Source organism: Cyprinodon tularosa, unplaced genomic scaffold (assembly GCF_016077235.1).
Source record: "Cyprinodon tularosa strain WSP-4 unplaced genomic scaffold, ASM1607723v1 ctg1150, whole genome shotgun sequence".
NCBI lineage: Eukaryota > Metazoa > Chordata > Actinopteri > Cyprinodontiformes > Cyprinodontidae > Cyprinodon > Cyprinodon tularosa.
The window spans coordinates 2,142-74,230 of record NW_024037949.1 but is presented as its reverse complement, the minus strand read 5'-3'; the positions used below and the strand labels follow the sequence as shown (position 1 = coordinate 74,230).

At 38.8% G+C, this 72,089-nt stretch overlaps 2 protein-coding genes across 3 annotated transcripts; both read right to left on the bottom strand.

Annotated features, from left to right (window-relative positions):
- Positions 1-36,067: 36,067 nt before the first annotated feature.
- On the bottom strand, positions 36,068-51,236 carry elmod1 (ELMO/CED-12 domain containing 1). Of its 2 annotated transcripts, XM_038306190.1 has the most exons (12): positions 51,116-51,236; positions 50,661-50,732; positions 47,146-47,291; positions 45,660-45,688; positions 45,319-45,416; positions 45,039-45,168; positions 44,370-44,503; positions 44,157-44,225; positions 43,442-43,462; positions 43,007-43,057; positions 42,191-42,324; positions 36,068-36,309 (listed from the first exon to the last, which is right to left on the bottom strand). In XM_038306190.1, the coding sequence occupies exons 2-12, from the start codon at positions 50,675-50,677 to the stop codon at positions 36,134-36,136; spliced, it is 1,005 nt and encodes a 334-aa protein (XP_038162118.1). In that variant the 5' UTR covers positions 50,678-50,732; positions 51,116-51,236; the 3' UTR covers positions 36,068-36,133. The 2 variants fall into 2 exon arrangements, with proteins under 2 accessions (XP_038162118.1, XP_038162129.1); XM_038306201.1 differs by lacking the exon at positions 43,442-43,462.
- Positions 51,237-52,451: 1,215 nt separating this feature from the next.
- LOC119797208 (solute carrier family 35 member F2-like) lies at positions 52,452-65,284 on the bottom strand (the record flags this gene model as incomplete). The annotated part of the gene is made up of 7 exons (XM_038306178.1): positions 52,452-54,162; positions 55,660-55,814; positions 55,899-55,951; positions 56,059-56,215; positions 62,209-62,374; positions 62,582-62,709; positions 65,030-65,284. Coding segments are annotated over 7 exons (1,112 nt in total), but the record flags the coding sequence as incomplete, so codon positions are not given.
- Between the last annotated feature and the right edge of the window lie 6,805 nt (positions 65,285-72,089).

Here is a 72,089-nt window from a genome sequence, read left to right as displayed (position 1 = left end):
TTACTGTATATTCCTTGTGAGGAACTGAGCTGGTCAAGCATGAGGACAAAGTGGTGATTACCAAGAAAACCTGGTATTGTCATGATGGGTCTCAGAGTTAAGCCCAAAATGCAGAACACACACGGAAAACTGGGTAAAAGTTCAGAGTTTATTGTGGTACACAAGCACACGATAAGAATAAGTTCTGGAACAGATTCAGGGCTGGTTCACTAAAATCTTGGCTGGGACTGGAGACTGTTGGTTAGCAGAGTTCATGGGAAGCTAAGCGTCTAGCTTCAGGCTTAGCATGGCAGACCTTGATCTGAGCTTCCAGCTCACTGCAGAGAACAGGGAATATCCACATAGGATTCTTCAGGGTGAGCTTCTAGCTCATTGCAGAGAACAGGGAATATCCACATAGGATTCTACAGGGTGATTCCACATAGGAACCTTCAGGTTGGCTCACCAGGGCAGATTAGCAGGTTAGCTCTCCTAGAGCTTCAGGCTTGAGACAGGTTTCCTGTGATGCAGCTCTCCCAGAGCTTCAGACCAGAGACAGGGTTCCAGTGAGGCAGCTCTTCCTGAGCTTCAGACCAGAGACAGGTTTCCTGTGAGGCACAGACAAAGGAGAGATTAGAATCAGATCTCACACTAGAGACAACCAAGATTCAATCTGTAACAGAGGCTCAGGAAGCTAACCAACTAAGATCAATACTGCAGCGTGGAAGCAAGGTCTGGCAGGAGCTTATAAAGGGGAGGTCTCCTGATGAGTAGATGGAAATCAGGTGTGCTGGAAGGTTCCAGCTCCAGAAGACCCACGACGCACTCTGCTGGAGACAGAGGGTAATCTCCAGATCCCAACAGTAACTCCAGCCATAAGGAGAGAATACAAAGAGCAGAAGAGGATCCTCGGCGCCCTCTGGTGGGCAAGCCTGAGGATCCCAACAGGTATTATTTCTCCAAAGTAACAAAAACCCTAACAATGACAGAGCCTTGAAAAGAGGTCAACTGAAGAGACTAACTCAAAGCAAAAAATATCAAGGTAAACCATAAAAAAAAAAACACTGACCTGACATGCACCAAACAAAGTGGACTTAAATACTGGCTGATTAGACCACACTGACACACTGAGGAAGAGGTCAGGAGAACAAATACACACATTTAACAAAAAGATCTAAACCATTAGCTTCAGGATTACACTTGAATTACTAATAACTAAAAAAAACTAAACAAAATGATCAAATCAAAAAAGCAAAATAGGGATTATGCAGCATATTAACACTGGAACTCCATGGTCTTCCCCTATAGTAGAACTCCAGATGGTATCACCCAATCAGTCAATCTAGGATAGAGTGTGCCAGCCAGTCCTTTAGCTATGTAGTTGAAGGTACTCTTCACCACACCGGAAAAGCAAACACAAACATTTTAGGTATTTGACAAAATGAAATATATAATATATAACCAAATATGCATTGGAACTAATGTCTTTCAATATTGTCAAAATAAAAATAAACAAAGCAATATATTTATCCTGCTGTGTGTGAAAACTAAAAGTGAAAAAGTGATTGTTTGTCACATCCCTTTACAGTTATAAAGATCACAGAGACTTCTGTCTGTGAATCTTTTGTCTGTCCTTACCTGATTTTAAAGTTCTGGTAAATAGAAATCAGTTTGTGCACTCAGCAGCATGAATCACCCTTTAGGGAAAGGAAACTGTAATCCCTCTGTCTGTGTGTAGAGGGAGCCTTGGCAACCACATAAAAGTACAATTAAAATGTGACAAACATGACCGTTCAGACTGCTGAGGCTCTGAAAACGTTTCCAATTTAGCACCACAGATAGAAGTAGCTCAAATCTGATTTTGGTAGAGGGTGAAACATTGGAGTATTAAAAAAAAAGTTAGATATGAGTCACATATGGGCAAAGAGATCAGGTTAAGGTTAGGGGCAGAGACTATTTCTATCAGGGGAAAAGCAGCTGAATGCATCAAATCATTGACTGCAGGAATCCCTCATACCGAGAAAACATGCAGCAACACAGTGAGCCTTCTGCCCAAGCTGCTGTCGCTTATTCCTGATTTTTTTATTTAATATTCAAATTTCCAAACATATTAGAAACTCCTGTAAGGTTTCAAATGATTCCCAGCTGTAACTTAATGCAATAATTTCTCATTTCTATTTGTTGGATGTTGAGATCCAGGTGACTAAATGAGGAATACCAACCCTGACCATCTGGATATTATCTTTAACTTGTATTTTCCCAAACATTTTGAAGCTCATCCATTACACCATTACCTGGACCCTTTGTGATCCTTTGTATGATTGTAAAGGGATAACCGAGGCAACCTTTATGCATCTCGTAAACCTGAACCTCCCAGACATGAAGTGAGCTGACTCAGCCGTGGCTTCCCTCCCTCTATGATGATGACTTGGTGGATGGTGGATTACTGTATTTCCTGTCTCAGCACTAAAGCTCTCTGTATCTGCTTGTTGCCCTACTCATAACAGCCGTCTTTTAAAGCCTTTGGGTAAAGACTGCTGCTGTTTGTACATCTGTTCAATGCATCAGTGTTAATATTTAGAAAGTTAAAAGTCCTCTTTTGCAGGAAAACTTGAAATAGATGTGGGCAGTAAGTAGTTTGTTTCAAAGTGATTTATCCAGTTTCTATTCAGTAGGTACAACATATGAAGGGATTTTTCTGGTACACTGGTTAAATCCTGTTTTCCCGATGATCCCTAGTGTTCTGCAGGATACTTCAGAGCTTCAGTGGAATTGTTACCAACAGAAAGCATGTTATAGGCAGCAATGTTAAAGGAAAAGTCTGGTCACATTCAGAATTCATACTTCTGAAAGTACTTTAAAGTATCAAAGTGTTTTTAATTAAGAGTAATTTTCATTTGAATGTCCTTTACTGGAGACATCCATGTTTGTCAAAGAACACTACTGCCACCTAACGGTTTGTGTCGTCAGGATGCGGTTTCGGCTGTTGAGTAAGTCCCAATGCTGTATCTGGTGTTTGTCACAATGCACTATTACCCATAATGGCAACGACCAGTGCGCTGTGCAAAGAAGCGAGTAACGGATTATTGGTGTGTTTTTTCCTCTAGCCAGATGTTTGAAGGCAAATCCTCCCACTTCAAGTTGGCAATTCAACATCGAACCCGTCCGTGGAGGATCAGGAATCAGAAAAGTGAAATAACTCATATTTTTTTCACTTTTACCTGATGTATTGAAAACAACTTCCAACTGCCATGCACATGGGCATTGACAGTTAAACTATAGCTCTCGTGAATTTCAATAGTGAAGTCCTCTGGAAATCTAAAATAATTGTTTTTGATATCAGATGTGTCTAGTAGTTCCCATTGATTTTGCTTGTAAAGCGGGGAGAATGGCGCTTGGCTTACCGCACCGGGACGTCACTGCCGGAAGATGTCAGGAGTGAGGTCTTAATATATTTGGACAAAAATGGCCTTTACTGGTTGACGCTAAATTAATTAAGTCTACAATACCTTAAACATAGTTTTAGGTATAAATAATGAGTCATTGGTTATTTCATGCACACCAGACTTTTCATTTAAGAACCTCAGTTTGAAAAAAAATTGTTTGTATCACCAAATGGAGACAAGATCAACAAATAATAAAAAAGGAAATCTGGTTTCTGCAGTCCTCAGATCCAGTAAATAATTTGTATGATGTTTGCTAGACCTTTAAATGACCCCAAACTTTACATTGGATATGATACATATCTCTACAGTATAGTCAAACATCTGTGTAGGTCATTGGAGGTCAGTACATTTACTGTCAATTAGAGAACCCAGTCTGAGATTATCTTAACTTTGTTAAATGGAGGATTTCCTGCTGCAACCAGCATCAGGGTATGGGTCATTGAAGAGTTGGAGATCATCGGCAAAAATGCTCTGCTACTGTAGGCTGTGGGGTTGGAATGATGCTCAGTTGGTCCACATGTGTGCAAAGAAGATATTCCCCAAAATACAATACCCCCACCACCTTCCTGAATCATTGATCCAAAACCTGTACTCTAGCTGGGTGTCAGACTCCAGTCTTTGAGGGCGGCTACCCTGCAACTGTTAAATGAGAATCTGGTCCAAGAAACCTGAATCCAATGTTTGAATTTCATCCTCCACGTGCAGCCAAGTTCTTTGAGTCCTGCTAATATCCCCACTGTTTAATGCAGGTTTGTCAAAGCAGAGACTGATTTAAAAGTTTCAGAACACCTGTATGAGTTTAACATCTGGGCAAAGCAGGAGGGATCTAATGTTCGTCTAATCTAAACCAACCATCAGAATGCTCTAACTTAAATGAAGACATTTTTTCAAATCTTTCTTGGTCGAGTTCTGCCATGTCTGAGTGAATTATGTTGTCAGATTGTTGTGCTGGTTCTAAGTACTGTATGTTCATATAGTATATTTCAGAGATTTTTGGGGATTCACATCTTCAAGTGAACCTTGACCCTTCAAAACCCTTTCTATTTCTTCTTTGAGCCCTTGGGATTTCTTCATCTTCTCATCTTTCTTTCTCCTAATTTCTCTGTCGATTGGAGCGGCTACATCTGTAACTACCACACCTTTCTTCTTCTCTGTCCACCCCCACAGTTATTTTTGGATTCTTGCACCTGTTAAGCTCTAATGTTCTCCATTATCACTCTCAGTGAGTTCCTCCCCTTTTACAGTGGGACCTCCAGCCCATACTTTGCAGAGAGAGGCTTGTCATGCATGTTCTACCTGAGACACTATCTGTCATCTGCCATCCTCCTGATGTCCTCTGGGGTCTGCTGCTGTTTTGCCCTTTTTACTCTCATTTTGAACAGTGTCATGGTGCTGGACTTTGTCTCAGACCATGTCAGTGCTTTCTGTCTCCTCCTTTGACCAGACCAATCTATCAGCAGTGTATCTGATCGCTGGCCGGTTCTATGTCTAGATTACTTGCACTTTCTGCCTGACATTTAGCCTCCTTTTAGGACCTGTCAGATTCACTGTCGGCTCCTGCTTATTGCTGACATCTTACAACCTCCACGTAGATGGCAAGGTTGCAGTAAAAATATACAGTTATTATGAGAATTTTGCTTTCTGATGTGGCAGCTTTTCCTTTCAGTTCTGTTTATTAACATAATTGATTATTGTTTTCTTGGTCCACTTACCTTTGCCTCTACTCTGTCACTTTAGATGTCATGGTCTGGGTAGCGAGGTGTCTAAACCAGATATTGCCACAGTTATAGAGCAGATCAATGTCTAAAACTGCAATCAGATCCACCTGTTTGTCCATGACGGGAAATTTAGGGACACTTCTTTACAGCAGGACAAAAATATGAAGCACCCCATTTAGGCTTACGAATTATGCAGGTGTAGTTGTCTCCAAATTCCTGCTTTTTAACTGCAGGTTGCCCTCTTATAGATTAACAGCAAAGCGGGAGTTTTTGAAGATGTTTTGGTATTTCTAATTACCTCATTTCTCATCTCTCTCTTCTCACACAGAGGATGGTTATTGAAGTGTTTACAGCAGCTCTGCTTTCACACATTAGTTATGCTGTGTTGACTGATAGTACACCTCATCACAGGCAGTGAAATAACCAACACAGCACCGCCCAGGCAGATAATACAACACAAATACAATCAGCAACACCCAATGAGCAAAAAAGTTCATTTGCACATGTTAATTACTAACAATAGGAACATCAAAATTAACCAGGAAAGATAAGGAAGTGGGTCGCACTCACAGTGACATACAGTAATATGGCGATAATGTCAGCGATCCCCAGTTGTACCAGCAATGAAGAAAGAGAAGCTACCATAGTGGAAGAGACTGAATTATTATAATGCTGATATGCAGCTCTACCAAGCATATTAGCTCATCCTCCACTCTGATGGGCATGTAGGGGTGCAGTGGTGGGATTATGCAAATAGCAAATTGAAGAAGAAGCTGCCGGTTTCCCTGGCAGTCGACTTCAAAGCGGGAAGGGCTGGAGATGGAATTTGTGCTCAGCCTAATCCCACTGGAGGAGGGCGGAAGAGGCAGCTGCTTTTTATTAATGCACCAGCAACGTTAATCAGAGAGGCTGGTAATGAAACATGATGGAGGGATGAAAACAGAGAGAAGGTGAGAACAACAGATTCAGCCAAGAATACAAAGCATCCTGATGATGATGATGTATCTGTGAGAAGCACAACAAGGAGATGATCAGATGAGATGTTTGTTGCAGCGGCTCCAGCAAATGCTTTCTTCCGGTCCTGCCTCCACATCATGCTCTCTGTAACAGAAAGGGCTCGATCTCAGCTGGATGTAAACACAACCTTCAGGGTAGATCGATACACACTCTTCAAATGTTGGTACGTTTATGTTGTGAATCAACCAGGAAACCTGCAGACAAAAAAACAAAACAATTCATATAACAGAGAGCATCCAGTGCTGTCCTTGGCTGTTCTTAGGAAACCTTTCAATCCCAGAATGTTCTTGGTCTTCCAACCCAGGGGCGCCGTATGGGTGGGGAGGTAGGAAGATATGTCCCGCTATGTAATTCAAATATAAAAAAGAAAGTCAGCAGTAAAATCAATTATCTTCTCCCTCATTTTCCAGGATTAAACAGCGAAATAATGCATAAATATTAAAATATAAAAAAATTTAAATATGAGTATTAAAATCTGTGTCTATAATAAAAAAGTTTAGTTAGATTTTCATATTAAGGTTAAATCACACCCTGTCATAGTTTTGGTTCTGTTCAAGTTTTATCTTTGAGTTTTAATTGGTCTTATTTCCAGTTTATGTTTTAGTTATTTTTTATTGTATTTGAGTTCTTAGATATTTCTGGTTTGCCATTTTGTGTCAGTCTCCTTTTCCCTAGCTCCCTTCTGGCCTCTGTTCACACCTGCTCCCAATCTGCTAATTAGCCTGGTCATTGTTTCCCACTTCTCCCATTTCTCTCTCATATAGTCTCTGTTCGAAAACCTGGGCTGCATCCTCCAAGGACGCGGTCTACCTAGACTGGATCCTTCGAAGTCCGTGAAAATAAGGAGACCGGAAGTGTTTTGGCTGTAAATACAAACAGGTCTACTCTTCGGCGGGTTTTACCGCCTTATGCTCTGTTGCTTAGCAACTGTGAAAGTTGACACACAAAGCAGGAAAAGAATAAATACCGAAGTTTTCAAAACTGTTTGTTTATTTATTTATTTTTTATTGTAAAGTGAACAAAGACTACACTCACAAGAACCCAGAGTGGAATAAATGTTCAACCACCGGGAGCAGAAACAAATAAAATCAAATGTAATGATAGAAACTTTAGTCAGTTAAATAACCTGCTGCTGTCATTTTGCACATCTCTCATGTTTCTGCTATTATCAAATATCCATTACTGTAAAAATGTCCATAGCTGCATATTGGTTATTTATCCTCCAGTTTTATATTGTTAAAACATTTTACAGAATTGTATTGTTTATATTTTAACTCTTCCCTTTTATGTTATTCTTATACATTTTTCTAAGGTCCTCATTTGTGTGACCATTTTCAATAATCTTTCTGCTGCTGTAAATTTGTGGGACAATAAAGGGATTTTCTATCCTATAAAAGGGGTAGAAATATATAAGTAAATCTAAACAATGTATGTATAAAAAAAAATATCTGCAAACAACAAAAAATACTTAGTTAAGCATATTGTGCAAAACAGCAATAAAAAAATTAAACTCCTATCAGATTTATAGTTTCCACTCTGCAGATATATTAGAAGCTGTCCTTAAACTACAGCCAAACCCATTTACACAGTAACAGATTAAAACCTTTAGATAAATCAAATATTACCGCCACATATCTGACTCAATAATCATTAAAACAACTATTTTCATTAATCTCAGACGGAACTATTCCCAGACTGGAATATATTAAACTGAACTTCCAATTTTCACGACTGTTCGGTGCTGAGTAACATTTCCTCTGATCACGGTTTGCTTGGTCTTGCAATGAATCCTGGGTAAACCAAGGATACTGAGGATTCACTCAGACGCATCCTTCAAATCGGGCAAAAAGAAGGACGCATTTTAAGGTCGAATAACGAGGAGTCTTGGAATCCGACCAGACCTCGACGCCGCGCTATGACGTCATCGTCCTTCGAATTTTGGCCTTCGAAGGACGCGTCCCAGAATTTTGAACAGAGCTATAGTCTCCTCCTGTTCAGTCACTCTTTGCTTGTTTGTTTCATTTCTTTGCCCCCTTGCAAGTTTTCCTGGTCTTAAGTATTTTTTGATTTTGAAGATTTATGGGTTTTTTTTATTTTTCAGGACCATATTTTCACAATCTAATACCTATTTTCTTTTCATCTATACATAAATACAGCTTTAAGTTGTTATTATTTTGAGAAGATGATTTTTGTCCATTTCCTTTTCTGGCATTACAATCATTTTATTTAGTACAAATTTTATAATAATAGTTACATTTAAAATTTAAATAATATTCTTCAGTGAATCTTTTTGGGGGGTGGGGGGAGCCCAACATCAATGTAAAGGGGCCCCAAATTCCTGGCCGCGCCCCTGATCCACCCTAATGTTTATCTAATTTGTATGAGATGTGGTTTTATCATATAAACCCTCCATCTCCTCCATCTTGCTGGGCTTTTTGATTTGCTTTATATTTATTTTATTTATTTGTCTTAAAGTTATCTTGATCTTAAGCTTGATCTGTATTATTATTGCATTCGTAATTTAAGTTACCGTTATATTCATTTTCAGTCTACAAGCGTTGTTTAATTTCTATGCAGGCTTTTCAAATTGAATAGGAATTGTATTTGTAATTTCTTTTTTGTATCATTTGTGATCTGAGATCAAAAAGCTTTTGATTAAAGTTATTCATCAGCAACACATAACTTCCTCTCTCCTTCTATGATGCCTGCTCAGCTCAGCTTCTCATTTATCAGTTTCCTGTTTATGTTAAGTGAAGCATGTTTTTCTTCTGTCAATGTGTATTAGAGTAGTTACCTTAAATAAACTATAAATTAGGTATGATTGATTGATTGATTGATTGATTGATTGATTGATTCTTATCCTTATTCTTATCTTATCAGTGAAGACCCATATTCCTCCTCTTCCTTTTCAGCTTTCCCTTCAGGGGTCACCATGGACAGTCATCTGCCTCAATTTGATCTTGTCTTCTGCATCTTTTTTTGTCAAACAACTACCTTCATGTCCTCTTTACTTCCATCCATAAATCTCCTCCGTGGTTTTACACTTCTCCTGCCTGGTAGTGCCAGCCTTAACACCGTTCTTCCAGTGTACTCACTATCCCTCCTTTGAACATGCCCAAACCATCTCAGTCTGGCCTCTCTGACTTTATTTCTAAAACATCTAACTGAGCTGACTATCTGATGTAGTCATTCCTGATCTGTTCCATCCTCCTCACCTCTAAAGAGACGCTTAACATGTTCATCTCTGCTACCTTCAGCTCCGCCTCCTGTCGCCTCCACAGAGTCTTTGTTTCTAACCCATCCATCATTTCTGGACTCACCACCTTCTTGTACATCTTTTTTTTTAGTTTGGTAATACTTTACTTTCACAATTGACTCACATATTATTATATATAATTATAATTTGTCAATTCCTGACGCAGCCCTCTGCAATCATCCAGGCTCTATTTTTCAATAACGCATTTTTTGCACAAATGCCATTTTGCACTGAACCACTGCAACTTGCACACTGTCTCTTATCCTCTGCACTGTTCACACTTTGACCACTGCTGCACTTTTTGTATTTTTCTATAACTCGTGCCATTGTGAAATATCAATGCAACGTTCATAAGCTGTATGTAACGCAATTTCGTTCTGTATGCACCCTGTGCATACAAAATGACAAATAAAGAAGTCTAAGTCTAAGTCTAAGTCTAAGTCTTGACCGACCTAATAAAGAACATAGGACACTATGTCCCCTTTGGGGCTGAATTAGCACCATTAGAACTAGACTGGTTTTCCATTTTTGTATTTCTTTAGCATAATCACTGTGAACTGAGACTGCAGGAATTAAATTATTTTTCATCATAGTCCAGCAGACTGATCAGTTCTGGTGTTTTAAACAACATATTCTTTTTGAGCATTTTTATTATTCTCTTTAATTTTTAATTTTTTTTGTTTTTTTATTAAAGTGCTTTGTCTCAGGATCTCCAGAAGCTGGTTATCTAAATTTTTAAACAAACAATTACTCTACTTAACACTATTATTATTTTGTGATTGACTTAATTAAATCAAGAGTTGAATCAATATCAAAGCATCACATAAATTTATTGGTAAATTGAGTTTTTATGAACATTTGGACTATTACATGCAGCTTTACAAACAGCAGACTCTGTTATTTTGTATCCAAGGTCGTGCAGTTTGCAGAGCTCCAGGAAAAGAACAAGATCATGCTCTGTCTTTAGTGTTTTGTATCTCTATGACATCTCAAGAGTTACAGCTGTGGAATTCCTTCGTCGTTCAGTATAGGCCCGTAATGAAAACAGTGTAACACTTTTAGAGCTTAGTTTTTGGAGTTCAGGCCTTGTTACCTGAGCCCAATTTAGGCAGAGAAAGTTGCTGATCTAAGATCATTGCTGATTTATTTTCACAATATAATCCAAAGAAGCAAAGTTCCAAAAATGCACTTTTATTCATCATGCTTCGGTAGATAGTGGTTAGAGCACACAACCCATGTTAGGAGGCCTTAGTCCTCGACGGGGACGACCCGGTTTTGAATCAGACCTGTGGTCCTTTGCTGCATGTCTCTCCCCCTCTTATACCCACTTTCCTGTCAGCCTACTGTCCAAAAAACGAGCCCCTGGTGCCGTAAAAACTATATACACAGAGCATATACAAAACAAAATCTCGTTTTGTACACCTTTCAGACAGTAAGTAACATCTTAGCAGTGAAATGAACATTTTCATTCAAAACACATTGATATGGAAGTTCAGAGTATTTCAAGACAAGTATATATGCTGCAAAAATGCATTATATTGGTTTTGGTGTGTTAAGCAGAGTCTGTGACTTGATTTTTTCCAGAGTTTTTTTTTTTCAACATTCAGCTGCCTGATGACAGTGGGGAAGAAGCTGTTGCAGAATCTGCTGGCCCTGCATCAGATGCTGCGAAGCCCTTTCCCAGAGGCAGCAGGGAGAACAGTCCATATTGGGGATGTGAGGGGTCATTGATGATTTTATAGGCTTGGGACATGCAGCGCTGGGATGAAATGTCTTTAATGGAGGGAAGAGGAGCTCCAATGATCATCTCTGCTGTTCCTTGCTGTTCTGACCAATCTTCTCCAGTCTCTCCCACGATGATGATCAGTTAATCAAGTGATTTGGGGGTTTGTGTTGTCCACATTTTTGTTAAAGGTTCTCTTTTTAAACCAGAGTCCAGTCAATAAGAGGGAAAGGGGCTCCCAGCTTTTCCTCTCCCTTCCCATCCCTTCCTATAACATCTCTAAAACCTGGACATGTCTGATTTGCACTCATCCAAACTCCCCTGCCTCTTGTATCTCCTTTAAATAGATTTAGCACTAAATGCCTACATCATGTTCTTACTGTGCAGAAGCTTAAACAGTGTTCCTCATTTTTAAGTCAGATTGGATAAAAGTGTTCAGTGGATAATATAAATGTAAATGCATCTGGGCCGTCAGTGGAATATATGCTATCATGCTTTACATCAGCTTCTGTGAGTTAAACCGTTGTTCCTCCTTTCCTCATTCCGTAACTCTTTGTTCAGTTGGTGTTTACTCTGTTCTCACAACCTCTGTGAAAGTGGCCTTTAAATTCTGCTTTGCACCACCTCCCTCTGGTCCTCTCACATTTTTTTTGTTTTTCTGTATTTGATTCTGACCCAAAGGAAATACCTCTGAAAGTCTTTTCTTGAGAAAATGCATTTTCTTGACCTTGATTAAGAATATAATGCATATAAAGAGCAGTGCGGAGAAAAAAATCTGCAAAGGTTTTGTAAATGAAAGATTGACTGCAACAAGTAAACTTCTAGTTGTTCTGTGCTGTGATCTCTGGGTTCCATTAATCATTGAACTCAAGAAAACTTATAACAAAACTTGTTTTAAAAGTTGTTATAAATCATTTATTCTTGGTGAGTCTTTAGAACATGCAGCTCACGGTAAAACAAACACAAAATATATACCTAGGTAACTAGGTATACAGTTGTTTGTAGAATGATGTGCAGCAGTCTGCCTGCTCTGTGTATAACTATACCAAAGCTGGCCCAATGGTAGCAACTATTGAGGAGAATGTTAGGAATCTCTGACAATGCTCTGAGCTCCATTTCTGCAGTGGGTCTGACACAGATCCTCCATACATGTGCACCATCATAAATTAGACCTTAATTTGAAGGAAAATTTATTTTGTTTTGCTTTGATACAATTCAAAAAGCACAACTCACATGACCGGTATTCATCTATGGAGGATAACATGCTAAACACACCATGAGCGTGGTAGCATCATGCTGTGGGGATGCTTTTCTGTAGAGAAATCAAGAAAGTAGGTCAGAATTGGTGGGAAGTTGGGTGAAGGGAAATCCAGGATTAAACTGTTAGAAGCAGGAAATGATTCCCAGCAGGACAACCACCCTAAACATGTAGCCAGAGATAAAACAGATTTAGATCAAAGTAGATTCTCTGATTAGAAAGTTCTTGTCAAAGCACAGACCTAAACTGAACATAGAATCTGCGGTAACACATGAAAGCTAATGTCCCCAGATGTGCTCTCCTCAAATTTGACTGAACTAGAATTTTTTTTAAAGGATGAAGAAGCAAAAGAATCTGTCTGTTGATATAAACCCCAAAATAACTGCATCTTGACCTGGAGCTAAAAATGATTCCACAGAGTTCTGACTCAAAGGGACTAATATAAAGACAGTAAATGTGTTCCTCATTTTGAAATATTTTTAATGGGGAAAAAATGTAACTTAAAAAATTTAACAAATGCATAATCTGTTCACCGTGCATGAATCCAAATTAAAAATGAAATGAAATCTCAGGTCCTCTAGATCAAGCCTACTCTGTACACCCAGAACTAGAACTAAACATGAAGAAGACTTTAAATCCTATGCAACACTTTATCTGGAACAAACTTTCAGAAGACTATAAAAGTACCGAATGCCTGAGTTCTTTTAAGTCCAGGTTAAAGGTCTACTATGCAACTGGTGTTGATTTTCCATCGAGACTCCCCCCAGAGGGCAAAAGTAAAAGTGCCCTGTCGTAAATATGCTCAGCTGTTCTCCTGGTTTTTCCGTCAAGCCATGCACGGTTGTTTTGAGCTTAGCAGACAGTTGAACGCAACGAATCGCCATGTCTACTGCGGTAAGTGACTATTTTGTTCCAATTTTCGAGTTTGAAAATTCTCGCTGGTTCCGCCATGATAAATGCACAAATATCGCCACTGCGCTAGCAACGAGCATGTGTAGCAGTTCTCGCCGTAAAGCAAGACCGACTCTCGCGATGCACGAGACTTCTGAGCCTGTGGGTGCAGCCGAGGGCTCCTGCAATTGCAAGTACGGTATTTCCCCTACAGACCACCATGGCGACCGAAGAAAACATTTGTTCGACCTGAAATGACTCATTTAATCATCCAAAACGTTATGGAACACATTAATTAACTGAAAAATGTTGCATAGTATGCCTTTAAATAGAATTTACATAAAAATGTCTTTGACTATCAAAGTAAACTGTTAAGGCAATTATGGTTACTTTTAAGTTTGCAGGACAGTAGCAGCCATTCAAAATGCTCCTTCCCAGTCAAACACCAGCCGAATGGCAGCCTACTCTCCTGCATATCCCAGCAAAATCCCCTCCATGAACCCAACATTTTTATTTTTTTAGACTGACTCCACCCTTTCACTGAATTGCATCGTCTGACCAGGAGATAAAAGCTTCTCTTTAGATCTTAATGTCCACAAATCATGAGAGAAATAATGTTTTAGCACAAAGATTGATGTTTAAAAAGGAATTGTAGGGGACCAGCCGAGGGTCCATCAAGGAAAGTGGGGACATTTTTTGATGGTTCCTACTGTACAACTGTTTTATTTGTCATGTTTTTATCTTTACTTCTTTTTATTTTGCTTTTATTTTTCTTCATACTGAATAATTCATGTAAAGCACTTTGAATTCTCTATACTGAATGGTGCCAGACAAATAAACTTAACTTGCCTGTAACACGACTTTATTGTCAAAACTGCTTGCTACTGTATGCGTGCCTGTTTAAAAATTAAAAATTGAAAATTTTGGTTTTTTTAGAACGACATATTGTTTGAAATGTAGAAACTGTTAAAAATTCAGCTTGACTGAATGATATCTATAGCGTCGGTACATCAGACGGGTCACAGTTTTATCTTTCCACATGCTGTTTGGTTACGTCAGCATGAGGATGTTGTTGTGCTTCGAACTCCGGCAGCTGTCTCAGATTAATCAATAATCCAGCCCTGATGTATTTCACATAATTAGAGCTGCAGATATGAAACAAGCGACAGCGTTTCTCTGCCTCTTGACACAAATGGATTCTCTCTAAAGGAACTAAATTGATTTTTGCTCTGAGAACAAGGCTCTTCTTTGCACCCTGTTGAAACAAGTGAAAAGCAGAAGATTACTGTTTGGACAGTTTGTGTTTGTTTGAGATTAATCAATAGAAAACAAGACAAAGTGTCCAACATTTGGATACATTCCTGCAGTATTTCACTGTGCTGCAGGTAGAGCAGACTGCTGCAGTCAGCTTGGGGTGAAGGAATAGATTTATGTTGCCCATTAGCACCTTCACATGGACATTTGAAGCAAGTGTGGACACAAACCACGGCTACTATTCCTTTAACAATGCTAAGTTTTTAATAAAGCAATTATGTAAACATTTATGGCATTAAAAACCATATATTTCAGTCATGAGTGAGAACCTGGTTCACAGGGGGAAACCTTTAAGGTGCAGAAATGCTTTGTGTCAACAGCTATACTGTGGCAGACAAGCAAATATGAAGAATTATTATAAGCAGATTTCCCTTAAATAAAAAAAAATTATTTGGTTTTATATTGTTGGTCATCAGGAGTTAAAAAGAAAATCTAAAATCTAGATTTGAAGCAGAGAGCTGCTAGTCTGAGAACAGTTCTAATCAGGCCCCTCAGCATAGTGAAGGGCGGACTTTTATCAAATCCTAATTACTTCCTTAACGAGCGATCTCCCCATTTGGTGCTGCAAGGAAAGCAATAACATTGATTAATAATAATGATTGTTTGCTGTTAATGTACAACAGGAGGCTCAATAAGCTTTAATAGCCACCATTTGGGATCCTGATCTAATTTTGATTGGAAATAACCTTGATCAGTTTGTAAATCAGACAATGATACATTTAGTCACTAAAGATAACCCTAATAACTAGTGTGGTGTCTTTGATTTAGCCCTCATGTTTATTACACTAACCCCATATACAGCAGCAATGAGTATTTACAATGAAATATGAAGATGATAAGAAAATATTACTATTGTGTGGTCATGTTGTCATACGACACTGGGGCGACAGTGGTGTTGGATGTAGGAGTTTGCCCTGAAATAGAAGGATTGACGGTTCAAGCCGACTTTCATTGTCGTTGTGTCCTTGGGCAAGACACTTCACCTGCATTGTCTACTGATGGTGGTCAGAGGGCCCGGTGGCGCCAGTGTACGGCAGCCCCGCTTCTGTCAGTGAGCCCCAGGGCAGCTGTGGCTACAATGTAGCTTGCCACCATCAGTGTGTGTGTGTGTGAATGGGTGAATGAATGTAGTGTAAAGCGCTTTGGTCAAGTCTCCTGACTTGAAAAAAGGCGCTATATAAGTACATGCAGTTTACCATTCCTGTTCAGCTCTGGTCCAACCATGGATTCATCAGAGGGAAACAGTTGCTGAGAGCAAAGAGAAGCAGGGGGCTGAAAAGCTGCAAAACCTGAAAAAAAATGGCTGAATGATGTTTGTATTTGCTGAAGAACCTGTTCTTCAAAGACTTTGCAATGTCACCCTAAATGATGACGACTGAGTGCAAATCCTGGATAAAATTGCTGGTACTACTCATTAATTGAAAGAACAACGCATTGGTCATAGAAATAACTTAAATGAAAATGAAAAAATCAGTTATCCATTGCTTTTCAACCAGGATCTTAGCAGAATAATTTTAGAAAATAAACTCATGAAGCATACCTGGACAATGAGGTTCCCCCTAACTTAATATTTACTTTTGCAATCTTTTGGGATAATCACTGCAATCGAACATTTCATGTTGCTGTCAATGAGACATCTGCACCTCTTAGAAGGTATCTTGGTCTACTCCTTATGAGTAAACTGCTCCAGTTGTCTCAGGTTTGAAGGGTGTCTTTTCCAGGTGCCTTTTTTAAACTCCTTCCACATATGCTTAATAGCATTTAGGTCAGGGGTCATAGAACACATCAGAATAGTCATTTTCTTTCTCTTAGGCATTCTTGGGTGTTAGCCTTGTGTTTTGGTTCATTATCCTGCAGCAAGACACGTTTCTGACTCTGGGAAGGACATTTCTCTCTAGAACACCTTGATAGTCTATTTTACCCTGCAGATTTTGAAACCGCCTTTGCCAGATGTAACAAAGTAGCCCCAGAACATTGCAGAGCCTCCTCCATGTTCCACAGTAGGGACAGTATTCTTCTCTTAAAGCTACAGTGTGTAATAATTACAGGCATATAAAGTCAGAAACTTAATATATTATACATAACTATGTTATTTATCATCACCTATGAGCTCAGCCTTTTAACCATAACATTTGCGTTGCCTTAGAATTCGTTATTTATAATTACATAGGAGCGGGTCTCGCAGCCATGGAGGCTGACATCTTTGCGCTATGGCAGCGCAGAGGCAACAAACTAGCGATTGTGAGATCGCCCATTACGCTCGAAAGTAACTACGGCAAGTTGAGAGAGATGAACTGAGACGGTACTGAACAGTAGATGGCAGTATTATGCCTGAGAAGCGTTTAGTCTGCCTGAAACCAAAGAAGAAGAAGAAGCAGGTATACTGCGCCTCAGTAACAAGAAAGGTGAACAAGGCGGCAGGCGTGAGTGACTTTGCAAACTGTTTGGCACTGTGTGGCCAAACATCAGACGAATGGAGGATCATGCCTACTCTGTATCACAACGAAAAGCGGCGGACACCGAACCCCCGTCATCTAAGAAGCGGAAACACGACGAGAATAAACGCAAGCGTGACAAGAAACGGCAAAAAACACGGATCAACATTGGCACGGCATTTACACGATGGAAGTCACTGATGGAGGAAAAAGGTTTTCAAAGTGACGCTCAAGTTGCCAGTTTTCTCTTGGACAGGTAATTAATCCTACACTCACAATTGTCTAATATCACTGCAGTTTTTGGAGTACAGGATGCTCAGACCTGTCTAAAACAATAACATGCTGCGTGATGATGCTGTTACTCTCCAGTATACTTATTCAGCAACGTCCCTGACGTTTCACAGGTAATGATTCAGTAATTTTCTGTAAAATAATTTTCTGGATATATACCTCGGTTACTTCTCTCCGGCTCCTTTGGAGATCTTCAAGCCTTTCCTCCTCTGCTCTCACCCCGCTGGCTCCCCTCTCTCGCCTGGCCCTAGCTGCACGGCCTCCCTGCCTTCGCCCTCGTCCTCTCCCTCTCCCTCGCGTTGTAACCCCCGTGCCACCAAAATGACTTGGACTCTGTAAACGGGGGATATATATTCTTCCAGCGAACACAATCTCGCTGTTAAACTGATGACTACAATTACTTCGTCTGTTTATATCACCATGCAAAGCAGCTCACCAAGACGTCACAACGATGTAGAAAAAATAACGGGTATATTTATTATCTTAAGTCTACATGAAATCTATACCCTACACAGACTAATGAAATACTATCTGTAAAATTATCTATGTAAACAAACCTCATCACTTGAGAGGGTAGGTGATGTGGACGTCGTAGAAGAAATTTTGTCCCGTAACGCTCGCCGTACTGTTGGGGGGGAGAAGCGGTGGGGGGGAGATGTTCATGTTGCTGCGGTCTGTAGTCTGACCGCTAGATGTCGCTGAAAATTACACACTGTAGCTTTAATAAACTTAATTAATAGAGCTGATGTGACTTACCAAAAAGTATGTTTTTTGTCTCCCATCCGTAGGACATTCCCCTAAAAGCTTTGTGGATTCTTAACGGATGCAGTCTGCCTGTTTTATGATTTGTTTTAAACAATGAAGTCCTCCTTGGCCGTCTCCCATTGAGTCAGCTTTGGGTCAAACAACGGCAGATGGTTTGATTTTATACTGATGTTCCTCAAGACTGCACTTTCTATGCATCTCAGCAGAAATCCTCTTGATTTATTTCTTAACTATTCTTGTTTCTTATACTGTCTGTCATTGGATATCTTTGACTGTTTGAAATAAAAGGAGAAACACAGTTTACTTTTTGTACACCACTTCAATCACTGGATTGCAAATGTCCTTTATAGAAGTATTTCAAAATAGTGTACAACATGTCCAAAAATCTTCCAACTTCCAAGATATTTTTAAGTGTGTTTGCATTTTCCCTGGTAAACAACCTCTGTGTGACTAAGATAAGTGAAAGGTTTGTTTCCCCTTTGGCTTTCCCTTTACGATACAAAAGGCACGATGGCAGCAGAGGAGAACAGATTCCAAAGCTTATTCCAATAAAAATATTCTAATTAAAACAGCAACTGAAAGACATAGAAGAAAAGCTGTTAAAATGCTGAAAGGTCTTGAAAATCTAAAAAGCCAATTCAAATGGATTCAGGGAAGATGCAGTTTAAAAAATGTGTCCCTAATGGTAGTCGCTCCTTGGAGACCCCAGGCCAGCTGGTGTCTCCTACCAGATGATGCAGAAATCACTGAAACAACTTTAGCCGGGGGGGAATTTATTGAAAAAACTGTTTATACTCACTCCAAGGGCAGAGTATTAGGCTCTCTCCACCATCCAAACTGGCTTTTCCCCTCAGCTTCTGCTCCTGCTGTTGGCAGCACCGCTCATTTGCTCCTACCCCAGTACTTTAAAGGATAGAGCCACACTCTAATTAACTACAGTCTGCTGCAAATAAGAAAATGCAAATAAAAGCAAATTAAAACCAACTAATGATGCTCCACAATCATTAAAAAGAGTATATTTCCATACTGACAGTAAAGTTAGCTTGACTGATGCTGTGGGATGTACACTTTTGCAGTTTGCAAGAATGTTGCATGTCTGCAAGGCATCAGGGATGGTACCTTTCAGAGTCTTACAGGTGATTGGGTCAGCTGGCAGCATCTTTATAGCAGTAACTTGTAAGTTATTTAGCTGAAGAGAGTGTTGTATCACACAGACAGTGACACTTTCAGGTAAAGTTCGGAATGGTTATTGAAATTCTCCATTTCACCATTCTTGCATTTTAAAGTTTTTAGAAAACTCTCTGAACAAAGTCACCCTAGACTCAACCTGCCTTTGCACCTTTGAGGTTGAAAGAAGGTTTCTTCACTTATCCTTTGCTTTCGACATCAAACGAGAGATATTCAACTGTTTGGAAATATTTTAGGTCTGGAAGAACATGACTGTCAAGATTTGGAAGACTAAGAGGGGGGCCACTTACTGTTCAGCAGTCAGCTGCAGGTTAGCTATCTGAACATATACTACAAGCTTCTTATACTCCCTGCACACTGTATGGAGGGGGGAGTAGCGGTTGAATGTTTAAGGGCACTGCGCTTGGAATCCTGAGGTTCTGAGTTCAAGCCCCACTCCCACAGACTGCCACTCTGGGTCCCTGAGCAAAGACCCTTAACCCCACGCTGCTCCCCAGGTGCCGCACAATGGCAGCCCACTGCTCTCCAAGGGGATGGGTTAAATGCAGAGAGCTAATATTGTTGCTGTGTACTTGTGACTGTGACAAAGTTATTCAGTTTGTGTTCATTTTATACGTTTAGGTTAGGTTAGGTTAGGTTAGGCTACTTCTGGATTATTGATTGAACTTGTGTATTTTGTTTCAAAGTATATTCATGGTATTTGTTTTCCTTTTTTATTCACTATTATTTGTTACAGTATTTCCTGCTAAATTGGCTAGATAATGTCATTGATTACCTTGCTGGGTTCTACCATTTAGAGGGTTTCCTTTGGAGTAATGCTTTGATTGTTTTTCTTTAAAGTAACTTTTTGAGTTACCTTGTATCACTTTTTTTTTTTTTTTTGCAGACTCTTTCGTTGTGTAGATGAGTTTATAAATTAGATTAATAGTTTTATTTGTTTTTCTCTGTTAAGACTTTGTTTATTTTTTTTCTACCAGTTTAATTGCAGCAAGAAGGTTCTGGGTTCGATTCCCAGCCCAGGGTCTTTCTGCACGGAGTTTGCATTTTCTCCCTGAGCATTTGTGGGTTCTCTCCATGTACTCTGGCTTCCTCCCAAGAATACGTTTTTGGTGTTTTAATACTGTCCAGTGGCTTATATAGTCACTCACAACAGATTGTAACGTACATGATGTGACATACTGATTTAGATGATAAGGCAAATGGTCAACAAAAAAATACGGCTACCCGGCTCGCCTCTGTCCCCTGGAATGCAGGTAAACACACCCGTTTAAGCAATCAGCTGTCACCACATGTGTCACCACAGCAACTACGCCCCACGTGATGCATACACATGCACACCTATCATTATGGCTCCTTCACATGTTTCATTATATAACCAACAGAAGGAGGAACTGTGCATTTTTGTTCTAAGATTTTAAAATTAATTGGCTCTGTTATGAAGACGCCATACTGATCTATGCTTTTTAGCATAAAAACATTTGTTAGTTAATGCACTTAAAATGAGTAATACATTCTTTAAATAATTGTATTTACACTTAATTTGATTATCTGCCTATGAAACGACTATGTTTCACCTTAAAATAGATATTTAGATATTATGCTCTTGAATAAGAGACTGTAGATGTTTTTTTTTTCTTATTTTAAATGAAAATTGTCTTATTCCATTGGCAAAGTGTCTCACTTACCTGCTCAATCCAAGAAAAAAAATCAAGAAAAATTTACTTATTTAGATTTAATTATTTTTGCAGTGTGAGCTCTGGTTCTGGTTTAAGCTCCTGCTTTAAGCAAACATAAATCGTTCAGATTGCGGCAGATATCCTCCCAGGAGACACACAAGCATTACCTGTGCTTTTCATGTTTTCAGCTCGTTAACTTCAAGGTGGGACGGATCCCGATTGATCTGGAGTTCAATCCATCATGCGTCCACTCAGCCTCAAAGTCAAGAGACGGGGAATCCATCACAGCCAGAACTCCTTTGGTATTTGAACACTAACTTCTTAAAGTGTTTTTGACAACTTCAGAACTGTGAAGTGTTTCAAATGGCTTCACTCCACACTATTAATGTGTTTTCCTCCCTAAAGTGTGTTGTAAATCCTTCATTTCAGAAAGATTTAGTTTAAACATTTTATAAGAGAGGAGAAAGTTTCTGTAAAAGAAGAAGATAAAATGTGATCGTTATTCACGATCATGCATATGGAGGACACTGCCTCGGAAAAGTCACTTATATATCCAGTGGGAATACAGAGGCAGACATGTGAATTGCTTGTCTCGATGAATAAATATCCAAATTCAATGAGGTTGTGAATCATGTTATAGAGTGCAAAAGGAAGAAATTGTGTTTGCTTCTGAATCATCAGGCTGTCAGTAAAGCTGAATCAGCTCCCTGCTCCACCAGATGTCTTATTGTCAGGACGCTCTCTGAGACATATTTAGAGTTTAAAAGTATCTGAGGACAGATGATGTTCAAATTAGATCTGAACACGAGCACAGAGACAGTTTATGGGCTTCTCTAATCATTTACCTTACACCCAACTCTATTTAGGCAAGACTAGTAGGAGTTGTCATGAATAGTCCCTATTTTAAATTGAACTTTTGATATATTCAACGCAATATGTTGTCTCCTCCTATGGCTGGGCTAAAATCAACTTAAGAGAAACTTAAGTTGATTTTAAACACATTTTTAATTTTGTTTAACCAATGTTCAGATTTATAATATTTAGCAACCAGAGGGCGTTTTCAGGGGAAGATTTAGGAAATTTTGTTCATAGATGCTGGAGATCGGCCTGTTTTCCAGTGTAGTCCTGTTTCTCTGACCGTGACTGAGTGGATGTGCTCTCTTCATCCTCTGACACGGGAGCTGGCTCGGAGCTCATCTGCCTGGCTGTGTGTTTCCTGGACGGGGCCGCCTTTTGCAGCTGCTTTTTGTATCTCTGCTTCTGTCTCCTTGAACCCCAGTGGGCCTCAGCAGATGGCCGCTCACACTGAGCCTGGTTCTGCTGGAGGTTTCTTCCTGTTAAAAGGGAGTTTTTCCTCTCCACTGTCGCTACAAGCATGCTTAGTGTGAGGGATTGTATTTGAGCCAATGAGTCAATGCAATCAACTGGTTTTCCTTAGATAGAAAACTTTGAATCAGTTTGACTGTATGATCTGGTTGAACTGTAAAGTGCCTTGAGATGACATGTGTTGTGAATTTGGCGCTATATAAATAAACTGAATTTAATTGAAATTTGGGGCCGTAGGCCACTGCCTAATTTTGCCCTAATGGTAAATCTGCCCCTGGGCATTGCATTGTCATAAAGTTAAACAGTCTCCTTTGATGTTTTGGGATTTATAGCAGACCAATTGGGTCCAACAGACTGAGAAATATTTGCTATTGTAAAGACAAGATCACATTCACATTCTGGATCCGCAGTGAGTTTGAGGCTTTATATAACAAGGCCTCGTATTGCTTGGAAACATGCAAATTGAAACCGACGAGCGGGGTGCACGTTAAACACAAAAATGTACTTAGAGTCAAGGTAGCAGCTACTAATATTCATACTAATGACGGTTTAGACTCAAGCTAGTGGCTATTTTATAGAGTTAGGCTAAAAGTCTCTCATTAGGTAAAAATATGATGATACATTTAATGTCTCAGGGCGATAAATATTAAAATCCCATTGTTTCACATTATTATTTTGTTATTCTAATTTTCTACAAGATCGATTACCTGGAAATGCGATCAGTTCAAATGTTGTCATTCTTACCTGCATGACACAATACCAGCAGAGTAATTTAAGAATAAAGTACTCATATCTAAACTTCTCACTAATTATTATTGATAGAAAATATGAACACGGCCAGATTCTAGACTGTGGTTGGAATCAATTAGGATTTTTTATTGTCATACCAGTTTAGCATTTGTATGTTGGTGGTTTAAAATTTATACTCAGGTCATAGTTCAATGACGTTAACTTTTCAGAAAAGAAAGAGAAATAGATGAAGCTGAATTATGTGCAGTGTGAGTTCATCAGTCTAACAGCTGCAGGGTAGTTTCCTTTGGATGCTCCTCAGCCGCCTGCCTGAGGGAAAAAAGCTGGAACAGTCTACAGGTGCTGGTCATAAAATTAGAATATCATGAAAAAGTAGATTGATTTCAGTAATTCCATTTAAAAAGTGAAACTTGTATATTATATTCATACATTACATACAAACTCATATATTTCAGATGTTTATTTTGTCTAATTTTGATGATTACAAATGACAACAAATGAAAATCTCAAATTCATCATATCAGAAAATTAGAATATTGTGAAAAGGTTCAAAATTGATGGCCCCTGGTGCCACACTCTAATCAGCTAATTAACTCAAACCACCTGCAAAAGCCTTTAAATGGTCTTTCAGTCTAGTTCTATAGGCTACACAATCATGGGGAAGACTGCTGACTTGACAGTTGTCCAAAAGACGACCATCGACACCTTGCACAAGGAGGGCAAGACACAAAAGGTCATCGCTAAAGAGGCTGGCTGTTCACAGAGCTCAGTGTCCAAGCACATTAATAGAGAGGCGAAGGGAAGGAAAAGATGTGGTCGAAAAAAGTGACAAGCAAGAGAGATAACCGCACCCTGGAGAGGATTGTGAAACAAAACCCATTCAAAAATGTGGGGGAGATTCACAAAGAGTGGACTGCAGCTGGAGTGAGTGCTTCAAGAACCACCACACACAGACGTATGAAAGACATGGGTTTCTGCTGTCGCATTCCTTGTGTCAAGCCACTCTTGAACCACAGACAGCGTCAGAAGCGTCTTGCCTGGGCTAAAGAGAAACAGGACTGGACTGCTGGTGAGTGGTCCAAAGTCATGTTCTCTGATGAAAGTAAATTTTGCATTTCCTTTGGAAATCAAGGTCCCAGAGTCTGGAGGAAAAGAAGAGAGGCACTTCATCCACGTTGCTTGAAGTCCAGTGTAAAGTTTCCACAGTCAGTGATGGTTTGGGGTGCCATGTCATCTGCTGGTGTTGGTCCATTGTGTTTTCTGAGGTCCAGGGTCAACGCAGCCACATACCAGGAAGTTTTAGAGCACTTCATGCTTCCTGCAGCTGACCAACTTTTTGGAGATGCAGATTTCATTTTCCAACAGGACTTGGCACCTGCACACAGTGCCAAAGCTACCAGTACCTGGTTGAAGGACCATGGTATCCCTGTTCTTAATTGGCCAGCAAACTCTCCTGACCTTAACCCCATAGAAAATCTATGGGGTATTGTGAAGAAGAAGATGCAATACACCAGACCCAACAATTCAGAAGAGCTAAAAGCCACTATTAGAGCAACCTGGGCTATCATAACACCTGAGCAGTGCCACAGACTGATCGACTCCATGCCACGCCGCATTGCTGCAGTAATACAGGCCAAAGGAGGCCCAACTAAATACTGAGTGCTGTACATGCTCATACTTTTCATGTTCATACTTTTCAGTTGGCCAACATTTCTATAAATCCTTTGTTTTTATTGGTCTTCAGTAATATTCTAATTTTCTGATATGATGAATTTGAGATTTTCATTTGTTGTCATTTGTAATCATCAAAATTAAACAAAATAAACATCTGAAATATATGAGTTTGTATGTAATGTATGAATATAATATACAAGTTTCACTTTTTAAATGGAATTACTGAAATCAATCTACTTTTTCATGATATTCTAATTTTATGACCAGCACCTGTATGTGCAGAATGCCTGGGGTCCTTCATGATGTGAACTGCCTTCCCCCTGCATCTTGATGTGTAGAGGTCCGAGGGGGAGGTTAGACTGCTCCCTACAGTCTTCTGTGCAACCTTAAGGCTGATTTATACTTCAAAACCAGGTCTTCTGCGTAGACGTCGCAGTGGACAAAAAGACGTCCCCGCCCCCTCCGCATATATTCTGCTGCACTTCTCCCAAATTGTAACTGACCGCAGCCAGTGCTGCAGACAGGAGGCCGACTTGTTTTGTTTTTATGACTGAAATTGCGTAAAACAACTGGTGAAGTTGGACCAGTTAGAAGAGCGGGGTAGGCGAGAACGCTGGTACCCTTTTTCCACCTGGATCCCGCTCTTTTTCGCCATCATGTCCTTCCGTTTTCGGACAAACTCGCCCCCACTCTCTCACCGCCTCGGCCATATCTAGACCCACAGCGTATAGCGCAGACCACGCATCAATACTGGGCATAAATCAAAAATGTCTCTGTCAAGTTCACTATGACACACTGCTGCAGGAGTATACCCAGGCCTTTAACCACCCTCTACAGAGTGATCCTCTCAGCAGCAGAGCAGCTGCTGTGCCACACAGTGATAAAGTTGCAAAGAGCGCTCTGCGCCTTACAGCCTTAGCAGTTGCTCAGGACTGAACTCCTGTGTGTAGCTGCAAACTCCTGAGGAAGTAAAGACTCTTACGGGCTTTCATGGTCAGACAAGGAATGTTGGAACCCCAGATAAGGCCACTGGCTAATTTACACTGAGGTACCTGTAGCTGAAGACTACGTCCACAGCTAGTTCTCTTTGAGGAACAGGGTATGAAGAGGATTCTTGTTAGGGTTGGGAATAGATAAGATTTTCACAATTCCGATTCCTTTATCGATTCTGTGAAACGATTAGATTCCTTATCGATTCTGTAAAACAATGAACTCGGTAAGTGCACGGTGAAATTCGTCTACCTTTGCCTGGGACATTCTATTTCTATAGTATATGATTTATTAGGAACCACATTAAGCACAGCCAGTGATATAAAACTAGCTACTTTACAACCAGAGTTGCCTTCCATGCTGGTCGTAACTTTAGCTTCTGTCTGGAAGCAACAAAACCACAGTATTTGTTAAAATGTATGCCATGTTGTGTGCGCAGGTGTTTCTGCATGTTGGATGTCTTTCCTCCAGCGGATTTAAGTGCCAATTTGCAATGATTGCAAAGCGCCTTGTTGCCATCTTCTTCAAAATTAAGCCAAACTTTCGATCGCTTTATCACTTTTTTCGATGGAAAGCCAATTTTTTTTATGTTTTGCGTTTCTAAACTTACGCTTGGTCACGTAGTACTTGCTTACTGAATGCTTTGTGCACAACTTGCGTAAAAAAATGTGACGTAAGGCTCTGGTGCTACATGGAACCGTTAAGAGAATTGTTAAGCGAGCTGCTAAACATTGCCATGGCATTGGAACACACGGAACCGGTTCTGAACAGGGACCGGTTTTCCTTGTCCCTTCCTAAATTCAGCACCATCCCCTTAAAGGCTAGTTTATACTAAGAAACCAGGTCGTCTGTGTGTGTGTCACATTGAACGCAAATATGCCCCCCGCCCCTTCGGCAGACACTCTGGTGCACCTCCAAAATTGTATGTGACTGCAGAGAGTGCCGACAGGAGGCCTCTGATTGGTCAAATCTACATCCGTTCTACCCTATGCTTATTTCCTGTTTGGTACCCTTACCGGCTTGTTTTGCTTGTATGACCCCCAGTTGGACCAGCTAGAAGAGCGGAACCCTTTTTCCACCTGGATCCTTAATTTTTTTTTTTTTTGCACTCATGTTCCTCCGTTGTCGCACAAACTTGACCCTTGCGTTTTTTGACTTCCTCACCGCCTCTGCTGTATCTAGACCCACAGCTAGTTCGTGATTGTCCCTGTTGCGTTGTGGCGTGGAATAACAGCGCAAACCACGCTTCAATATTGGCCCTTTAGTCTTCTTCCCATTGATGCAGAGGTCATTGCTCTGCACCACTCCAACAGGTGTTCAATCTCCTCTCTGTATTTTGACTTATCATAGGTTTTGTGGCATCCAACTACAGCTGTGTCATCTGCAGACTTTTCTATATGACAGCTGGGGTGTCTTGCTGAGGACACTTATGTCAGTAAAAAGTAGGGGGCTCAGGACGCACCCTGGGATGAGCAATTGTTGAGGGTAAGACGGCGTGCTGGATCCTGATGGTCTAAGGTCTGTATGTCAGGAAGTCCAGGTCCCATTTTCTCAGAGTGGGACTCAGTCCAAGAGAGGAGAGCTTCTGCACCTAGGTCTGTGGGATGATGGTGTTGAAGGCCAAGGAAAAATCCAGGAAGAACAGAAGGATATAGGAGTTTCTGCTCTCCAGGTCATTGAGGGCTGTGTGGAGCACCGCAGAGTTGAAGAGGCAGTGATTCCTCCTGTAGATATACTGATGTTTATTTTAACAGTGATGTCAATGCTTCCCCTTCTTCTGTTTATACCACTATTTTCACTTGACCGTTGCTCTATGCAATCTTCTGCACTAGTCCTAAGGAGCCGCTGTCTACCCAGCGCTGATTACAGGAAGATCTCAGTCAGTATTTAAGCCAGAAGTTCCCTTTTAGAAATATCTATCAGACTGCAGCCTTCGTTAACTAGTGGTTATGTATTTTACCCCTTTGATATTGTCTTATGAATAGAGAGTTCACTGTGCTGAGAACAGCTACTACTGACCACAAACTTAATCTAACTTTGTGAGTTGTGGATATATATCTGTGGATTGCAAAATTGTCTAAATATGAAAAGAAAAACTTAATGTAAACTTTGAGGTCCTTGAATTTATTTTAAAAGGATGCAAATTTTAATCTTTAAGAAATCAGTAAGAAATTACAAGTTTTCATGCTGGATATTTCGGATCGTCAAATTAAAACATCTACTATATTACAGAAAAACACAAGGGTTTAGTTTAAAGATGCAAACAAGTAGTGCTGACGTATGAGTCAAATAGTTTTTTAGCCAAGCAGCTCTTTGCTTCTTCTCAGCATGAAAAGGAAGGGCTAAAATACACAGAAACGTTCTCTTCACACATGTGTTTTACTGTTTGCATCAGTAAGTTGTGGTTTCTGCAGGCTGAACGTTTGAAGAATCGCTGACTTTAACTGAGGATTGCCAAATATTACGAGGACATGTCGAGCTCTGCCCTGCGGTTTTGACTGAGCTCTCGTTACACCAGAGTTTTTCTGCAGCTGATCCGCACTAATCCACAGCTTTGAAGTGATGTACATGAATCTGCTGTTGCGTTATGATTACACTCTGCAGCCTGCACATGCTCTCTGACATTAGGAAACAAACTAAATTCGCTCCTCACACACTTCTGCATGACTTGCTGTCAGAATGTGTCTTTGTGTTGATGCCAGGGCCCGAAAACATGAAATATAAAACAACACGCAGTTGATTGGTGATATACAAAAGTGAAGCATGATGGACAATCTAGGACTGTAAACTTTCCAGGAAGCAATCTATTAAAGACATCCCTGCCATCTATAAAGGGAAATGAAAACAATCCACAGTTTTCTTCTGTAAAAACATTTCTACAATAACAATATGTAGACATTTAGAATTAATTTGTAATCGAAGATTTTGTTCTAATATCTTGCCTGTGAAGGTTCTCAGTAATCCGAGTCATAGTCATTCCAAAAAAAGAACGTTTAAAAATAATCCACTGGATTTTGTTTCCAAGTCTGAAGATGTTTTGCTTCACATCCAGGAAGCTTTTTTAATTCAATATGTCAGGAATAGAGTTGAGTTTGAGGTTCCAATTTACTTGTTTTTAAAACAAAAACAAAGCTTTGTTGGGCTACTGTATAAAACCTAGAACTCAACGCTGTTCCTGACATTTTGAATTAAAAAAGCTTCCTGAATGGGAAGCTAAACGTCTTCAAACTTGGAAACAAAGTCCAGTGGATTTTCTTTAAATGATCTTTTTTTGGAAATCTTATATTTCTAAAACATCTACTATTACCTGTATTTGTCACCTACTCCTTTACAGAACATTAGAGAATAAAATCATCATGTAGACAAAGGAACCATGCAGATACTGACCAGTCAAAGCCCTTTATGCCTGAGACACATTCAGTGAACTGTGCCTATTGAAGCACACACATTCAATCAATAAAATGGAGATTGGTAGGGAACTTGGGGCTGGGTGCCTTGCCTAGTGACACTTTGACACATAACAACAGGAAGTAGCTGAAATCGAATACACTTTTGTTAAATTGTCAATGTTTTTCTTCAAACTTGCAGAAACCCAAAGAAGATAATTAAGGTGTGTTGGACGGTAGCTCTTGAGGACAGGAGTTGTAGTCCCGTGATTTTGGAAAACTAGTCTACTTAACAATGTTATAGATTGAGGTTACTGAAGGACACAGAGAGACCCAAACTGAAAGAACATGCAAACTACACTCAGAAATAACCAAGGCTGGGACTTGAATTTAAGATGCTCTTGCTTCAAGGCAACCGTTCCACCAGCTTCCTCCTTGGTACATTATAGTGCGTGCAGAAACACAGAAAACAAAATAATAACTTTTAAAGTCTACAAAGAAGCTACAGGTGAAGAAGTTTAAATTTTACTGCTAATTATATTCAAGATTTTGCAGACTGCTGTACTTGCACATATTCTGTCCAACAGAAAACATTCAGCTTTGAGTCAAATGACAGATTTAACACAGAGAGTTTTAAAAAAACAACTAATAATTGTGTTTGTTAATGATCAAATTTTAAATATTATTTATAAAATCATGAAACAGTCAGAAACCTGATGATTCTGCAAAGACAAACATTCTATATTAAGAACTATTTCAAGCTTTATTCACTATTGATTTGCTTCCACCTAGTTTTCCACTCATTTAATTTATAATAAATCATTCATTTTATGTGAGTATACTGCCCTCTGCTGGTCACTAACTTTGCCATGTGCGGACCACATGTGCCGGTCCGCACATGGCAAACAGAAAAAGACATCCAGATAAAACATCAAAATAGAGCTGTTGACAAGAGAAGTGAGGATTGTCTGTTTTTTTCCTGGTAGAATATATGATGGCAAGCTCATGATTCTAACTTCAGACCTGGTTTTAGACAAAATGGTACAGAAATCATTCACAAATAAGAATTAAAAAAATGGAAAATTGAAATGTTAAGCATACCTAGGTGATTGGGAAAAAAAATTAAACTCTTTTATACATTTTCAATTAGTTTTTCAGGTAACCGAAAATTTAAGTATAAACAGTATAAAGTATTAGCATATAGATACAGCAGGTAGTTTTACACAAAATAACTTTTAAAACAAAAGCAGAACAAGATATTGAGTTACTAATTTTCTTTTTTCTGCCCAATTAAAATAATTCAGCTAAAGATCAAGTTTGGTTGTCAAAGGTTTGAGCTTGGTTTGTCCTGGTTGCTATAAATACATCCTGGTTCCAGTCCTGCCAAGGTGTCTCCTCTTATCATCCTAATACATATGTAATTTATACCTAGTTTCTTTTTGGCTCCTTTTCCTGTCTGCCTGCTGAGGAACTGTCCATGTGACCCAGAAAATAAGGGGCAACTTGACAGTTTATTATGACAAATTCTTTAAAGTACAAACTGTAAATAAATCATCATCAGCAGCCTTCGTTTTTCAAAATAGATCATTCATTTTTGTGTTACTTCTCAAATTAAAAAACAGATTTTTAATTCACACCCACATAGACAGGAAGACATTATCATATACGGATGATTATTTGGTGCTCTCTTTAAATGTCTGATGACAGGACTGACGATTGATTTAACACTTTTTGTGCAGAAGGTGAATAGACCAGATTATGCCAAACTCAACAGGAATTGTCTCTTCGATTGTTCAGCAGTTGGGTTTCTGAATTTAAGGAAAAGAAAAGTGTTAAACCTGTCAGGATTATTTGTTATTAGGCTGCAGATGCAGAAAGGTACTGTAGGATATTCACAAAAATAGTTTAGTGAATGAAAAAAGAAAAAATTTTAAGGGAAAGAACTAAGAACTAAGAAGGAAAAGGAAAAGTTAGTTAAGTGATGCTTACCTTTTATTAAGATTTTTAAAAGTACAGCACAGACAAATTAAACCCCACAGTTACAATACTTGTACAGTTCTTTACTGAGCATACAGAGCAGTTAGAATAAAAAAGATCCATGCAAGAATTTCTGTAAGTTTAAAGCAGAATACAAAGTAGCTGAAGCCTAAAATCATCTAGATTATTGTGGAAATAAGTCTCTAACACCGCAAATTACTAGATTAGCACTAAACAAAACAGCATTTTATCTTTAGAGAAGTGCAAAGCTAGAGTTGTTTAAGGAAAGAAAACAGCAAGCATGAGGTTGAAACAGTGCGGACAATCAGTGAAGTAGACTGTTAATTAATACTGACTTCAAAGTTCATGTGAAAGAAACCAAAGTATTCAATTAATACAAAGCACAATCAACAGTGCAAGCATGGCAGTAAACCCTGATCATTTACATTTTTTTTTTTTTTTGGGAAAAGAACATTTGTCTGAGGTTTCCACACCATGATAATGACTAAAACGGCAAACAAACACAATTATGCAAAAAAAAAAGTGCACCATTTTAGGATTTTATCACTCGGTGAAAACTAAATGTGCAACCTAGAGTTGAGATAATCAAGTTGCTGCTTTAGATACAATAAAAAATATGTTTTGTAAGTCCAAATCCTTCCAGATTTTTTATTCTACATTTTAAATGGGGAGACTGTCGACCACAATTTGCAGATCTGAAGGTTCACAATAAAAAAAATCCACTTGTTTTTAATAGGCACAGCTAATTAAACTAGTAAAAAAAAAAAACCAAAGCGAGTGGAAACATCTTTGGTTATTTGATTTTAACACCGAATAATGAAAGTATCAGGAATTCGATATTCCATTTAGAATTTCTGAAAGGTTTTTGGAATTTTTAGCATTTAAATAGCTTTATTTTGAGAAACCTTTTTTTTTTTTTTTTTTTTTTATACAGAAGAGTACAGCGAAACATGGATCCCTTTTAGTTAGTTACTGCAGGTAATATACAGACAGCTTATTACTCGAATTAATCATACTGTCAGGGTTCATTTCCTTTGATAAAAACAAAGTCAAAACTGAACCTTTTTAAAGTTTTGTGTGAAATTTTATAACATTTATATCCATAACCCTGTAATTCACTCAATGTAAATTCTGATTTAATAAATAGTAATCAACTTTAATATATTTTCAGTCTTCTTAACATTAGTAAATATATTTTAAAGCTGCACGCCTACTGGTAAACTAGTGAGATCAACAATCAAAGGTTTGTGGATTAATCTTGGAACGACTGGGAGCTGTGCAGCTTATGTGTTGTTTGACGGATCTTCGTTAGCTCTAACCCAGAGAGCAACATAATTAGGCACGCCTGGTGCATTCAAATAAATATGCAGCGAAATGAATGTAAATTATTGCTTTGGCTTATAACAACAGTAAACACAGTGTCACATTCAGGAAATGAAATCGATTTAAACAATCATGGATGTTTGCAGGTGAAAAACATTCATAACAAAACCTTTAATAATCTTGCAAATTAGAAAAATGTGCAAACACAGTTGTTTTTTTTGTGTATCGATGGAGAAAAAAGCGGTTGAGATGCTTAGTACAAGAAAACGAGCCTCAAACTTTCATACTGAAATAATAAAACACCACTTAGCTCTTTTTTTAGTAGATATCAAGCTACAAACTACCTGCTGCTGAGTGTTTTTGGCAAGAATATTCCAGTGTCCAAGTGTGCACAGAACAATCTATGGCAGTTTTATTAATACAGACAAATATCAGATGTGAAGCAGCTTGTTAAATCATTATAACTACTAGTAATCTAAATACTTCATAAATATCTATATTGTCTGAATAAAAAAACTCTAACTGTCAACATGTTCCTAACAGGTGAGCAGTAGGTTAATCATCTTAAAGATGGTTATGGCTGAGAAATTAAATTTGGTTCAATAATAAAATCAGAAATATGTTCTTAGTGGAGGTCAAACGGCTGAGATACAATCATCACCATTCTTTTTTAAAGCAACAACGGAGGGTAAGGATGTGATGCAGCCTCACAAACACTATGGTGGCATTCGCTGCTGGTGGTCCGAAGCTGCAGGTAGGAGGCAGTGTATGAACCGGGTTACATAGATCTAATTTGATCCGTCTGTGGCTGTAAAAACTGGCGTATGAGAAAAATTCACCGACAGGATCAACACGTGGTTTCGATTTAGGGTCATATCTGTATTAACAGACACCTTCATTATGCGCTGGGTTTGCAATCCTCGTCCGCATGAAAACCGGGTTCAGGTAGAGGAATTAAGACTTTGAAAAAGTTTGTAAATACTTGCAAAGGATAAAAGCTCCGTTAACTTATTGTCTTGAGTAAATTCTTGAAAATAAGACAATCACATCTGCTTTTCCAGCTTCTTTATTTTTTTCTTTTGTTGAAATAAATCTGCATTTATTTGATCATAAATTTAAAGTCCTTTAATGTGATTTTACACATTTATTAGATGTCTAAAATTAAAAAGTCATTGGAAGATGTGTTTTAACTAGAGACCAAACCCTTCCCTAGATGAGCACACCCTCTTATTTCATTATATATTTTGATATATTGTGATTATAACAAATTGCAGGGTAATTATTATTAATGAAATTCTATTCAGTTTGAATTTATTTGGAAAAATACTTTTTAAATCGCAAAAAATAAAGCTTGTTTGACCGGACTATTTACTAAATTGGGTTTTTACCCAATGAGCAACACACCTAAATTTTAATGAGAAGATTAAATGCAGATCTAGTTTAGATGCGAGTCAAAGTCAAGTCTACATAGACCCGTTTTAACGCCATGTTTTTCATCTAGGCTCAGACCAAGAGAGACTGCATGGTCAAAAAGTGATCTAAGCTGAGATTAAGAGCAATTATGAGGAATGTAAAAATATCCTAGAGGATAAAATGTTTTTTGTTTTTTTTATCAAACAACTTTATTTGTTTTGACTCAGTTAACTCAGTTAATTTCATCCTTTAAGTTTGGATATCAGAATAAAAATTGCTAAAATGTATAAATTTGAAGAATCCTGCAAGATATTGTGACATATTTTATTAACATGCTAAACTGATGAATGGCTCATTCATTGTAATCATTGTAATCTCAGTTCATTCATCATTTAACCTGCTGTACAGGTTTTGTGCCAATGAGTAAAAAAACCTTATGAAAATCTTCAGACAAAGTTCAGTTTGTTTTTATCGATGTAAACAAATGAATTTTACTCAACAGGACGTGATTTGCCACAAAAACCTCAATCCTACTGTACAGCAGCAGCTTCTCTGTGACCCAGTTCATCTAGAACGCCGACTGAACAACTCTCAGGATGAGAAAGACTTTAATTCCTCGTTGTCTATAAGGCTGCGGCAGCAACAAAAAAAACATGCAGTGACACAGAACACCAGAACTTAGTAAACAGTCGGACTTATTGGTAAGACTGTTGCTTGGTGCTAATGAGGTTTTTGTGCTGAATTTTACAAACACAGGTCACCATCTATGCACCACGAATATGTGGAATAAAAACAAATAAATAAATGTTCACCTATTGACCTGCTAATGTTCAAGTTTTTCTAACCCTAACCCTTAATTAGAAATTGTCTTTTATTGACATATTCTTAACAGGATTGCTCACAGGGGATGTGCATCTGTGATGATTGGCATCGAAGCATCGGTTGGATTTTAAAAAATGTTTTTGTTTTATAATTATAAAATAATCTCTTGTCATTGTTTGCCCCAGAAATGTTCTGTCTGTACGTTAGATGAATCAGGTCTCAGAGCAGCTGTATGACGATGGTTTTTGTGGGAAATTACACATTGTGCAGAAGAACCGATATGTTTTACTTTTAAAGGAATTCTCTTTATTTGCACACAGCGTGCATATCTTGAATACTTAAAAACACCAATGATTAAAATGTGTGCTGAACCATCCATTATTTTGGTAAATTTATCAAATCATTATCTGGATTCTCACTGTTTGGCTCCACAAACAAAAAAAGAGGTTGCACCTTGATTTTATTTCAGCAATTAGACAAAAAAGGGAGAAGCAAGTTTGTGTTAAAAAGGAAGATATCTTGAAGTATTAATTTATGCTCCCTTCATCTGATGTATTTTTAACTAAAGGTCCAGTTTTAAAACCCTTTTAGATGAAACAGCTTGTCTAAATATGCGTCTAAACCTGGACTAAGTGTAGGCTTAATATTAATTCTTGCCTAAATGAGGCCTTCTTTAATGTTTTTTTTAAGGTTGTTTCGGTTTTCGCATTAATATTTTGTTAAAATTGATCTTTTCACAATTTACTGTTTAGGCATTCGTGATTCAGGTCAAATTCTCTTCTCGTTTTTTCGAGTTTATGTGAAAAAAACTGGGGCGGGGGGGGAGGGGTTGTAACATGTTATTCTTAGAATAAATGTCAGTTAATATGGTTAATTGATCATTAATTGCTTCCTTGAACCCAGTAAGCCTCAGCAGATGGCCGCTCACTCTGAGCCTGGTTCTGCTGGAGGTTTTCCTGTTAAAAGGGAGTTTTTCCTCTCCACTGTCGCTGGTGTGAGGGATTGCCTTCGAGTCAATGAGTCGATGCAATCAGCTGGTTTTCCTTAGATTGAAAACTTTGAATCAATTTGACTGTATGATCTGGTGAATCGTAAAGTGCCTTGAGATGACGTGTTGTGAATTGGCGCTATAGAAATAAACTGAATTGAATTGAATTGTTGTTTATGTCAGCACTGACCAAGTGAGATCATATGTTTTTTTTTTTTGTTCCTGCGTGTTTTTCATGTGGCCTGAATCCCCCCTGTCCAGCATGGTGACGGCATGGGGAAGGATCAGGTGCAGGATGGGTTAACTGTGTGTATTGTGAGCTGTTGGCAGTGAAGCAACATGACGTGAGCTAGGACGACTTGTGCTGAGGAGAGGAGGAGGATCTTCTCCTCAGGTATCTCCAGCAGTTCAGAGAAACATCTGCGTGAGTGGGATTTTTATTTTTTTTCACCGGCCTACCGAACACCTGTTGAAGATCTTCTGGGAGGGTTTTGAGTTGGTAGATATTACAGGTTGACCAGGTGGAGGTCAGAGGCGGCGAAGTGGGGGCACAAAGCCATATCCGGGTTCTTCAGCTGCCGCAGGATCCTCCGGTGGAACTTGGTGCGGACCCGGTTGAACTCCATGATGTCGCTGGGATCCTCCTCGATCCAGAAGCGGTGGAATTCCTGCATTAGGTAACCTACAATAGGAAGCGTCAACTATCACTGCTGTTCTCAGTAGATAAACAGATCCACACATAAATGTACATGTGCTAAAACCACATTTGTTGCTCACTGGGTTATACTTTTCCAAAACTGATTCATGTTGTGATTATTTACTAAAATCTCAGTTAAACTTTAACCTTAAGAAAGACAATGAAACTGTTTTTAACTATGAGAAATTTTCTAGACATAATGTAACAAAAATGTGTCAAAAGAGTCATCAGTAAAATGTGTTACGAATTTAACCATAAGCTATTGTCTTAATGTAAATATGAGTTTTCAGGTGCCGACAGAAAGAGAAAGCAGATTGTTGGACCAAGACGTATATAAAAGACGATGTTGCACACAGATTGTCATCTCTCTTCTTTGCATGTCCCAAACTGTTGGGATCTGGGGATGTATCACCTTCCTCCAGCAGAGTGCGCCGTGGGTCTCCTGGGCTGGAGCCCTCCAGCACACCTGAGACGCATCTATTCATCAGGAGACCTTCCCTTCTTAAGCAGCTGCCAGACCTTCCTTCAACGCCCCAGTGTTGACCTTAGTTTGGTTAGCAACCTGAGCCTCTGTTACCTGAAAGAATCTAAGTTGTCTCTAAGTGAGAAAACTGGTTCTAACCTTCCTCTGTCTTTGCTCACAGGAAACCTGTCTCAAGCCTGAAGCTCTGGGTGAGCTTAACCTGCCTTCCAGCCCAGGTGAGCCAAACCTGAAGATTCCTATTTGGATTTCCCCTGCTGCTCTCTGTGAAGAGCTGGAAACTCTGATCAAGGTCTGCCATTCAAAGTCAGAAGCTAGACGCTGCAGCTGCTTGTGTACTCTGCTGAACCAACAGTCACTGGACCCAACGGTTCCCTCTCTCACAAGAGAAGCCTGGACCCCGTCAAGGTAGAATCAGAATTATCTAAAAGGACTCATTAATCATCTGCCTGCCCAGCTAATCAAACAATCATCTCTGCAGACTTCAGTGAACCCAACCCGGACCTGTTCCAGATCCAGTTCATGTTTTTTTGTGTGTCAATATCTTAAATAAACTCTGTTAAACTTTTACCCAGCCTCCGTTGTGTTCTGCATGTGGGTTTGATATAAAACCAATCATGACAGAACACTGCGGCCAAACACAAAGCCCAGCAGATCACCTCCGTAGGAGGCTTGAGGAACAGGACGCTCAGATCCTTGGACATGCGCATACCCTCCGTGAGTTACACACTAAAGTTGAACATCAGAACCAAATGCTACAAACGTATGCCAGCTACATGGGAAATGCTAATGCCACGCCAGCAGTACGTCCTGTTCCGGATCCACTTCCGCCTCTAAGGTCACCGGCAGTGACGTCATTTCCTGAGTTCCGTCCTAGTCCGCCTGAAAGATTTTCAGGTAACCAAAAGGATTGTAAGGGATTTTTGTTTCAATGTCGTTTACTTTTTGAGCACTCTCCCGGCAGGTATCCGAATGATAGAAAAAAAATATCCTTCATTCTCTCTCAACTCACTGGACGAGCTCTTGAATGGGCGGAGGCAAGGTTCTCTTCAGAGTCCAGTTTTTCTTGTACTTTTTCCGAGTTCATATCTGAGTTTTCCCAAGTATTTAACCACGACTCAGATAAAACAATTGATTCCCGAGCCCTGCTAAATTTAATACAGGGAAATTCTACAGTGGCTAGGTTCTCCATTGACTTCCGGGTTAAAGCCGCAGCTTCAGGTTGGAACGAATGCTTATTTTAAGGCTTTAAATGATAACATCAAAGACGAACTAGCCACGATCGACGAACCAGCTAGTTTGGAGGACTTAATCCGTTTAACCATCTGACTGGATAACAGACTCCGAACTAGAAATAACTCTAGACAAAGAAGTCTAAATTTTTCTGTGTCAGCTCCTGCATTTAACAATGCTTCTGTTTTTTCTGGACCCGCAGAACCCAGTTCCAAGCCAAAGTCTAAAAACCAGACTCTTTCTGTGCCTGTCCAAGTCTCTCACTCAGATGGAGCGGAGGTCGAACCCATGCAGATTGGACACACTAGGCTATCCCCTGAGGAAAGACAACGAAGATTTAGGGGCAATCTGTGTCTGTACTGTGGTGAGACTGGCAATTTCATTGCTTCATGTCCGGCTAAGTCAAAAGCCAGGGCCCGTCAGAGGAATTGAGGAGTCTGATGGGCCATCTGAAAACTGAAAATCCTCATCTGATGTTGCCTGCTACTCTTTTTTTCTCCAACCAGAATCTCACCTTGTCGGCTTTCATTGACTCTGGGTGTGAAAGAAATCTCATTGATTTAGATCTGGTCCAGCAATTAAATATTGAGACTGTCCCTTTATCTAAGCCTCTCAGAGTATCTGCTATTGATGGAAAGAAGCTTCATCAAGTCACTCATCAGACACAACCTCTAGAACTTTTAATCTCTGGAAACCATCGTGAAACATTAACGTTTTTTGTTTTTCCTTCTGCATGCTCCCCTCTGGTGCTGGGATTCGAGTGGCTGGAACGTCATAACCCCCATATCAACTGGGCTGAACGCCACATTGAGTCTTGGTCCACTTCCTGTCACGAGTCATGCCTTCGTTCTGCGGCTCCTGCTATTCAGTCCCCTAGAGGTAGGGGGGAGATGGACTCTCCTGACCTTACTTCTGTTCCTTCCGAGTATCATGATCTGGCACCAGTCTTCAGTAAGGTCAGTGCGACGTCTCTTCCACCTCACAGACCATATGAATGCGCCATAGATTTACTACCAGGAGCCCCCCTTCCCAGCAGTAGACTTTACAACATCTCCAAACCTGAACGCGAGACCATGGAAAAATATATCAATGAGTCTCTAGCTGCTGGAATTATTCGTCCATCTTCATCTCCTCTTGGTGCTGGTTTCTTTTTTGTGGGTAAAAAAGATGGTTCCCTACGACCCTGTATAGATTACAGAGGCCTTAACCAGATAACCGTCAAGAATAAGTACCCCCTACCATTATTGGCATCAGCGTTTGAACCTGTGCAACAGTGCAATTTGAGAAACGCATATCACCTCCTTAGAATAAGAGAAGGAGACGAATGGAAGACAGCCTCTAAGACCCCCTTAGGGCAATTTGAGTATTTGGTCATGCCTTTTGGTCTCACAAACGCTCCTGCTTGTTTTCAAGCTCTAGTCAACGCCGTCAGAGATTTTTGGAACGTATTCGTTTTTGTGTACATCGACGATATTTTGATCTACTCCAAGAACCTCTCAGACCACAAGAAACATGTTCGTCTAGTTCTTCAGAGACTTTTGGAAAACAAACTCTTTGTGAAAGCAGAAAAATGTGAATTTCACCAACCATCTGTCACTTTTTTAGGGTTTGTGCTCGAGGTGAAGCCATCCGAAGACAAGATAAAGGCAGTTCTGGACTGGCCGACACCTGAAAACCGCAAACAGCTTCAGAGATTTCTTGGGTTTGCAAACTTTTACAGACGCTTCATAAGAAATTATAGTCAAACAGCTCTACCTCTCACAACTCTGACTTCTGTGAAGAAGACCTTTCAATGGACACCTGAAGCCCAGAACGCTTTTGATAAATTAAAAAACCTGTTTTCCAGAGCACCCATCCTTATCCAGCCAGATCCCTCTAAGCAGTTTATCTTAGAGGTGGACGCATCTGACTCCGGTGTTGGAGCTGTTTTATCTCAGCAATCTGACTCAGACCAAAAGACTCACCCCTGTGCTTTTTTTCACGTAGACTCTCACCAGCGGAGCAAAATTATGATGTTGGAGACCGAGAACTTCTTGCCATTAAACTCGCCCTGGAGGAATGGAGACACTGGCTCGAGGCTGGCCGAGCATCCAGTATTGGTCTGGACAGACCACAAAAACCTGGCTTATCTCCAATCGGCAAAACGATCCAATCCACGTCACTCTAGATGGTCATTATTCTTTTCCCGTTTCAACCTCATTATCTCTTACAGACCTGGTTCCAAGAACGTCAAGCCCGATTCCTTGGTCACATATCGCCGTAGATTTTGTTACAGGTCTCCCGATTTCCAGAGGTATGTCCACCATTTTAACCATCGTCGACCGTTTTTCCAAGGCCTATCATCTCTGCAGACTTCAGTGAACCCAACCTGTTCCAGATCCAGTTCATGTTTTTTTGTGTGTCAATATCTTAAATAAACTCTGTTAAACTTTTACCCAGCCTCCGTTGTGTTCTGCATGTGGGTTTGATATAAAACCAATCATGACACAAACAGCCACATTGCTGGACCTTGTATGTTCTGAAATGCCATGTATAATTAAAGTGAGGTAATCGTTGTTTATGTTGCGTTATGGTTTTCTCCTGTTTATTTAGTTAGGGAGGTAAGTTTTTGTCATTTGGTTTGATTTATTTTCATAAGTAAATGTTGATGCTTGAGACAGTTCCTTTTGTTTGTTGTTTTTGGCCTTGGTTCACTCTGACGTCAGGGGCGGATTTAGGTAATTTGGGGCCCTAGGCAAAGACAGGCATGGGGCCCTCTGAATGGAGAAGACAACACATAAGACAGACCCATTATACAGAAATTTTAATAGAATAGACATATATTATTTGTTCGACGTTTTTCTCTTCTTGTCCCTTTTCTCGTTGTTTTTATCTCTATGTTTTGTACTTAGCTGACTTTTCATGCTGTCTCAAAAGAAATTAAACATTTTTTCAATCACTACTTGCTTAATTGCTCCTTCCTGTGTTTCCAAAAAGGCGACGGCAAAAGTAAATAACCCAGTCCTTCTTTTGACTGTAGACAAGCCATGATCTGCTTATCTGTTCTCCATTTTTCATTTGGATGAAATAATAGCTGCATGAATGACGACAGCAGACATAGAGGAGAGCAGGAGGCGGGGTTACCAATCTACTTGCTCTGGAGAGCAGAGTTCGCTGCTTTTGGATGTTGTCGCCAAAGTCTCAAGTAGCAGAAAAAAGTCGCTAGATTTAGCAATAGCCGCTTTTTTAAAATGTAAGTGCTAGAGGGGTCTGAAATGTCTCTTAATATAGCGACAAAAGCGCTAAGTTGGCACCACCGCTCTTCGCATTGTTTTCAATGGTTTGCTGCTGTCTGTTTGGACCTTTCTGCACATGCGCAGCAAATGGACTTATCCAATGTGGTGGACACTGAAGGGGACTGAGACACATATTACAAGTGTTGTGATGGGATTTTCGGATTTGCTTGGGATTTGCTGAGCATTGGGAGCATTGCGATCAGAGTTTTTGTTATCTCATCACAGAAAAGTACGATCACCCCCTACTGTCCTTATAATAGTATTTGAGGTTGTTCTGTTTTGTAATAACTTATGTAACATTAAAAAAACAACTTTATTTTAAGAATTAAAAGAATCTCTAGTTTTTTTTACACAAGAGCTAAACTTTTTATTGTCGTTCTAATGAATGTTTTCCATTGGAAGCTGGTGAGGGTAATTCATTCATTTACTTTGCATTAAAAATAAACTGCCTAATTAAACACAGATATTTCTGTATTCCTAAAGGTGGTTTCATAGTGGGATCAATTTCCCTCAAAGGCTTTTAAAGTTATATTTTCCTGCTTACTAATTATTTAATGGAAAAAAGACTGCTGCTTGTCTTTCCACCAACTACACTTTAATGTTTAGTATAATAACTTAGTAAGTTAATTTTTTAATTTCCTTCAGCAAAATGTCAAATAAATTATTGGCAGAAAATTTGACTTTTGTATCAATGAAACAAACAACATTTTTTCTATTTCTGCTTGATTCTCACAGGCTAAAATTGAATTATTTTTTCAAGCAACTTTAATTCTTTTTTTTTAAAATAAGTGATTGTTACAATAAAAAAAATAAAAAAATAAAACGGGTCTGACCTTTCAGGAACCGTGTGCTGAATGAGCCGACAGGCTGTACTCACAGAAGGTCTGCTGGAAGTGCTGCAGGTTGGGCATCTCTGGGGCCACGTTGTACAGGTGGGTCTTCAGAGCTCCGCTCACAAGCAGAGAGTAGGCCAGGTCTGTGATGTTGATGCCCACGATGGCAAAAGAATATCTGGAGGGTGTGGAGGGTCTGTTAGGTTGGTTTTACCACAAATTTTTCAATTCAATTCAGTTTATTTATATAGCACTAATTCACAACATATGTTAAGACACTTTACAGAGACAAAGACAGAAACACACATGGTGATTATTGTTTATTATATTTACTGCTGGTCTCAGCTTACAGAAGCTCACAGAAGCATATTTTTTTTTTACCCTGTGTCTCATGTTTTGATTACCAACTTTTTGCAGTCTGAACACAAACAACATGTGTTCAGGCTGGACTTCTGCTGCCCTAGATCAGGGGTCACCAACGCGGTGCCCGTGGGCACCAAGGTGCCCTCAAGGACCACATGGGGGGGCCCTCAGAGTCTTCTAAATAAAGAACAACCCACCAGTGGGATAAGTTTGTAATTTCATTTTATTCTGTTGCTCTTCTTTTCAATCATTTATAGAGATTTCAAAATGACAATGTCTAAATAAACTTAGAAATTAACAGAAACAATAAAAATATGTTGATAATGAACAAAGTTTAGGCTAACGCTAACCGTTGCAGCTCATTTGTCAGTAATAGTCGCCCTTCCTACGTCTCGGTACCCTTGAAGTGGCCCTCAGCCTTAAAAAGGTTGGTGACCCCTGCTCTAGATATTGAGTAAAACATGCTCACATGTAAAAGCTGCTTTTTAATCACTTACCCGATTGCTTTGTCATGATTCTTCTGCTCCCAGTCTGGCTTGTTCAGTTCACTGTGAAGGAAACAAAGGTGAGTCTCGGAACATCAACGTATGACACGACACTGAGAGCGTCCAGCAGACATAGCCAGCGTTTTGCATGTTTAAAATAATCTCATACTGAGTCTTCAGTAAAAACTGTAGCAGGTGATCAAATGGAACTAAAACGGATAAAGTCATAAAAATAATAAATAATCAGAGACAAGGAGCAAATCAGAAAACATCAAAATGTACTGAATACCAATGGAAGTGCTTGTTTTTTTGTTTTCTAATCACAGTAACCCAAAGATTTAAGTTAAACTGCAATAAAACCTTTAAGAGCTTATTTTTCCAAAATGTATCAATGAAAAGTTTATGAATGCAAAAAGAGAGCAAGTGAATGAAAGTGGAGGTTAGTACCTGGGCGTTCTGTGAGTGCTCCTACAGTGCACAGGATGGACAGAAAGTAAGGGAGCGGCAGTGATGACAGTGAAGTGCAAAAGAATACAACAGAAGAATCTTCATTTGAGAAATGAGACAAACTCACTGATATGCAGATGCCAAACAAAGCGAGCAGCAGCAGTCAGAAAATAGTGAGGCAGTGAATGACATGGAGCTGGAAGGGTGAAGCTAATCAGGCAAAGGAATGGAGGAGAGAGGTGGTAGAAGCACAGGAGATACACAAGCTCAGAGTTTTAGAAAGTAAAGAAATACACTTAGAGACCAGGACAACACAGTTAGCTTAGCTGCACTATAAGATGTAATATTAGATGTTAAAGCAAGATGCAAACAATAACTCTTGATCACTTTTTCTGTAAGTGAAATGTTGTTTACTAAATTTACTAAAAATACACCCGTAAATATGGCTGAATTCAAACATTTCTGAAAATGAGAGTTGGTCAAAATTTTGCATCACACGTTAGTGACACTGTGGGTCAAATTAGCAGGACATGGTGCAAAAAACAGCCAAAACAACATTTTAGTTGCCTTATGACAAGTTATTGTGCTTTATAATTGAAGTTTTAGTTGACTGATAAGCTAATTGAAATGCTTGTCTGATCTTACATTTGTAATTCCACCTAAACACATAACAGATTCCCTTCCATTTGCTCAGTTCAACTTTACACCAACATACTTGTGCTTTGGTTGTAGTGAATCCTGGAGCATCTGCAGAGCAGTAGCCTTGTCATGTTCTGCAAAGTACCTGCAGAGAGATCAAATTTAAATTAGCAAATCAAGTATTAAAGCTCTACTGGCCAGCTGAAAAAGTAAAGGATGAGTTTGCAGGTTTTCTGTTTCAAGTGAAAGAGAAATGGGTTCTTTTGACGTTTTCAGGTTCTGAGCTTACAGCAAGTTCTGCAGGCCCAGCAGTCCCATCCCTCGGAAATCAGTCTTAGGATCGTTGCCTTGGAAACCGATTTCACACCACTGTTTGGAGATGCGGGCAGTGAGGGGGGTGTCAGGACGCAGCTCCTTCCATAGCTGCAGCAAACAGACACACACAGAGGACAGCTTATAGCAGGTGACCGCTTTCGGTCTGATTTAACCTCAACTCTCAGAGAACTGCAACGGAAAACTGGTAAATAGGGTTAAAGGTCAGGATTATGGATAAAATCTCTTTAATATAGAACTCCAGAACTCCTCTCCTTCCTTAACCGTATAATGGATAAAACATTGTTGCATAAACTCTTTGAACCTCTGAAAACTAGACTTACTTAGTTGAAACCGACTGATAGAGAGCTATGATTCCCTCTATTTTTTCATTTTGATTTTCTATGATGTCAAACAAGGAAGAAGGATATTTAAGTTGTTGCTCAAACAGAATCTTCAGCCATGTTTCTTCCATGAAATCACTATTTTAGCTTTTTTTGAAATCGTTTATCGGCTCGTTAATCCTAGTGTTTGCATGAACTTTTGAACTTGAAGAACTCAAAGACAACCCCATTCTCTTATAAATCAGGGATTAGTAAAAGACAAAATGGAAATAATTTTGTTAATAATTGACAGGTTACTGAACCTTCATCAGCATGTTTTCATGCTCAGCGTTTTCACAGTCATAAGGTTCCCTGCGAAGCTTCTCCACCTCCACAATCAGACTCCTGTAGCCCACAATCTGCAACAGACTGGCCTGCAGAGAGATGCCCAGCCTGGAGAAACACAGAGAAAGGCAGTGAGAAGGACTTCATCTGCAGTGGCCAAACTGATCGTCCCCTACTAACGTCAGTTTAACACAACATTCAAACTAAAATGATTCGAAGGTTAAAAGGTGACATGAATGCGGCAGTGAGGAGTTCTACTGTGGATTGGTGTCTGGGTTGATCTTCTTTAAGGCCATGATGTCATCGATGGTCTTCTCCACTTTGTCAGGGTGGGCACTAAGGGCCGATTGCAGCAGCTGGGGTGGACAAGGAAAGGAAAAAAGTAAATTTATTCATTTCAGAGATTAGAATCAAAATAAAATAGAAAGGAAAATCTCTTTATTGTCCCCCAATAGGGAAACTGTGGTGTTACAGCAATAAAAGTAAAATTAGTCACACAAATGTGGATTTTAAAAAGTGTATAAAAATAACAGATTAAATGACAGAGTTAGGAAAATAAATAAAATACTGTACTCCCATCTATTAATGAAGACTCATACCTCATACTTGGAGTAACGCATGGACGACTCTGAAAGGAAAATATTGCAAAGTGTTAGAATGATGCAAAAAAAAAAAATAACTTTGACTTTATCTTCCCTTAACCCTAGTAACTGGTTACAGGAGCGGCCATGAAGTGTTTCTGACTATCATCACTGAGGAGGAATTTAGACCCTCTCTACTTCTCTAGTTTTATTTACTGAGACACATTGGAGTGTTTTTGTAGCATACCAACCTGTTAAAAGTGGTGCCAGGGAATTCTTATATGCGCTGTCTGGACTTTGACTAGGTCAATCCCAGTCAGCTAAATGTTTTTGTTAGCTGCTCAAAGGTGGACTTGTTGAAATGTTACCAGATTTTTTTACCAAGTTACTGAGCTTGAGGTAAAACAGTAAAGTAGATCCAGACCTTCATACAACCACCATGACTTACTGCAGCTATTATCTGTTCCTTCCATAAAGTTCCTATTTTGTCTCATACATCCATACAATACTTCCCCAAATTCCATAGGAGAAACAAGAAGTTATCTGTTAAACAGAAGAAGGATGTTTGTGTTCTTTTGTGTCAGTAGTCGTTCTAGTTATTTACCCCTTTCAAAGAGGCCATTGTTGCCCAGTCTTTCTTTCCTGTTTCTGAATCATGACCTCTTAAATCAACTGAGGCAGTATCTACATGTGTCTGTGACTTCCCAGATGAGTCGTGTGGGAGATCTATGAGGATTTCAAGTAGGTCACACAGGGCTCTTTAACCTTAAAATTTTTATATTGCATCCATCCAGTCAAGATTTGAGACCCATTATCCTACTTCATGTTTTCAGACAGGTTCTATTTATGCAGTTCTACATGCCTGAAATTTAACAGGTCAGTGTATGCTTTGAGAAACTGAATTAAACTTTTGAAAATATAAGCAAATTCTTGATTTACTAAAAAATGTTGATCGGAGCATGCTTCTGTAGTGCAGTGGTTAGCACACACAGCCCATGTACAGAGGCACTAGTCCTCATCGTGGCCGATCCGGGTTCAATCCGGCCTGTGGTCCTTTGCTGCATGTCTCTCCCCCTGTCTTACACCCCTTTCCTGTCAGACTACTTTCTAACAATGAGCCGCTGGTGCTGTTTTTCACCAAAGGATCTGGTTGATTAGTAGTATATTTTTTTTTTCTTAACCATTTCAAAACGTGCCAGTTGACCCAGGTCCTCTCCGTCTAATATGAAGATTTGTTCAATGAACTGAATACATTTTTCAGAGCGTCACTGAGACAAATAATCTCATTTTTAACTACAAAAACAGATTATTGTTCTTAAATATTCAAGCTTTTCTCTTAAGCTGCTGGACTAAGCATTCATAATTGACTGTTTGGTTAAACATATATGAAATAGAGATGGTTCCACACATGGCAGAAGCCCTGCACTATAGATGTGTATCTTTGTATGTGTACACTGTCCAGAGTTAAAGTGTCAGGCAGGTTGTGGGTCCGACGCTAGCTTACCTATCTTCAGGGTCCTGCGAGCTCCCGGCTTGTTGTTGTAGCAGATTCGCTGCAGCTCACAGCGGCCTGTGAACTTCCTGGCAACAAACTTTAGGCCCCGCCACAGACATTTACAGTAAAGGAACGCAAAGAACTGGGTGACCACTCTGCAGAGAAGAAAAGAAGAAAAACTGAAAAATAAGAAATAATCATTAATGGTTGTTAAATGCAGTTTTTTATTTTCCTGGAAAAACCTGGAATTTGACTAAACCATATCAGTTTGAAGCTTCCAGGCGTTATTTTTGTAACATTTTTAATAGGAAAAATATAGTTTGAAAAAAATGAATGCACATTTAGATGATTATCAATCTTTTGTTTACCACATAACAGATTTGGGTTCTGTACCTTTATTTTTTAGGATTTCAGTTGCAAACAGAATATATTGTGATGGTTTTATAGCCTGTAGAAATTTTGTTTCTTTGTCTCAACTGGACAAATTTCAAGAAAATTGAGACTAGACCTTTCCAGAAGCATCTATATGCAGAGATGGCAAAAGTACTCACTTTCCGTACTTGAGTAAAAGTACAGATACTTGTGTTAAAAAATACTCTGGTAAAAGTGGAAGTACTGATTAAACTCCTTTACTCAAGTAAAAGTAACAAAGTACAGGCTTGTAAATTTACTTAAAATATAAAAGTAAAAGTAGAAACCACTTTTTTCATGCCGTTGCCTACATTTTAAATGGATTTCAGCCAATAGGACTAGATCTCCGTTGTGTTCATTTTCAATCATCTCGTCGTCCATGCTACTATGCTAACGCCACCGCCACCAAGCTGCAATGATTTGCCGTGAATGAATACCGCCGAATCTGTGGATTCATCTTGTAGTAGTGCGTCAAATGCAACGTAGATTCCCATCCAATTAGATTGAATTTGGTATTGATGACGTGAAAAATAATAACGGTAACTCCATTGAAATGATTCAAAACTAAAGTAACGAGCCAATTTTTTAAAATGTAAGGAGTAGAAAGTACAGATATTTGTGTAAAAATGTAAGGAGTAGAAGTAAAAAATCACCATAAAAATAAGTAGTAAAGTAAAGTAAAAATATCAGAAAAATCTACTTGAGTACAGTAACGAAGTAGTTGTACTTCCCATCCTTGTCTATATGTGTGTCGGCTTTTGAATGGAATATCTAGGAACATAAATAAGGTGCAAGTGACCCTTCTCTGTGTATAAGTAATAGACCAGCCGTAAAAACATAAACTTATTTAACCAATTTTCTTTTTTGTGACAAAAACGTTCTTCCTAATAAAAAAATATAGAAGGTTTTCCTCACAGTTCTGCTATATCAGTTATTAAAATCTTGATTTTTGTGCATGTCACAAATAGGATAAACTGTTATTGATATAAAATCTACTTCATTACCTTTTTGTTCAACTGTGACTCTTCCTAAAAAGTAAATTATAGAGGTGTTGCTCCAGACTCAGTGATCCTGTGAGCTTCCAAAATACTTTAAAAAGTAAAAAAGTAAACCACTGAACTTTGTTTTCCACGTTTGAAGAAGTTTTGCTTCCCATCCAGGAAGCTTTTTCAATTAAAAATGTCTAGAGTAGCGTTGAGTTCCAAGCTTATAGAGTGACACAAACAAAAGCCTTGTTATGGCTTAGAAAACATGCAAATTAAACCGAAAAGACAGGTCCAACCCTTAGTAATGGGGAGTCGTTGAGGTCATTTTGGGCCTGCAATTCCCAAAACTGGCCCATGCCACTGAAAAGGAAGACTTTAGGGTCATTGTTTGGCCTGACAGACCAGGCAAGAAGTTTTGGTCCCCTGCATAGTGATTGGTGTTGAGATGATGTCATTGGGACTTACCCAATGACTTAACACGTTAAGAAAGTATGTGTTAATTATTTTTCTACATTTCCATAAGGTGGTCTGTGCTTATGCCTCTTATCATACCTAATAGGTTCTTAGAGCCAGATAGGAACATCCCAATGCTAAAGGAGCTATAACAGAAAACATACGGACTCCTTTGCCTACACGGTCGGTACTATTTGGACACCACTTATTATGGCAATCGGTGATGAGCCTCCGCTCTAGCAAAAGACTCCTGACCGGTTAGCTGTGATCCTGTTGAGGCTCAATCTGGTTCCTCTGGAGGTTCCTTCCTTCCAATCAAAATTAAATTATTTTCTTTCCCCTATCGCCACATGCTTGATGAGGACAGAATACATGGCTTATGGTTGTATTTTAACTCTTACGTAAGCAGATGATCCGATCTTAATTGAAAAAGGTTATGAGCTTAACTTCTTGACTAGACTTCTTCAACAGCAGTTATGTTATTATTACTTCTGGACATGTGTTCATGAACCAGTCCTCTCCATGATTGTGTAGCCTGACACAGATTGAGACTAGAGCTGAAACAATTAATCGGATTAATCGTGATTAATCGATTATTTAAATAATTGTCAACTAATTTAGTAATTGATTGATCATTAAATGGAGTATAGAGACTCTTAAACATGCTTTTATCTGACAGAGCGACCCACTTAGAGCAGTGATTAAACTAAAATTGTAAATAAAATAAAAAATTAACATTTTGCATTTAAGATAAAAGCTCTTTTTTGTGTGTCTATATGCTATATCCAAAACTCATCAAGTGGAAAAGTTTTACCTGGTTTGATTTTGTAAAAGGGGTTCTTTAAGGAACCTTTGGCTATCTGATTATTAACTAAATTAATTAAAAAATAATTAACAGATTAATCGATTTGCAAACGAATAGTTAGTTGCAGCCCTAATTGGAACAATTTATAGATAAAGGGACACTTTATAGCAATTTGGAGCTACTTAGATAATTAAAATGTGACAGCATGAGCTTCCAACAATAAACGTATCTACAACATTCGTATTTTATGAGACACTAAATTTGAGGTTTTCACTATCTATAATCATCAGAATTAGAAAAAAATATTTAAATATTTAATGTGAAATATTTCACATTACCCTTAATGATTCTATCATAATATATATTTCACTTTCTGAGATGAGGGATGAACATTTTGGAAAAACTTGAAAATTACTGTAATGTAATGAATGAAGTACATTTTATTTCTACTCTCTGTATGGCTGATAATGTGATGTGAAATGCTGATATCACTTCAGACTGCAATAATGAATATAAAAGAAATATACTTTTTAAGTAGGTCATTTTTTCCATCTTTTTTTCAACCTGAATTTTTAAATAAATAACATTTATTTTTGCACCCTAACGCTGGCACGGCTGAATGAGTACAGTCTGTCTGAGCATCAAAGCTCTGGTTTTTACAGCTAAATGAGGAACATGCTGAGCTTTTAATAGAAAAGACTCTGGAGGCCTCTTGGTTAACATGTGCTTCATTATAAAGAGCCTCCCATTCAGCACTCAGTTACACACACCACTAACTGGGAAGATCTTAGATGGGAGAACTGGGAATGCTTTGAGTGAACATTCATTTCCGTCATGTTTTGATGCGTTGCCTCCATCTTGATTCTTACCTGAGGAAATGCTTCATCTTGGCGGCTGTGACCCCTCAGCTGTCTCCTGTGTTGGTTCGTTTCAGTGATGACCTGAGTACAGAGGATAGATTCTCCTTTTGGTCATTCTGTTTTTCTCTGTTTTCAGGCTAAAAAACCTCGGAGCTGTCCGTGGTGCTGACGGGTTAACCCGCGCTCCGCTCCGCTGCAGCACCGAGCTCTGATCCCTGCGGGGTTTAACTGTGCGGGAGAACCTCTCCAGCAACCACATAACAACACATAGAGGCATCAGCAAACCTTTCAGAGGTTCTGCATCCTCCTCCGTGCAGGAGTAATCCCGCAAACCGAGCGATTATTCCTACCTGTCTGATTAGCAAAGCGCAGACGCTAAATAATCCGCAGTTGAAGCCGAAAGGCGCAAATAATTTAATATCGGCTGCGGACGCCTTGTAGCGGAAATATGATTTTTTTCTTACCTTTCCAAATAAAACGATTTGATGCAGCTGGATGATTCTGCGGAGGTGCTGCGTTGTGTTGCCCAGCTACAGTCTGTGCTGCTCCTCCATGATGACGTCCACCAACTGGAGTATGGCAAGCCCTTATAGCATTTTATTCTAACATCCCTCAGCTCATTGTCTTTTTAGAATAGAATTCAACTTTATTGTCATTGCACTGTCACGAGTACAAAGCAACGAAATGTGGTTTGTATCTCTCCAGAAGTGCTATACAGGATATACATATTACTACAGGTGTATGTACAAGCAAAAGGTATTAGTTAAGGACTGTAAAACATTGCGTATAAATATGAATATAGGAACTACATGCACAGATTATACAGAATATACAGGAATGTTAGTAAAAGGATTGTATATGTATTAGCAGGTTTATAATACAAGATAAATATTTTTTTTTAATTATCTACATAAATTGACTGCATGGAAAGTAGACTTCTTTTGTATCCAACTAGTCACTTGTTGCAGGACTAGTCAAACCGATTGGACCTTTAAAATCCTAATCCTGCATGAACATTACACCATTTCTGCATGCTTCTCGGTGACTGTCACCTAGAAATCCTTTATTATACGTTAGGTTGAACGACTCCAGTTTTACATTTAGAAATAATCTAATGAGGAATTATTTGAACCATTTTCTTTGCATTTATTAGTAAACTAATGCACCAAGAATACAAATGTATAAATTCAAGACTTTCGACAAATGGAGGCTGTTGCTGCTGTTTTATCAAAGAAGATTTTTTAATTAAATTTATAAACATCCATTTCTGATTTTAAGAATTTCCAGGTTAATAACTCAGGTAAAGACCTTGGATAAATGCTAAATGGAGTTGCCCTATTCCTAAAAGCTGCATCCAGACACTGCAGAACACAGACAACCAACTTCCTCCAGCCCTGCATGTTCTCTACCTCATTTACTTGGCTATTTATGCAGCTGTGTTTAGTATTCAAGTCATTACAGACCATACAAACGTTTTCTCAATAGGTGAAGGTTCTTCCAAGTTCTGCACTGCATGGATGTGTGTTTGAAAGTGGACAGAAAGAAAAAGAAATATCTAACTTCAGCACTGGATGTCACCACATTTAATACCATCGGTTAAAAGATATGAAAAATGAAACAACACAGATATATGAAGTCAGTTTAATGATAAAACATCTGGCTGCAATGTAACACGTTCCTCTGACAACATAAAGTCATCTATAGCATCTTTGGTAAATAAAAAAACAAAACAAAATCATAGAATAAAACCTGCAGCAACAAAAAAAAAAAAGGAAAACTATTAAGACAGTTAAACTTTTAGTGGATTTTTAATTATTTTTTTTTTTATTAAATCCAGTCCCATATATTTACTTTGTATTAAATATACACTCTACAATTTTGAAAACTTTATGCAAGAAACTGATGCAGTGATTGAACAAAAGGACACTTTTTCTAATTTATTTTGGCCGTTTTTCAACATTTTAATGTGGCTCCATCCATGGTAAAAAAACTGAAGAAAACAAAACATTTATGTTTTTCTTATCAATTCTCACCACAAAGGAAAGTGCTGCTCAGGCTTACAATTCTTTTCAGTAGATGTGCTCACTTATAAAGCAATTTAAATGGAAAAAATTTGTTATCCGTCATTGTTGGTCATTTTATCACATTTCGCTATTGGTCCAATTCATAGAACTGGACTGATATAAATAACCAATGTTAATTTCTGTCCTATGGTCCTGGATATCCTTGGTAGGGGGGCTTTATGATCATATCAGTAAATACCAGTTATTTGCGACAGCAGAAATAACATTGGACATCCATATAAGCCATTTTAATGTCAATGTATTCCTAAAAAAAAATATAAATAAATCCCATCACCACGGGTGCTTAAAACATTTAACAGCCAAATTTCAACACCTCAAAACATTGGGTATTTTCTTCTTTGGCATTTTGCAGTCTAAAACGTAGCCGTCTTTGCAACAAAGCATTTTTTTTTTTACACCCAAACAAAGATATAAATACAATTTTCTTATTCTACACTCTCTATTTCAAACATAAAGCAATGCAATAATAAAAAAATCACAATGATAACTGTAATAGAAGTATAATTGAACAAATAGCACCTTTAAGGCCACTCTGCAACAAAACAAGGAAAGCTTGACAAAGTGATTCCAGTAAATAATCTCTACCAGCCAGAGGCTGTTTTGATCAGAGTTCAGAACCGCTTATATTTCAATCTGATTAACTGGTCTGGATGGAGTTCAGAACAAACACAAAGGAAAAAAAATGTAAGCAATTCATAACAGTTCATCTCCACTATTCAGCAAAATGTGGAACTAAAAAGCAAAATAAACTGAGGCAAAAGTTTCAGTTCACTGGTTCTGAAATGTGTTTTTTTTATGGTACAAACAAGAGGAGGTAACGGCCACATGACGGAACAATTTGAGGGCAGGGATCAGCGAGGTAAAAAAAGAAAAAGGTTTTATTAAATGGTTGCTAAAATGAGCTTTTCAGTAATATTTGTAACCTTCAGCCTAATATTCATGTTGCTAGTGGCATATTTCAGAGGGTTAGAACAGCAGTGTAGATAATAAGGAATTCAGACTGAGAAGACAAAAAAAGCTAAAGGATTTTACAAAATGTCTCATAACTGATTGTAAACGTGCACACTGTGTCCTTATATTTACATAAATATCTGTCCTTATTGGAGAAGTTAGCTAAAGAAAAATTAAATCATCTCATATCTAATGTAACAATAGTAGGAGACTGAACTCTTCTTATTGCAATGACATGACTCTGATAACCGGCCTTGGATTCAGAAACAAACATGAAGTCACAGAGCTGTGAAGGCCACCACTGTTTCAGGTCCCTGAACGTCTCCGTCTGCAGCCAGCAGCCGGTCGGAGGCGTGCTCAGCCGCAGGGTCTGCCGCCTCAGAGACGTCCGGTAGAGCGGAGGGCGTCGGGATGGCGTGGAACATGATGAAGCCCACCGTAATGATGAAAAACGAGATGATGTACAGAACAGAAAACTGAGGAAGAAACAAATAAAAAGCTCATAGATTTCCATTTTGGAGGACGACAAAGTAGTTTATATTTCTTCTATTTATAAATGACAGTCGGTTGATTGGATTGATTTTATTTAGGGGTAAAGGACTAAAAGGAGTAGAACATATTTGCAAACTGCAGTCATTGGGTTTATTTCTGTTTTGATTTTAATCTAAAACCTAGTCCTGGAAAATAGGATTTAAAAAATGATCAAATTTTTCCCCCAACCAAATGTGATTAACCTATTTTTTGTTCCTCATTCAAGTTTTATAAATTAAAATGACAAAGTTACTTCCCAAACTAGCTTCTATTTCACTCATCCCCTCTTGGAGGTGAAAAGGGAACATAAGTCAAGTTGTAAGATAATCATATTTCCCAACCAACAATAGAAATAAATCAAACTAAATGTTTGCAGCTAGTCGTCTCACATAGTAAGCTAGTTTATCTGTTCTAAGCACACACCTAAGAGCAAAAATCTCTAAAACTGATTTCACTCTGCGCTGTGAAGGTGTGGATTGGCTAAAAATAATCTTAATTTTTCCTAAATTAAATCTTTATAAAACTAAATCAATGAAACCCTCAGCTGCTCTGGTTGAAACCAAATTGTTTTCGTTCATTTCAGTTCTGCCTAAATTTGTGCTTTTTCGTCAAATTAAATCCCAGAAAAATAAGAACTGAAGTTAATGGTGGTAACCTGTTAGGTTTATTCAGTGATGATTATAAAATTAATGTATGTACATATAAAACATTGGAGAAATGAGATGCTTCACTCTGTCTTGTGATTCAGTCAGTGGAGCATCCTGTCTTATGACCTGATCAATTGTCCTTTCAGAACAATACTCTGTTTTGTAACCATGTGTTATGTTGTTAATAAAAACACTCTGCAGAGGAGGTCCGAGGGAGAGAGTGTTGGAAAGTTGGGTTTGGCTCTTTTCCCTTCTGCAGAAACTGTTGAGAATCCCTTTCTGTGTGAACTCAGTCCTTCTTTTACGAACCTACATTTTTGAACCTAACATAACCTGACAGAACATGCAGGGAATCTTTTACTCAAGGACATAAATATAATAAAATCAAAGAAAAGTGGTTTAAAGACCTGAACAAGCTGATAATTAACCTTTGAATTTGGGACCTGAGTTTATCCGAGAGGTCTGATAAATGTTTACATCTAAATCTCTCCAGCTGTATAAAAAAAAAAAAAAAAAAAATTCAAATATTTTCTTAATTTTTTTATTTCCATTACACTGACACAACTACAGAGAAATGAGTGTGGGGGTTACCAGTTTATCAGGGACCCAGAGTGGCATTCTGTGGGAGTGGGATCGAACTCACAATCTTAGGGTTCCAAGCTCTACGTCCTAACAACTAGGCCGCCAATCCCCGGCCAGAAAACCATCAAACCAACCGTCAGTACTGTCCAGCTCTGTTGCTATAAAGGTGATTAGCAAAAAACAGATAAGGTTATATAGGTGAGTGGATCTAACCTTATAGTTGAAGAGAAAAAGGCCACAAAAGAGGCTGAAGAGGTCCGCAGTGAGCAGGGACAGGTTGACCGCAGTCGCACTCGTCAGCTTCACCACCACAGGCATGAAGCTGTACAGCGCGTACATACACAAAGTATAGATGCCAAACAGCGTGACTGCAGGAGCAAATTGCATGGATGTTCATTAACAACCAGGAAGAGAAGAATCATTAAATGGTGCTTAATTAGCTGCAGACTTACTGATGTAAAGGTTCAATTGTATTCCTTTAACTGCATTGATTTCCAGAGCAGCTCTGCAATCACACAAAGAGACAGGCATCGATATTACAGCTGTGGAGGTTTGAGGCTGCAGCATGGTGGAATCGAAACCTTAAAACTGGAGCTCCTATGAGCGACTTACAGCTGCAGGCCGCTGATCAGAGTGCCGAACAGCCCCATCATTCCCAGGAACTCAACTCTGCTCAGGTTCTTCACTGTGTGCTCCTGGCACAGGTTTGATATGGCATACAGGACCGAGCTGAGCAGGACCAAACCGTCCCCCAGCACCACGTCACTGGCTGAACACAGAGAGAAAAACTCATGGATGGAAAAATAATCCTAACAAGAATTCATTCAGTAAGTCACCTTTAACTTGGCAAGAAAGAGGAAGGTATAAGAGAAAGAAATCCAATTCTCAGAAACTTTATTTTATATTTTTTGTCCTTTATGAACCAAATAGCCACTTTTGGAACTTATTGTAATGTTGGGACTTGAAGAGATGCTGATTTTTCAGAGATGCATTTGAGCCTTTAGTCACAAAGATCCTCTATAGTAATAGTAAAATGTTGTCCCTCTCTCTAAACACTTCTCTCCAGCATTAAAAAGGACACAGTTCAGTTTATGCACAGCTAGTACAGGCAGGGAGTCAACAGCCAGACCAGGCCAGGGAAGTGTGAGTATTATAATATCAGTTAAGAAAATTCTTTTGTCTGGCATTAGGTTTTATTATTTCCTTTCTGCTGTTGTCCATGGAGAGCAATATATCAATAACATAATTCAAAAATGGTTCTTCTTTATAATTTTAGGGTTCTCTGTATACATCTGACATGAGGAATACGATGCTTGACTGCAGCTTTATTCAGTTACAGCCTTTTAAATCACCTTGCATGGTTCATACGGTTAGATTTAGCTTTAGAGTGTGGAAAACTGCAGATCAGAATCTGAGTCAAAAAAAGCATGCAGTATTTTACACATATGAGGAATTTGCTTTAATGATAAAATGTAAAAGTAGAAGAACAGAGTCTGATATGTCCTATCGAATAAACAAATGCAAGCTGTGCAAGAATAATGAAAGAATGGAGAAAAACAATTAAACTATTTGGAAAGAGGGACTGAGGCAGATATTTTGATGTACATTATTCTGGCTTTGTGTTGAGTAGATGTATTGCAGCTAGAGAGAGAATTAAACCAGATGGATATGGAGTTCAACAACTGACTGAAGTGACGAGGAGATTAGGCATTGTAAAATAAAACACTGGAAAAATAAATGCTGAAAAATCAAACACTGCTAATGAAAAAGGGGAAAATTTATGGCTAATACTCTCATTTTATGATGCAGCGATGTTTTCTTTTATCCAAAGACATGATTTCAGTGTCACAGCATAGTTCCTATGTCACTACAAGCTGGCACTGTTTTAGCATCAAGGGCGGGGCTAAACATAACCCTCCTTCAGGGTAGGGGTGGGCGATATATCGAATATACCCGATGTATCTTGAATTTCCCCACGCATGATAGTTGAAATGAAAAACCATCAAGTACAATTGCACATGATGACATTAAGCCTCCTTCATCTATTTCATTGAGAGTTTAAATGTTCTTCCTGACTTTGAATGAGTCATAATCCCCTCCTTCAAACGTGATTATTTTTTGCGCACTTACACTACAGCAACCTGCAAACGAAATAGGGCGACAGCAGGTGTTTCAGCTAAACAATATATGGCAGTGGTTTGGATTTCACCCCAAGGACGTCAAACACAAGGTGTAAAATTGTAAGACGTGCCGCACAAACATTGCTGCAAAAGGTAGCAGTACAAATTTATTCCAACACCTAAAAAGTAATTCGCTGCAAAATGAAGAATGTTGTAAACTCTGCATGTCAGCGTCTCCCTGCACACCAATTGCGTTGGCCTCGTTTGTTATAATATCAGAGAAAAAGGAAGGGATGGAGGGAAATCACATACGCTATTTATTACGTTATTTAAATGTTTTTAGATGCCTGTGATGTGATCTTGTTCAGAGGTTTTGCAGGCGTATTCTAAACTTGGTAATGTTCGCAATTTTACAACTTTTTATGCTTCTTTAAAATTCCCAGGATGTAAAGATCAATGCTAATACTTTAGAGGTGCTTTAATAATGCTCTAATTTTTGGACGGTGTTTCCACTTTTGTTTTTGAGATTTTAAGGTCAATTTCTTTTTTCAATCTCCATTTATTGTTAAATTATGCACCAAAGAGCCCTTTTTCATTTTGCGTTTTATTTAGTATTGCATGCTTTTGCTTTGTATCCTGTTTGGTTGCTGGGATTTTGCTAAAGGTACTGACACCGAAAGTGAAAAGCATTTAGCTGGAAATAAGATGTTTTAAATTTGAAACCAAAAGCTTGGATGAGTATATCAGTGCAATTTTATGCACTCGATTGTTTTTGAAGGTAATTTAAACATATTGTAATATATATTGTGTGTTGCGATTATGTCCCAAATATATTGTGATATTAGATTTTCTTCATACAGCCAAACCTACTTCAGGAGCCGTAGGTTTTTCTGATACTCCTCATGCTCTACCTTCAGTGAACTTATGGAAGGCTTTGGTTCAAATACTGACGCTCAACTACAAGCTTGAGGTATTATTATTATGTCCATTAGCTGGATTATACCTCTATAAGTGATCCAGTAATTTACCAAAAAGATGCAGCCATACCCTGCAGGAAGGACACTACTAACTCCTAAGAAAAAAACAAAAAACAACAAAAAACAAGTTTCTTCTGTGCATTATTACACAGTGGGCTTGAAAACTTTCACTTTAGCTTGCAACTAAAGTGAGCTCTAGTTCATGTCTTAAATATAAGTCATCATAGAGTTCTTTTAAAATAAACTTACTCGATTACTTGTCGGTTTATACAGCTAATGAAGATGACTTATTGGAAATAACATCTTAATTTTGGTTTAGCAGCATTATTTGAACCAAAGCCGAACCAAATATAGCTATCAAGCACAAAATATCTCAAATGACAAATATTAATGATCTTTACATTTGACTGTTAAACACAAATCTTCACACTGCAAAAAACATCTAGAAATAAGTAAAAATTAAAACCGCGAGCGGTATTGACGGTCCTCGCAGCTCGCACCGCCTGGTATGTCGCGACCGCGGGAACCAAGCGACCGCCGGCTCCACGCTCCTTCCCAGCCTATTCTCCTGCTCTTCAGCCTATGCCTGCTGCTGCTTCCCCTCATCCTCTTCATCACCCTGTGCTGCTCCTCTTCATCCTCCTCTTTCTCCGCTCGGCCTATCGCGACCGCCGGAGGTGAGCGACCGCTGAGCCCTTGCTCCTTCCCAGCCAGAGGAAAAAGCGCCACGCTTCACCTCTGGACCAGCCGGAGACAACCACAGCTTTGGTCAGGAAGGGTTAAACTAGGGATAAAAGATAATATCTGGGGATGAATCTCATCTGTCAGATATTTGCTGTAGCAATCTCAGTTGGTGGGTCAAAAGTATATATTCAAAAGATGGAGAAACAGCACTGCCAAAACCCACGGTTAGCGGTATTACACCCTACTCAAAACAAAAAAAATCATTAAAAAATCCATAGTTTGCAATAAAATCCCCAAAAAAAATCACAAATGTCAAGGAACACATCTTGCATGTCCTAGATTCTTTTTTAGATGATTTATTAAATAATTCAAAGAAAGAAAAATCTTTAAACGTGAATGCCTTATACTGCGGCAGTTGAAAGTTATATCCTGGCATTATCTGTCCACTTGACCAACTATTAGGCAAGAACGCAAACGTTTGAAAAATCAGAGTGACAGACTTTAAAGAAGCGCTTTGCTATTGTAACCAGCTTACAGCAGGCTTTGTAAAGAACGTATTTTGAAAGTTTTAGCTCATTTGGATAAAAGGCTGATTTTATACAATTTTTTGAAAAGAGGTCCGTGATTGCACAACAGGGTGAAATGTAATTCAAAATGGCCGACTCTACTCAAAACAAAAAAAATCATTAAAAATCCATAGTTTGCAATAAAATCCCGAAAAAAATCACAAATGTCAAGGAACACATCCTGCATGTCCTAGATTTTTTTTAGATGATTTAATAAATAATTTAAAGAAAGAAAAATCTTTAAACTTGAATGCCTTATACTGCGGCAGTTGAAAACCCCATAAGATGCTCAAACATGCATAGATTCACGCTAAACTTGGCAGTCTTTTCTATAATCAAAGGATAAATAACTGTTCCAAATTTGGCTAGGATTGCTATAAAACTTTTTGAGAGACAACAATTTCCTGTTAACACAAACTTTTGAAAAATCAGAGTGACGGACTTTTAAGAAGAGCTATGCTGTGTTTACCATCAAACAAGAAGCCATTACAGGAATACATTCCAAAAGTCCTAGCTTTTTTGAGAAATCGACTGATTTTTTAGAAATATTTTAACAAAGTGATTCTATTTTCATAAGGGTACCATTTGATTCAAAATGGCCGACTTCATGAGAGGTTTAGACGATGGCTCCAATGAAACTTTTTGTAGGTGGGGGGCTCATACAGATGTATACCAAATTTCATTATCCTAGGAATGAGCATTGCTAGGGGCTGAATTATTTCCTGGCATTATCTGTCCACTTGGCGAACTACTAGGCGAGAACGCAAACTTTTGAAAAATCAGAGTGACGGACTTTAAAGAAGCGCTTTGCTATTGTAACCAGCTTACAGCAGGCTTTGTAAAGAACATATTTTGAAAGTTTTAGCTCATTTGGATAAAATCCAGATTTTATACAATTTTTTGAAAAGAGGTCAGTGCTTTCACAACAGAGTAAAATGAAATTCAAAATGGCAGACTTCCGGTGGGGTTTAGACCATGGGTCCAAGAGGCTTTTAGTTAGGGCCTGATGAGGTGCAAATGTGTTCAAAGTTTCAATATTCTAGGACTAAAAACGGCTTGGGGCTGGTGGTTTGAAGTTTGTTATTTCTAGGGGGCGCTGTAGGAAAATTAAGCCCCGCCCACAAAATATTGCTCTGGATTCCTGTTTGGAGTTGGACTAGGATCATCTCTTGTGACTTTGGTGCAGATCTGATTATAAATGAGGAAATGAGAGCCAATCTTATTTTCATGGCGAAACGCCTCACTTCGCCATGGCGCCACGGCAACACCATTTGACTAAAGCTCTCTGTGCCTTAAACGAAGTTAGGACAACATGTTGTCTGTCTGCTGACACAGTTTTAGGTTGATGAGGTCAAGTAGGACAGAGAGGGACCATTCCAAGTAAAAAACGTGACTTCCGGTTCTCAGGGGGCGTGGCTTCAATTATGTAACAGTTTTAACATACAGTTTTGTTGGTAACCGAGAGAGGATTAATACTACCAGGTTTCGTGTCATTTCAGTTTCATATGTAAAAGTTATTGCATTTTGAAAATGTTGGCGAGTACGCCAACTTCGAGGCCTGGCCACACCCCTTTAAAATGCTGGAAAACTCAAAAAGTTTGATAAGTTTGGATCTCACATGCCTTATCTGCATACATGCCAAGTTTGAAGCCGATGGCTCACCGTCCCTAGGAGGAGTTCGCGAAAGTTCGACGTCAACAAAATTGAAAAAGTGCCAAAAATCGGCCTTTGAGCCAAAATGGCCGACATCCTGTAGGTTTTAGAGCATACCCATAATGTAACTTTTTTCATGATTTGGTGAGATCTATGCACCTGCAAAATCTCAAATCTCTGTGACTTACGGTTTTCCCCAACTCACGTTAGGGGGCGCTGTAGAGCCATTTGGCCACGCCCATTTTGGATTCCATTATCATACGTAAATTTCACTAGGGGGACAATTTACTGCCAAGTTTGGTGAGTTTTTGGGCATGTTAAAGCCTCCAAAAAGCTGTTTCTTTTAAGCGGAGAAAAATAAGAAAAAGAAAAAGAAGAATAAACGGTACAGGAACAATAGGCTCTCGCAGCGGTGAGCTGCTCGGGCCTAAAAATGTCTTAAATTAAGTGTATTTACCCTTAATTTGAGCAGGTAAATAAGATGATCCGCCAATGGAATGAGTATTTTTACTCCTAAAATAAGATAATTAGAAAATATGCACTTGAAATAAGACAATTCAATTGTTTTTTTCTTATTTTAAATGTAAATTGTCTTGTTCCATTGGCAAAGTGTCTCACCTACCTCCTCAATTCAAGAAAAAATGCACTTAATTTGAGCAAAAATGACTTATTTAGATTTCCTTTTTTTGCAGTACACTACAACTTCAAGAAGTGTTGGATGTTTGTTAAAGAGGTGGAAAAACAGAGGCGAAGCATCCTTACTGGATCCTCCCTCCGTGTCTCTCCCGGCTATAATGTCGGCTCCCACCATGGCCCCCACCCCCAGCAGACACACCGTCACGGCTACAAAGTGCAAAGGCCTGTAGCGCGTCTTCAGGAAGATCCATGAAAGAACCATGAGAACCGGGATCACAAAACAGTCCAGCAGCTGAAACAGCAACAGATGGAGATTTACAATGAATTTCAGATCAATTCATATGTTTATATGTTGCCTTTTTTCTATTATGTCCAAGTTTTTCTGGTTTAATTTAGATTCTAATTATTTCAGTTTCTCTAAATCCATTTTCTGCAGTTAGTCTTTTCAAATGATCAATACTTATAATCATTCCAGAGGTTCGTTAAGTTTCTGTCTTACCTGTATGCTGGTCAGGGTGGTGAACTGGTACGCCTTCACTACTGTGTAGTTTGCCTCTACATCAGCCAGACCCATCACCAGATACTTCCACCATTTGGTTCTTAAGATCTTCAGGATGTTAGTGTCACCTGGAGAAGCCAAACAGTTTGTTATCTATGGTCAGGAGATAAGCCTGATTTTGTTGTTTATTTATTTCCCACTAAACTATGAACATATAAAAAACCTTAAAAGCATTAAGGAGCAGTAGAACCAACATGAAAACCCATAAATGATCCAGATTCTCTGAGATGACAGACATGGGGAGCCCAATGGCGGCTGGTGGAGTTTTTTTTCCCACTAGGGGCTATACATTTAAATTAGATGTATACCAAAAACCAACCAAAGATATAGAAAGTTATCACACCAGTAGATTTATATGAATGCCAACAACAAAAAACATTATAAAAACACTTTATAAAAAATAAAATTTCACATACAGGTTTACTTTTTGTAAAGGCCCGAGGCTTTGTGGAGGCAAATCTGTGTTTTGCATGGTCCAATATTGTGTCACAAACCTAAAAAAATAACGTACCAGTTTTATAATGGAGAAGCTATAAGTCAGCTTTATATTTATTTAATCTGTAAAACTATTCATTTTCTGAGAATGTGTTTATTTAAGAGCAACTACGCACATTTACAAACATCCAAAAAAAGTACACTATATTATATTATTTTCTAGTGATGCTAATATGAGCCGAGGCTTTGAGGAGTGTGTCGACTAATGGAGGGGGCGTTTCCCTGATGCGTGCCGAGGCGGGATTCATTTAGGGGAGGGGCCAAAATTGATTACTTCCAAAGCCTCTGTACCATGATATCACGCGACCGCTTCAGGAAGTGGTTCAGACCGTGCAAGAATCTTGACAGCCATTTAAACAGCCTCACTATTCCAGCAAGATGTGGGAATTTGTTGTCAGTTGTCAGAGTTTGGAGAGATTCTAAGAATAGATTGGTTGTTTTTTCAACCAATCTAGTTTGTTAAAACTATTTTGGTTAGAATAAACAATGTAATGCTCAAAATCTGAGTCACAGTTGTAACAGTAGTCTGAACTAGTATTGCTTTCTAGTGGCGAAAGCTGTAAGACATGGATTTCCACTCCTTAGATTGTTGGTTCCAGACCCACTTTAGACAAGTATTTTGACTAATTTGCATTGGTTTGCCCTAGTAAAAATATAGATATAGGTATTATATAGTGTAATAACACTGCCAAATTAGATTGGTTGAACAGATAGTTTACAACCCGATAAAAACCAAAAACTGTAGAAAGCTATCATGTTTGAATAAAATGACTAACAGCTTTCACTTTGCTCATCATTGCCCAATTTGCACAAGCACTTTCACTGTCTGTTTGAGCTTATTTCACTTAAATGGAAGAAACACAATGTAGATTAAATGACTGTTCTCTTGTAGGACATTTTACACTCAAAAAATTTCAATTTCAAAGGAACTTAAATGAAAAAAAAAAAAAAAAAACAAGAAAAACAATTGCAAAGAAATCACAGATAATATTGCTCCACCAGTAGGGGGAGACATGTTCACATGAAGCTTTATGAACTGTGGGAATCATCATGAGGTTTCTTCTCCCCCTCACTATTATTTTCCATGTGAATCCCAGATTGTTAATTCTTCATTGCCTTTTCTAAAATGTGCTTTAAATCGGTCCTATCTGTTGTTATCCATGCTGGGTCAGATCCTGACGTTTGAAAAGAGACGCAGGGTAAGCAGAATAAAGCATTAGCCTAGCTGCATGCACTTACCCAAGCCTTCTTGCTAAACCACATCCTGGAAAAGGACTGTAGTTTCCCTCTGTTTTTGGACTGCTGATTAATACAGATATTCAGCTTATCAGGGCCAAGAGCCTTCACCTCCAGCCTCTTATGCCAAGTTCTCTGCTCAAAAGGTGTTGCTTTTAGGGAATTCACTTTTCCTTGCACCATTTCTCTCTCCCTCGCTCTACAATGCGTCTCCAACTCGCAACTCGACCTGTTAATCATCCGCAAAACGTCTGCGCTGTGGCGGGAGGTGGTGAGCAAATACACTTCCTGTTACCTCAGGTCACTGCGTAGCTGCGCCCCAAGCCGCCCTATACGTTTGTATTAGAGAGGAGCTACTGTGAATGTATAACTTTTAGCGAGAGTCAACGGGTATACATTCTTGCGTCCTAGGGCAGAAACACGTCACAAATCCAATGAAAAATTAAATGACGCTTTACTTGTCATTAAAGATTATATTTTCACCTTACACATCTAAAAAATATATATAAATATATTGCTAAATACTTTAAATTTTAATTTAAAATGAAATTATAATCATTTCTTTGTGTCTTAATGAGGGTCATAGGGTGGGTGGTGCGGCGCTCTAGTGCCCTCTGTTGGCCAGCCGCCACTGGCTAAGCAGGTGTACAGTCTGACCTTTCTGAAAACACAGGGCTAGGGTGTAAGTGAGCAGCAGCAGGGCGTAGTTGAGGAAGCTCTGCAGCATTGGCGTCTCCACCCCGGCGTGAGCCAGGTACTGACTGCTGCCCGCCGTGCCACAGATCAGCAGAGACAGAACCTGACCCATGGCGATGGTCTTCAGCAGCTGCCTGGAGACGAAGGAACACAAGTTAAACAGCTGCGCTGATTCATGGAGGTTTTCTTCTCTCCTGCTTCCTGTAGTTGTGAACACTGATCATAAAAGGTACACACTGATTTTCACTCATTTAAAACGGAATAATTTAGAAGATTTAAAAACGGGTTTAGAATCTGAACAAACCTGCTGATGACTATAAACATACATCAATATTTCTATTCATATCCTTATCTAAAAAAAGTAGTATTAGACAAAATAAGACCACAGCATTTAATCAAAAGACATTTTCATTGTCTGCACAGATTTACCAACTGCTTTTTGTTTTACCAACAGACTAAATAACAGGATAACAGGAAGGCTAACGCAGCAGGCACGTCATGAAGCTAAGGGAATAAATTATATACATTTGTGTGAAATGAATGTCCGAGAAATTACGAAAAGACAGTTTTTGTTCGGTTTATCAAAAATAAATAAGAAAAGCACAGCCTTTCATCCTCTCTTTCAGGTATAACATGTTTTAACAAGAACACACCATCACAATTAGACTCTCAGGTTCTGCACTAGGAGCACGACAAGTTGCTCTTGGCCTATTTGGAGATCCTCCACAAGAACTAAACACTCAGTATAATTGATTGACTTCATTAATCTCACAGTGGAGAAATGTACTTGCTACATCAGCTCAATAGTCAAAAAGGAGGTGCCACAGGGTATTAAATTGATATATACACTCACCGGCCACTTTATTAGGTACCCCATGCTAGTAACGGGTTTGGACCCCCTTTTGCCTTCAGAACTGCCTCAATTCTTCGTGGCATAGATTCAACAAGGTGCTGGAAGCATTCCTCAGGGAGTTTGGTCCATATTGACATGATGGCATCACACAGTTGCCGCATATTTGTCGGCTGCACATCCATGATGCGAATCTCCCGTTCCACCACATCCCAAAGATGCTCTATTGGATTGAGATCTGGTGACTCTGGAGGCCATTTGAGTACAGTGAACTCATTGTCATGTTCAAGAAACCAGTCTGAGATGATTCCAGCTTTATGACATGGCGCATTATCCTGCTGAAAGTAGCCATCAGAAGTTGGGTAGATTGTGGTCATAAAGGGATGGACATGGTCAGCAACAATACTCAGTAGGCTGTGGCGTTGTAACGATGCTCAATTGGTACCAAGGGGCCCAAAGAGTGCCAAGAAAATATTCCCCACACCATGACACCACCACCACCAGCCTGAACCGTTGATACAAGGCAGGATGGATCCATGCTTTCATGTTGTAGACGCCAAATTCTGACCCTACCATCCGAATGTCGCAGCAGAAATTGAGACTCATCAGACCAGGCAACGTTTTTCCAATCTTCTATTTTCCAATTTGGATGAGCTTGTGCAAATTGTAGCCTCAGTTTCCTGTTCTTAGCTGAAAGGAGTGGCACCCGGTGTGGTCTTCTGCTGCTGTAGCCCATCTGCCTCAAAGTTCAACGTACTGTGCGTTCAGAGATGCTCTTCTGCCCACCTTGGTTGTAACGGGTGGTTATTTGAGTCACTGTTTCCCTTCTATCAGCTCGAACCAGTCTGGCCATTCTCCTCTGACCTCTGGCATCAACAAGGCATTTCCGCCCACAGAACTGCCGCTCACTGGATGTTTTTTCTTTTTCGGACCATTCTCTGTAAACCCTAGAGATGGTTGTGCGTGAAAATCCCAGTAGATCAGCAGTTTCTGAAATACTCAGACCAGCCCTTCTGGCACCAACAATCATGCATCGTTCAAAGTCACTCAAATCACCTTTCTTCCCCATACTGATGCTCGGTTTGAACTGCAGGATTGTCTTGACCATGTCTACATGCCTAAATGCACTGAGTTGCCGCCATGTGATTGGCTGCTTAGAAATTAAGTGTTAACGAGCAGTTAGACAGGTGTACCTAATAAATTGGCCGGTGAGTGTATATAGATATATCTATATATATCTATATATCTATATCTATATAGATATATAGATATATATATAGAGTTGTTGCACAGGGTATTAAATATGAAATACACGTTATTGTACAGGCTATTAAATGGGTATTTATAAGGATGGGAAATATATATATATATATATATATATATATATATATATATATATATATATATATATATATATCCCTAGTGTTATTGCACTAGGTATTAAATATAAAATATAAAACAGGTTATTGCTAAGGGTATTAAATGAGTATTCATATAGATGGGTATATATATGTATAGTTATTGAAATGGATAATAAATATAAAATACAAAAAAAGTTATTGCACAGGGTATTAAATATAAAATATGAAACAGGTTATTGCACAGGGTATAAAACTGGTATTTATAAAGATGGGAGTTAATTAGTGATGTTACGAGATGAGCTAAGGCTTTGAGGCGTGTGTCGAGTAATGAAGGGGGCGTTTCCCCGAAGCGCGTGTCGAGGCGTGATTCATTTAGATGGAGGGGCCAAAATTGATGACGTCCGAGGCCTCGCTACCGTGATACCATGTCACTGCTTTGGGAAGTGGTTCAGGAAGCGCAAGAATTTTGACAGGCATTTAAATAGCCTCAGTGTTCAGTCAAGATGTGGGAGTTTGCTGGAGAGCTGCGTAGCTGATAGTTTGGTAGATTCTCAAGAATAGATTGGTTGATTTTTCCAAACCAAATCTAGTTGCTTAAAGCAAATTTGTTTTAAATAAACAATATGTAATGATCAAAATTTAAGAAAGCCACCAGACAAAGCAGTGTTAACACGTCACTGTTAAGGAGGGTCATCTGTAAGAGACAGGCTCTCACTCTAGAGGTTGGTGGTTCAAGACCTGTCTTTGTCTTTTGAAAGTTGCGATTAAAACTTAATTATTTTGGCTGATGAGGACTAATTTGCCTGTTTTGCGCGAGTAATAATATAGATTGGGCAAATTAGTTGGTTTAGCCAAAAGATTGGTTTTTGAACACAACTTCCCACCTGATTACAAACCAAAAAACGTGGAAAAAACTATCATGTTGAATAAAAATTACTAACATCTTTTCATTTTGCTAAATCGTTGCCCAATTTGCACACTTTTCACTGACTGCTTTGAGTTGTATTTACTAAAATGGCAGGGAAAAAACTGTGCACCTTAAATCGATTGTTTAAGAATTTTACACTTAAAAAACTTACAAAAGATTTTCTTATACACACCAACCATTAACAATTTCAAGGGAACTTATGAGGGAAAAAAGAAAAACAATTGCAAAAAAATAAAATCACAGATCACTGTAGGTGGTGGACATGTTTTCAATGAAAGTCCTCATGGAACTGTGGGGATGTTGGAAGCAATTTGGCCAAATGGTTGAATGCCTCATGGGGGGGGCTTCATCTCACCCATCACTAGATTAATATATATAGTTATTGCACTGGTTATTAAATATAAAACGGGTTATTGACAGGGTATTAAATGGGTGTATATATACAGGTGCTGGTCATAAAATTTGAATTTAATGAAAAAATAGAATTGATTCAGTAATTCCATTTCTTAAAAAGTGAAACTTGTATATTAAATTCATACATTACATACAAACTCATATATTTCAGATGTTTATTTTGTTTAATTTTGATGATTACAAATGACAACAAATGAAAATCTCAAATTCATCATATCAGAAAATTAGAATATTACTGAAGACCAATAAAAACAAAGGATTTATAGAAATGTTGGCCAACTGAAAAGTATGAACATGAAAAGTATGAGCATGTACAGCACTCAGTATTTAGTTGGGCCTCCTTTGGCCTGTATTACTGCAGCAATGCGGCGTGGCATGGAGTCGATCAGTCTGTGGCACTGCTCAGGTGTTATGATAGCCCAGGTTGCTCTAATAGTGGCTTTTAGCTCTTCTGAATTGTTGGGTCTGGTGTATTGCATCTTCTTCTTCACAATACCCCATAGATTTTCTATGGGGTTAAGGTCAGGAGAGTTTGCTGGCCAATTAAGAACAGGGATACCATGGTCCTTCAACCAGGTACTGGTAGCTTTGGCACTGTGTGCAGGTGCCAAGTCCTGTTGGAAAATGAAATCTGCATCTCCAAAAAGTTGGTCAGCTGCAGGAAGCATGAAGTGCTCTAAAACTTCCTGGTATGTGGCTGCGTTGACCCTGGACCTCAGAAAACACAATGGACCAACACCAGCAGATGACATGGCACCCCAAACCATCACTGACTGTGGAAACTTTACACTGGACTTCAAGCACCGTGGATGAAGTGCCTCTCTTCTTTTCCTCCAGACTCTGGGACCTTGATTTCCAAAGGAAATGCAAAATTTACTTTCATCAGAGAACATGACTTTGGACCACTCACCAGCAGTCCAGTCCTGTTTCTCTTTAGCCCAGGCAAGACGCTTCTGACGCTGTCTGTGGTTCAAGAGTGGCTTGACACAAGGAATGCGACAGCAGAAACCCATGTCTTTCATACGTCTGTGTGTGGTGGTTCTTGAAGCACTCACTCCAGCTGCAGTCCACTCTTTGTGAATCTCCCCCACATTTTTGAAGGGGTTTTGTTTCAAAATTCCTCTCCAGGGTGCGTTATTCTCTTGTTGTACACTTTTTTCGACCACATCTTTTCCTTACATTCGCCTCTCTATTAATGGGCTTGGACACTAGACTCTGTGAAACAGCAGCCTCTTTAGCGATGGACCTTTTGGTTTGCCCTCCTTGTGCAAGGTTGTCGGATGGCGTCTTTGGAACAATGTCAAGTCAGCTGTCTTTCCCCTTGATTGTGTGGCCTATAGAAACTAGACTGAAAAGACATTTAATGGCTTTTGCAGGTGGTTGGAGTTAATTAGTGATTAGAGTTGAGGGCACAGGGGCCATCCAATATTGAACCTTTTCACATTATTCTAATTTTCTGATATGATGAATTTGAGATTTTCATTTGTTGTCATTTGTAATCATCAAAAATTAAAACAAAATAAACATCTCCCGACAATATATGATTTGTATGTAATGTGATGAATATATTACAAGTTTCACTTTTTAAATGGAATTACTGAAATCAATCTATTTTTCATGATATTCTATTTTATGACCGCACCTGTGTATATTATATTATATATATATATATATATATATATATATATACTATATATATATATATATATATGTGTGTGTGTATATAGTTATTGCACAGGGTGTTAAAATATTGATTGCATATTAGTTGATGCACCAGTTCTTGCAGTTATAATTCCTTCATTGTAAAGTCAGATGGCAGCAGAAGATGGAATGGACCTGAGGAGCACTTCGCTTTTGCTCACCATGAGAGAAATCCTTCAGCTTGTCCCAGTTTAATCCACAGCCATTCCTCCATTTCTCCCCAGGCTGTGCCTCTGTGGCCTCCTCCCATCTCTATAGCTCAGCCTGAGAGAGTTTAGATTTAATGTCATTGTAAAGTTATCTTCAGAAGGTAAGCCAAGCAAACATGAGGACAAAATCTAATAAAATCTCACTGTGGGAAAGAAAAATGAAAACTTTTACGGCAAACTTAACATATGGTGGAAAGAAATATGGTCATCCTGAAGTTATGTGTTACTACAAAATTTAATTCTATTTGGGATTAAAGTATTTTTATTTTATTTTTATGGAGTTGCACCTGACTCTATGGCAATCAAAGCCTGGAATTCAGACACATCCAGAAAACTTAAGCTTTCGCTGTAAAGAAAACACGCCGATTGTTAAAATGACCCTTGCTGAGTCTTTTGTTTATTGTTGTGTTTGTGAAGCTTTAAAAGGCCTGCTCAAACAGCAGGAAGTTTAAATAGTTTAATTTCCCTATGAAGTTTGGTTTACCGGCAACTCCGCATATGGGACAGGTGGCGTCTATCAGTATGTATCTGTGTTTTTACCAACTACCCACTGCTTAATTATAAAGAGAAACATTGTAAAGTAAAAATAAAAAAGCAAACTTTATCCTCCTGTCATCTCCATTTCATCATTGAAATATTTTCCAGATATTTCCTCTTCTTCTTCTTCTTCCTTTATCGCTGGTAAATTACAAACCTTTTCCCGACATGATGGTTTTCTACACACAGTATATCTTTTCTCCTTTCGTTGGGATTCAGATTATAATACATGTTGGAAACACGGTTTTAGCTCCACATTTTCCACGCCGCGCGGATCCGATCTGTCTAACCTCGTGTTACTAAGCCCCGACCTCCAGCGCTTTGATTGGTGGAAGAGGGGCTTGATGACGTATTCCAATATTGCAGTCAATTTGTTTGTTTTATTTATTTTTTGTTTTAAGGGGGTATTATTCAATATCATTGCATAAAATCAACAAGGAAAAGCACATATAAGTATTGTGCAGAATGGAACATGAATGATTTTTAAATGGGAAAAAAGAATTTTTTTTTCTTTATTCACTTTAATTATGTTTATTTATATAGTGCAACTCACAACATCATATCATCTCAAGACACTTTAAAATTCTTTTTTACCAGATCATACAGTCAAATTTATTAAATACTTTTCTATCTAAAAGCAGGGGTCTCCAACATTTTCCAAGGGCCCAAGGACCCCCAAACGGATGGCGGTGATGGAGCGGGGACCCTAATTACATATTATTGTATGAATTGTCTTACATCACAACTAGTCTATAGTCACTCATATTACAGATGGAGGTAATGTAAAAAAAAAAAAAAGTTAATTTCACCTGGGGATTATTAAAGTATTTCTTAATCTGATTCCAGGTTGATCAGTCAGGTGTTTGTGAATGGAAACGGTGCCCAGCTTGAAAGAGCTCCTGTGTGTCGCTGAAATGTTGCATTTTGATGACTGAAAAGACATCTTCTGTTACCTCCCATTTATTTGTTTTACTATTTAAAGACATTTCAATTGTAGGAAAAAATGCAGGTGGGGTAATAC

What these genes read in the sequence shown, in the direction of transcription:
- elmod1 (XM_038306190.1), bottom strand. An exon ending in AACCCAGACACCAATCCACA is followed by an intron (nt 45,169 to 45,318) that starts GTAGAACTCCTC and finishes GTGTTTCTCCAG; the next exon opens with GCTGGGCATCTCTCTGCAGG. An exon ending in AATCATGACAAAGCAATCGG is followed by an intron (nt 42,325 to 43,006) that starts GTAAGTGATTAA and finishes CACACCCTCCAG; the next exon opens with ATATTCTTTTGCCATCGTGG.